Source organism: Apostichopus japonicus, chromosome 8, assembly GCF_037975245.1.
Source record: "Apostichopus japonicus isolate 1M-3 chromosome 8, ASM3797524v1, whole genome shotgun sequence".
NCBI classification, from domain to species: domain Eukaryota; kingdom Metazoa; phylum Echinodermata; class Holothuroidea; order Aspidochirotida; family Stichopodidae; genus Apostichopus; species Apostichopus japonicus.
This window is the reverse complement of record NC_092568.1, coordinates 14,690,001-14,746,986: the sequence shown is the minus strand read 5'-3', so window position 1 is coordinate 14,746,986 and position 56,986 is coordinate 14,690,001. Positions and strand designations below refer to the sequence as shown.

Here is a 56,986-nt window from a genome sequence, read left to right as displayed (position 1 = left end):
CTCCACGATCACCGTCCTCACAACAAAATCATAACACAGGCCTATGTGTTTCCACACTGTTAGATGTATCGGAACCAATGCAACCAATATTTTACAAGCTATTAATCCAGCTGATGATAAATTGATGAAGCAATACAGCACTTAACCAAGTGGAAATGACTATATTCAGCCTACGAATGGTGGATCTTACTCAAGGGATCATATAGACTTGTGAATGATTTGTCAGCGTTACACAAAATGCTAACATAATTCAATAATATATAGTGTGTCAGTAAATTAATGACGTCATAGGCAATTTGCGCTGGCTATTTCTCGCTGCACTCTGTGCGTTACTTTCTACAGCTTTCTGTTGTACATTTGCACCAATAGTTTTACCTCTTCTTTAAGTCTGTCGTCCGGGGTGCGTAATTTTTTTTCCTAGGAGAGTTAGGGGCAATTATCATATGTAGGCGTATCCAGACCCTTGCGCTTGCGTGTTACTCGTACAATTATAGCTAGTAGTGGTAGTCGTACACACAGTGTGTGCGACGCGATTCACGTTTTGCACATGTATACGTATATGCATTCGTGCAACAATGGAGACCTGTTCGACTGACAATCCTTGCGCCAATCTTCAGCTGGAATCTCGCTCTAGATGTAAAGTTACTCGATACAATTGCATTTAATAAAGTAATCCTCTCACCCAGATTTTAGACACAATGTACGGATTTCATCTGTCGTCATCATTGTGCGCGACTGACATTAATTTAATGATTTGGTTAATGTTAATCTGCTAGCCTACATTACATGTATTTCTAGCTTCACGGTAAACTTTAATGTTGCGGTAAAGTGTAACATGTACATGGTACTAATATAGTAGGCCTACATACAAACTTAAGCCTGCTTTTATGAACTATCAGTCATTCGGTACTGTATCTACTTTGCATCATTGTTTAATTGTACAAGTGAAAAATAATTATGTGATGATATTGAGGGTGACGATTTGATCGCGCTTTAATTTGTATTTCTTTCACTTATTTTCTTCAATTCTCACTTGGTAATCCTTGGCCAAAAAGGCAAACTGCATTACGTGTAAAACTGTACAGCGGAGATCTATTGCTTTGTACAGCGTACATACTGCCCACGTACACCCGGGCCCACACATGTGTATTACAGCGATCGATGAGTAACGCGTGTCTATGAGTAACACGCATGCGCGAGGGTTTGGATACGCCTATATATATGATAATTACCCCTAACCCTCCTAGGAAAAAAAATTACGCCACCCGGGCCCACACATGTGTATTACAGCGATCGATGAGTAACGCGTGTCTATGAGTAACACGCATGCGCGAGGGTTTGGATACGCCTATATATATGATAATTACCCCTAACCCTCCTAGGAAAAAAAATTACGCGTCCGGGGTCGATTCCTTGCACTCTTTTCCAAAAAAAAAAAAAGAATCGAGTGAGATAACCAATTTTGATTCCGTTGGCTTTACGCAACTCACTTGGGAATTGAACTGAAACATGCCGTATGCATCTAGGCATGTTATAATGATTTATCTCGTCTCTGCCTATAACTACCAAGAAATACCGCCTATCCAAACCAACATCGAAACTGGTCTGACATTTGCATAATACCACATTGGGCATCAACATCAAATGTTGAACCAACGTCGATTAATCTACAGTTAAAGGAAACCATTGCTTCAGCTAGATTGAAAGAAAATACCAAGACACTATATGAGAATATAAAGCAAGCGCTGGTTTCCTTCCAAGTGTCCTCTCTTGAATGTTTTATTTTCCGTCTAATAAAGTCCAAACGTTGCTCAGCACGCAACTTATGCGTTATTATTGAGGCTTGAACTTCTACGAATGTGTGCCTGTCGCAGGGTTGAACGTTTACTGGAGTTGCAAAGAAATTACACAGGCCCGGCTGCAGTGGATAGCTAAGGTGGAAACATTGTACAAAAATGTATGCTGAAGGATGACTTTAGGCCCTAATAAATTGTGATTGGTTGTATGCCTGCTCCCTGCTCTACAATAGCATTAAAGGAGCATTCGAGAGATTTGGTAAAATTTAAATGTGAATACCTTGAACACCGGAAAAATTACAGAATGGTAACGATAGGCATACAACACCCGATGTTTTTGTTCTCGTTGACTGCGACATATCAACACTTAAATATTACCCAAATTCATCCAAAATGAAAAGGAACGTAACTAAATAAACAAATATATTGACCGAAATAATATCTGCTCTTGCTGCTGTAGCATGACCACCACAACGAGAGAGAGAGAAAAAATATAGTTCTTTTGAGGGACTATAAAGAAAACTTTGTTGTTTATTGTCATATCTTGAATAAAAATGTACTGTCGATACCAGACTGATGTCACTGTTATAGCCATGGACATGTCTATGGGAGGTATAGGGAGCAGGCGGATTGCTTGGTGTGTGTAGTGCGATCTTAAATCACATTATATTGCCTCTGAGTTTCTGAGGTCAAGTCCCTCGTTTTCTTCGCACAGTATCATTGTTACGGGATGGCCCACTGATAATCATATACGTTTTCCATGCAGTAAGGATGGGCAGTATCAATTTCATGATGGATCTGTTGGAGAAACAGACAATTAAACCTAAACCAGTAGGACTACCGAAAGGAAATTGCTAGGTGTAACATTGACGGGAATATGGGCCAAGAACGAGGAAAGCCGACGAGGGGGGGGGGGGGGGGACTGTTGTGTCGCATTACGTTGTAACAACTCATACGTGTGCATCCAACATATTCGTAAACATCCAAATGGCAATACATGGGCAGTCAAGACCAAATTTCAGGATGAATATTAAAACTTTAAGCAAAATGACACGACGGAGTTTCTATGATGCTTATCTCGTGATAAAAAGTGATTGCATGCAGCACATTTTTTGCTATGCTGAAGTACGATTAACCCGCATCCGTTCATTGATCCAAATTTTGTAACTTGGTGATTCATTAGTACCCGAAGACCGATGAAGGTTAAAGGGCGTGAACAATCGTCTGCTGAGCTAGTTCAATGTTCACCGACATTGTTGACAAAGTTGACTATAATGTCATATTTTATTTTAACTTTCTGTCTTTCTTTTTCACTCGCTCACCGACAAAAGTTTCCTTCCCTATTTGTCAGTTGCAAATTCCAATGATAAAACTGTTCATTGCTACCCCCGGAATAGGAACACAGTATTAGCCTGGAAACATAATTCAGCCCTTATACTACATTGAGTGGAGGCAGTCATTCTGGTAGTTCATCACTTCACCGCGGGAGGACTAATTTAAGAGGTACTCTCAGCCTCGATACTAGATGCCCAGCAGAAGACACCAAAAGATTGGCTTCTGCACTGATTCACGCTGGCTCCTTCTTTCTCCAAATACCTGTTCGACAAAGGTTAAAGCGATGTGGGCACATCTTCTAATCTTATGACATATAACATTTATGTACATCACGGCTCCACTTCTGAAATATTTGTTTATGCCTACCGCTAAGCTACATTGGAATATTATTAGACCAATCTGTATGAACCTTTATACCTGAAAATATTGAACTTATACCTTGAAACCTGAAAATATTGGTAAAGCTATATGTGAGGACTGATCTTGGTAGCTATCATGCATCCGAATGCATCGTTCCATTAATTATTCTACTTGTTCTTATAAGGATATATAAATACAATAACGCATTGTCTTCTGTCTCTTTGTAGCGTGTTATGATTTATTATGCGAATGAATTTTGTCGTCCAAATTAAATTATTTTTCCTAATCATTCAATGGAAATAGCAAAACTTTATAGCATGTTTCAAAGCATCGCAGTATACATCCACACTAAATATTAAACATATGGAAGCCGTATTCCTTTAATTAACACTCAGAGGTTAACTTTTACGCCGACCTAAAGCGAGACATGCGTGAGTTTTGACTCTTTTTCTGTTTATTTACTATTTTCGGTATCATTTCAGGCGAACGCACGACATAACAAAACCACATCGAATTAGGGTAGATTCGTTAAAAAAAAAAAATTAATAAATTGAATTTCTTCGAAGTTTCTCCGAAAACACTTTGTTAATAATTGGTCAGGTTTGGCTATTGCAGGCATCTTTCTTATGTTTATTTTTCAGATTGTCAAAATCAATTTGTTTCTTGCTGGAAGTTGCTGCTATGATAAAAAAAATCTTTAAGATATTGCTGGTTTCTAAATTCTTTACATAGTAGCAGACACTTCAATCCGCATCAATATATGGCAAAGATCAATTGAATGGAATTGTATAGAGAGAAATTGTTGTCAACTATCAAGTTGCATTCCATTATTCATATTACAAACTAAAGGAAAATGTAGGCAAATATATCAAGTTGGCTGATTTATTGATATGAAAGCACGGACTGTAGTAGCTAGTTTAGCATTATACCTTCTGCTTTATCGCGATTATAGATAGACGCGTGCTAAGTGTCTGTTCCCGTAAACAAATGCGGCAGAAGACATCCCAGTTTGTTTTTTATCTGGTTTATCCTGCATGTTTCTTGTTTATGCTGCATATATCTTACAAAATCGGCTTAATCGTGTGTTCTCGATACTTTCAATTATTGATGTAAATATTCAGTGTAGCAAACACGTTTCCTGCGAACGTTCCTGCGAATTTTCTTTTTTGGTAAAAACTCATATCGTAACATCTGTTTGGTTCTATGTATTCAATGCAATAGCCTTGTAGAGGGCTACCAGAACTTCAAGGCATGCTGTATTGGCCCAAATATGCTAGATATTCAAATATGGTCACCTTTGGTCAAAATTCTTGAACTGTTTTTATTACAACCTTCGATGAATTGTCCTCACTTAGACATTCAGTATATCTTGTGTGTTCCTTTAAAATGTATGAGAACAATGTGAAGAGTAAAGACTTCCAGGAAAATCCTTTTTGAAAGCTTCTAGCAATTAATAGCGTGCTATAATTTGGGGCCTAAACTGACTACCTTTTAAAGCTTTAAAGAGACAATAATTGATACCAGGTTGTTCCTTGTTTGAAAACTGTTGACACGCTTTGGTGTGAAATGCAGCTCACTTTTCGTGACGTTCCTCGGTGTTATAGTATCATTCAACTATTTTACATGCATGTGTAGTATTCCTTCAAGGCGGAGAGACTTTGAAATTCACAAACTGCTTGTCGTCTTTGAAAGTCTTCGGGGCTCAAGACGATTCATGTAAGGGCGTTGAAAACGACGGGTGTCCATCCCTTTGGAAAATGCTCAACTTACTGTTTGAAGTTCATCCTTACTGTAACTGCTCCCCTTCCACCCCTTCCTTAACACCACAAATTAAATTGGTTAGGTATTAAAAATGGCGCAGAATTAAAGTGATATTAATTGTCATTTTAGCTCATATCTTATTTGATTGATTACTCTTTTTTTTGGGGGGGGGGTCAAAATTTGACAGACTCCTTCCTCCAATGGAAAAGTCAGGGTGAGACGTCCATTCCGGTGGGCTCCAAACCAGACACAGTGGTACACTTATAGGAAGCTATATTAACCCCCTTGGATCCCAGGCTAACAGTATAAAATTATGCGAAAGGCAAGTATCATTCTTGTATGGCATTATGGATGTCGAAATGAGGTCAGTATAATCTCTTAATGAGTAATCCAATATTTTTTACTCCTGTTATACAGCAATGTCGGGAATAGTTTTAAGGATAGTTTTAGGCAAACTGTTTATTTTGATATGTTGTAGACCGTTAATAATCACTGCAATCATTCCAGGTTGCATTTCTATAACACTTTTATTTCTTTAGATATAACCATTTAAACGGATGCGATTAATCAATTAAAGTGAATGAATTACATATATCTAAGACATAGACCATTAGGTCATTTCTTTATGTGTAAAAGAAAACTCCATGGGAAAATATAAGACTTTTAATACATCAAATGACATTTTTATACTGAATTATACCATTTTCAAGGACAAATGATGTTGTTTAGTATCTATTGTAAGTTACATTGGTGTTAAAATAACATGTTTTGGTTGAGTTACTGGAATTTATAAGGATGGATTAACATTAATATAAAGGACTGCGCCATGAAGCCTTAAAGGAGCATTCTAGAGGTTAGTTTATTTTTCTTAAACTATAACATATCAAGACTAAAATGCAGCCTAAATTAAGCCTTTAAGTGTATATTTGGTTCATACTTTCACTCTATGAAGAGCCAGTCATTGTAATTGTCTTCACGCAAGGAACATTAAGAAAACAAATGTCATGAAATTCTTTTCTATAGAGTTACAAATAAATCATGTGTAGTCGCTTGTAAGTGCTTGAACTTGACTGATACAGTTCATGAACTGTTTTTAGTACAAGGGATATTGTCAGCCCGAGGTTACACCCGGTCCTACGTGACAGGATGTTCGTGCTCCCAAACAAAATTTTAAATTTAAATTTTGGGAATGGGGAAGTTCTTGCGGTTGCTGACTATGACCACAAATAAACTATTTTATTCATCATGATGTATCAAACCTCTCACCTGATTTAGTGGCTGGGAGATCCTGTTTCTGAATCATTTCCTGTTACTTCATTACTTCTTTCTTACAGCGTGTTATTAGCTCTTTGGTTTCAGTTAATTACGCTCAATGACATTAGAGAGGAAATCATTCACTACAAATTGTTCACGTGACCTCTTCTTATGATTTAAGAATTTGTTTGTAAACAAGTCAATTTATTGCTTGTTTTTGTGTGCATGTGCTTTCACAACGTGGAGAATATGTGGATCACTCAAAAAGCAGAGTTTTTGATTGAGTATTCTCAAAGGATTCTGCATTGCCGCATCAACAATGATGATGGGCATGATAAAGAGTATAACGTCTTTTAAGAATTCGTCGGTAGTTCAATGGCCTTTTATAAATATGCAATATCACATGTTTACAACTCTTCTTATTCGCTCTTTGATTCTACTCCAAGCAGGGAGCTGCCATTATAAGGTGCAGTTTCGGTCCTATCTATAGCTACGCTAAACTGGTACAAAATAATCTCCCGTCGTCTATCCCATCTATGCACCTAACCGCTGCCCGTTCTGGACTATAGTCGCGTACACACAACCGGTAAGGAAAGTGTTGTATTTGTGTGGGAAACCTTTGGTTCGACAGCAACAAGTATGCCTATTATTGAATGTAAGATTGCCAGTGATTACAGAGGGACACCCACACATGTAGTCAATAAACACATTCAAAATTGTCGAATTTTATTCCAGTTATATACAAATAAAAGTTGACTATAACTACCATGAAGTTAATTGTCATGGGGTTTCCCTTTCTTCGGTGATTGTATCAAATTGTATTCCATGATTATAGTATTTATTGATACCCGTAGCTTGATATGCCTTTTCTACTTTACTCATAAAATCAGTACAGAAAACTTGGCTAAACCGGATAGCAACTTTTGAAGACAGTGTTGCACTCGTGTTCATTGAATATCCGAGTCCGAGTCCTTAGGATCCGAGCCCGAGAACATTACAGTCCGAGTCCGAGTCTAGTCACCGAATCCGCCAAAAATGATATCAGGCACTACAAATGGCAGTAGTATAGTACTCAATTGTTGGAGATAACAATCATGTGTCCAGATTTGTAGTGATGTTATACGCTAGACCTATGTGTTATGACGTCGTATAGGGTCTACATATAATAATTACATACATTTAGATTTCCTTGCTTTTTATTTACCACATACCTGTAAATTAGATATCGTCCACGAGTTCTAGCACCCAAAGCTGATATCAAGATCGAGTCATTTGTATGCTATAATGTAACATCGATCATGACATGGATCTGTTAGCAACGTTGAAGTGTATAAACTCATCTCTTCAGTACCATTTTGACCACTTCATTTGATTCGATTTAGCTACATGGTGCTAGGAAGTGGTTGTACCTCCTTGAACTCCAGCAGGTAGCACGATGCTGTATGGCCCTCTGCTAGGAGACAGATATATTTACTGAGGACGGTTTTCTAGTCGCCTCTGAAAAAGGTTCTATGACTTATCTATAACAGCTTTCCGTCGACAATCGTAATAATTAATCGTACTAAATATTTTTACTTTCATTGGATGGGATTGGGTGGGGGTTCAAGAAAAGCCTTGTATACAAGCATCTTGTGATCGAATGACCTCGAAATTAGCCTATGGATGTTTTTGATGTGGACTTTCAATTTACCAAATGCTACTAATTCCTTGCCTGCTCTAAGGGTCCCTCTATGCAATAACAGGAATACAGGTCCTTAGACGTTGACTGCCAAACTAGACTGATCACTGCCGCTTCGCATACAACATCATGTTCGTCAGTCCGTGTCCAATCCATGTGAATCCCTGAATCATGAAAGAGTAGCAGTTTCTTACTACTTCAAACGCTCACCTTTACCCATGGGATTGCATCAAGGGATTACGATTCTTTTGCTCTTTGTTCGAAGCAAATCTTTGCCGGCGGGGCCTTGAAAAAAAAAGAGCAAAAAGTTAAGCCGAAGTTTTGATTTAGTTGTAGTTTTGGATAAACCTGTCAATTCTCAGTAACTAACATTTGTCAGTTCTATCGCTTGACTCAAGGCCAATGATTTGGCTTTCCTCTGTTACCCGCATCAACTGCATTTCTGGTGATTTCATGTCATTTTCCACTTACCATTCTTGCCTGCCAAAACCCTGAGGCCATTTGTACAGTATCCGACAAGGGATTAAAGGCAATACTGAAGTTCGGCGAACTGCTACTGTTGATATTGAACACCAACTGGACGATTGCTATTGACGATAAACAGAAATACATATGGACATTGTTTCAATCCTCACAACACAGTTGACTTCTGCCTGACAACCCTCTTCAAACTCTTTTGTAATTCTGTTACTTTTCTGTTTTTATAACTGACTTCTGGACTTCCTTTAATTTTGTTGTAACTTAAAATTTACCGCTAAACCTATGCACGGAGCGTTGTTTTCGAAACTAGACGGCGCGAGGGCTGTGGGTTTCCCCACGTATATTTTATCGGGTATTGTCATATGGAGATAAATTTATCTTTAACAGCCTACAAGATTTACAGCATCGGGACAAATAATTGGAAAATTTTGGTTGTTTTATTGTCAAAACATTATTGGCGGTTCTTTGACAGTTCCTTTCACGGAACGCAAACAGTCATTTAACGCCGGGCCGGTGAGCGATAACGAGGGCCATTTCTATATCAAGTAATGAGTTGAATTGTCAATCTGTGAGATGATTTATGACAGTCGACTATAACGCAGGAAATTGAGGCCACGTAAACCGGTTCTCATGAAGTTGTTCAAAAAGTTGACAATGTCATTGACACATACATAGGGAACGTGAGTCGCAGTTGTTGTATGGTTTATTATATGCGTTGTTATGTGCCCCGATGAGCAAACTAATGCACAGTGATTTCTACAACTGATCTTCTTTTTCCACATCCATTTTTGACTGCGATTACACGATTTATCTTTCTGTTACCGGGACAATATTTGAAAGTTTATTTGGTTATACATATTTGGATACGTAAGGTCTGTTTCTAAAGTCATTTGATATAAACGGCATATAATACTTTTGGATCGGAACATTGATAATAGCGATGGAAAATAGGTCATTCGAAGAAGATGTATATGGGTGGTCTGTACAATTAATTCCACTGTTACCACGGTAGGTCAATTCCGCTCAAAGGAAATTGAAATATGTCAATCATATTTGAAATTGCATAAAGCACGATGCATGACCAAATGACAGACTATCTGAGGGACTAAACGACCATGACAGGAGATGTATCTCAGATTGATTAACTGTATGTGTATACACAGTATTAGGAACTCACTCTCTAACTGGATCACATGTCAAGTATATGATCTTCATACACGATTTACTTTTGGAGCTACTATATTTACAAGGAATAACTAAGCATGTTGGCTTTCTGGTTGCCGGCAAAATGAAATCTATGCGATGGTGAATGTGTATGTTTGCGCGATTGCATATGATACCTGCATATGATACCTGCATATGACACCTGCATACGACACCGCTTGTAAAGACGATTACTCAGAAAGTCTAAAACAATACTGATTGAAGGTTAGACATGGTATATAGATGCCCTTGTAGAAATAAGTAGAGATCAACGGTCATATGATGTCAACAGTGGTCAAAGTCTGAAGAACTTGAAACGGGGTAACTCAAAGGGTTTAAATCTGCAGCTTGGTTGTACTTCATAGTTGGAATGTAGAAACTCGATGTTGAGGTCAAATGTCATTTCAGGTCAACATAGGGTAAACACTACGCACATCTTTATAAACAAGATAACTCAAATAGCCAAGCTTGGATGAATTTCATATAGTATGTGTTCTCAGCCTTTGTGGATAAAACAACCCTATCGTATTTAGTTGGACCAAAGATCACTGTGATGTAAACGATGGTCAAAGGTTGAAAACCTTGTAAACATGATAAATCTAAAATGGAAGCTTGTATGAACTTTATACTTTGTCTGTTGATTCAGCTTCATGTAGAGGTCATTTGCGGTCAAGCAGAGGTCAAAGTCTGAAAACCTTGTAAGCGCTATAACGCCTAGTTTGTATCTTTGCTGACGTTAATATTTGGTACCATCGTAGTGAGCACACGAACCGTATGATCTTTATGAAAGGCAAAGGTCATTTGAAGCAAACAGTTGTCAAGGTTTAGAAACCCTGTTTAACTTCAAAAATAAGACTTTTACCAACTCCACACTTTGTGTGTAGATTCACCGTAGTATGATGTGTTATATGTGTTATATAGAGATGAAAGGTCACTAGTGGTGAAAAGAGGTCAACACCTTGTTAATGTGTCGAAGCTTGAATGAACTTCATACGCAGCATGAAGATCCAAATTTGTCAAGTATTAGAACCCTATTACTTTTATGTCGATTTTAAAGGTCATTTGCAGTCAACAGAGGTCAGGGTTTGAAAATGTTGTTAACACCATAAATCGAAAAGTACAGCTATGATCATACAGTACATGGAGTTCCACATGAGTGCAAGTTTCTTGCTGGTAACTAGTAAAGATTGAATGTTTTTGTGAAATCTAGTATTCGTGTTCCCCATATACAGTGTGGCAAGGAATCTAGTATTCGTGTTCCCCATGTACAGTGTGGCAAGGAATCTAGTATTCGTGTTCCCCATGTACAGTGTGGCAAGGAATCTAGTATTCGTGTTCCCCATGTACAGTGTGGCAAGGAATCTAGTATTCGTGTTCCCCATGTACAGTGTGGCAAGAAATCTAGTATTCGTGTTCCCCATGTACAGTGTGGCAAGGAATCTAGTATTCGTGTTCCCCATGTACAGTGTGGCAAGGAATCTAGTATTCGTGTTCTCCATGTACAGTGTGGCAAGGAATCTAGTATTCGTGTTCCCCATGTACAGTGTGGCAAGGAATCTAGTATTCGTGTTCCCCATGTACAGTGTGGCAAGGAATCTAGTATTCGTGTTCCCCATGTACAGTGTGGCAAGGAATCTAGTATTCGTGTTCCCCATGTACAGTGTGGCAAGGAATCTAGTATTCGTGTTCCCCAGATACAGTGTGGCAAGGAATCTATTATTCGTGTTCCCCATGTACAGTGTGGCAAGGAATCTAGTATTCGTGTTCCACATATACAGTGTGGCAAGGAATCTAGTATTCGTGTTCCCCATATACAGTGTGGCAAGGAATCTAGTATTCGTGTTCCCCATATACAGTGTGGCAAGGAATCTAGTATTCGTGTTCCCCATGTACAGTGTGGCAAGGAATCTAGTATTCGTGTTCCCCAGATACAGTGTGGCAAGGAATCTAGTATTCGTGTTCCCCATATACAGTGTGGCAAGGAATCTAGTATTCGTGTTCCACATATACAGTGTGGCAAGGAATCTAGTATTCGTGTTCCCCATATACAGTGTGGCAAGGAATCTATTATTCGTGTTCCCCAGATACAGTGTGGCAAGGAATCTAGTATTCGTGTTCCCCATGTACAGTGTGGCAAGGAATCTAGTATTCGTGTTCCCCATGTACAGTGTGGCAAGGAATCTATCATTCGTGTTCCCCATGTACAGTGTGGCAAGGAATCTAGTATTCGTGTTCCCCATGTACAGTGTGGCAAGGAATCTAGTCTTCCCCATATACAGTGTGGCAAGGAATCTAGTCTTCGTGTTCCCCATGTACAGTGTGGCAAGGAATCTAGTCTTCGTGTTCCCCATATACAGTGTGGCAAGGAATCTAGTATTCGTGTTCCCCATATACAGTGTGGCAAGGAATCTAGTATTCGTGTTCCCCATATACAGTGTGGCAAGGAATCTAGTATTCGTGTTCCCCATATACAGTGTGGCAAGGAGTCTAGTATTCGTGTTCCCCATGTACAGTGTGGCAAGGAATCTAGTATTCGTGTTCCCCATATACAGTGTGGCAAGGAGTCAAGTATTCGTGTTCCCCATATACAGTGTGGCAAGGAATCACTACGCATCTTGGCTGTCTGTATTTTGTTTTTCTGTGAAAGTGAAAGTAGTGCACTGGCCAATTCTAGCATTCTAGCATTCTAGAGCATTTAACGTGAATACCTTGAAAACAGGAATAGCTATAGAGACATTTCTGACACTCAAATGTTTCTTTTTCTTTGGACTATAACGTACTAACTTAAATTCTGCCAAAATTGATGCATAAGTCAACATGGCGAGTTTTTGATATTTGTGTTTTGCATACACTAAGAAGATGTTCAAGGGCTTAGGTGCAAGGTGTACAACAGGGATGTACAAAGAATATATTATTAGTTTCTAATTGACTTACAAATTCCAATTAAACCCAGCGCCGTCATTCGTGGTTTCTTTGCCACGTTTTGGCGACGACCTTGCGTAGTAAACATTTTTTTCTTATCAGTGAGTTACGCACAGCACTAATGGTTGAGTAATCGTAACGCAGTCATGACCCCGTAACATCGTGCATACGGTACTGATAGTGGGTTTCAGTTCGGCAATGGTGACGTCACGGTTGTCACCTATGTTCTTTCTTGAGAGACTTCTGCTTAGTGAGTGGGTTTATTATTGTGATTGTAAAATTTCTACGTGAAATCATGTAGGCATCAAACAGTATGCAATGCATAACTAATGTATTGATCGGCGAACTCTCATCAGTGGATATCAAGCAGCGCTCATATTTATGCAACAAGTTATTCAGATAACGACAGCGCCACCGTTAATTTGGTTACATTGTAAAGCTGCTGTTTTTTTAGTATTGTACGTCCGTTTTCTGGCTGCCGGTTACCTAGACGTAACCTTTCGGATTTTCTAACAAAATGATGTAAGAAAATGAAGGTATACGTTTTCTTTTTTGTCTCTAGACATGAAGGAAGACACGTTGTAACCCATGTCCACCGATCATACGCTGTAACCCATGTCCACCGCATACACGATGTTACCCATCTCCACTGATCATACGCCGTACGGTAACCCATGTCCACCGATCATACGCTGTAACCCATCTCCACCGATCATACGCTGTAACCCATCTCCACCGAATATACGCTGTAACCCATGTCCACCGCATACACGATGTTACCCATCTCCACTGATCATACGCCGTACGGTAACCCATGTCCACCGAATACACGTTGTAACCCATGTCCACCGATCATACGCTGTAACCCATCTCCACCGAACATACGCTGTAACCCATGTCCACCGATCATACGCTGTAACCAATCTCCACCGATCATACGCTGTTACCCATGTCCACCGATCATACGCTGTAACCCATGCCCACCGCATACACGATGTTACCCATCTCCACTGATCATACGCTGTACGGTAACCCATGTCCACCGAATACACGTTGTAACCCATGTCCACCGATCATATGCTGTAATCCATGTCCACCGAATACACGATGTACACCGAATTTAAAACTTGAAAGTTCGGTTTTTTCTATACAAGATGTTGAGTTTAATGCCTTAGAGTTTCACACACCATATTCGCTCATTTAAAAGGATCTTCCGTTGGCTGAAGCTGATGGGTTAGCAAAATTGCTGGATTTTAGTAGGTCAAGAGCACAACCCTCACAGAACTTTGTATGGCAAGCATATAATATTTTCTTTTCTAAATTTGGTGATATTCTGTGAATATCTGGTAACAGCAGAGCGAATGCTATCATCATGGTAATTGTCCTAAAAATGTTGTTTATTTTATTATCAATATTTCAATAATGTATTCAGAAGAAGATAATATTTCTGCGATAGAGTAGTATTTTTGTGAAAATTCTAATTACAGTGAACATTTTGTGAGCTAAGCACATGTTGCAAATGCATCATATTTCAAAGATACAGTTTTCAAGTTACAACGTGGAGTATAATCTCTTGAATATAAGTTTCACTATGTCTGCTACAAGAATATCCCAGTAAAGCATTTTTCGAAATGTTCAGCTTCTCTACAGTTTGTTGAAATGATATGAGCTTGGATGCTCTTGACAAAACTGTCGGCTAGAATTGAGTGGAAACCGGATCTACTCACCAATTATTGCTTCTCAACAATATGTTTTATTAAATTAGCATAGTGTATAATATATCAAATTCAACATAACCAGAGGTGTAGCAGTATACGGTTCAGACGGTTTATTGAACCAGGACCGCAAATCCTCAAATGTCCTGCAGGGGCCCCAGGCTAAGAATTGGTTCCGACAATTCGAGCCAATGGATCACAACTGTCAGTAAAGCAAGATAGCCGGACAGAGCTTTGTGGTTTGTAAATTTATGACTTTGTGTAAATACAGTTTAGCTTAAGTAATTGTAAAGGAATCTGGTTCTCACGTTTGAACCGGGCCCTGAAACTACGTAATAAATAGACATTGTGAAATCTACCCTTAATCAGGTATAAGTTAGGATGCATATCGAGGGAGCGCACTTTCGTGTATATTGCGCTAACTAAATTTCTATGACGTGTCATGGACGACATTTTTGTGTTTTCGACCGGAAAAGTGACAAACTGCTTGCCGAGTCAGTCAAGACAAGATTACAATTGTGGTTTCCAGATCATTCTCATTAAGCCGAATAAATTGGATGAGTTGTTCAAAATCTCATTTCAATTTCCCTTTGGTATGTTGTAATTCCAAGCGGAACTATTTTAACCCTATTGTTGAACCGACTTGCCAAATTACCCTGCCTTTTCACAACTATTACTCAGTGGCACATATAGAGGACTTCAACCAACCTTTTATTTTGAGAAAATTACCCTCTTATTGATGTAGTAAGGTGGTCTACCAATAGACCCCTTGTTGATAGGCTATTCTGTTTTGCGAGTCAGGCAAAGTCAATTCAGTTGTTTCTCTTTAGCTTAGGAAGCTTCATACATTAAGCAAGGATAACCTCCCATTCAGATAGCCTTTTAAATGCCGCCGACATTTAGAGATTGTTGGCAAGCGAAGGACTAATAGGTGATTTTAATCACGTCGAACTAAATGATAACAAATGTGGTATTTTCTTCGATGTAAAGATTAGACTAGGCCATACAGACTGAACAGCCATAGGCATATTCTCTGCATCGCCTTAACGCTTGTCAATTGGAATAGTTAGTCATACAGACATGAAAATTGTGCAACGGAAACTTAAAATATTTTGATTCACAAGCAGTGTTTACAGCCGTACTGTCTGCATGTCAAGTTTTAATTTACATTAAATATTTTAAAGAGCGCTAGGAGAGGAGTCGCGATTGCTTAAATCCTGCAACGCTTTTCAGAGATTATTAAGTACTTAAAGGATTTAGGTGAATAGTGACACGTAGAAATGACCATTGCAGAAACTCATTGTATCCTGAGTTGTGTGTGTGGTCCGAGGAATGTCAAAGGAGGTTATTTGGTATCACCAAAAGGAACCACAGTAAAGTTACATCCTGTCCGAATCCTTCAAACTTGCCGCATGTAAGATAGACGAAATGACGTGTAGACATTCAAGGATTACAAATGAAAAATGAAATAAAACATTCCATTTGCTGGACATGACATTATCTGTTGTGCTTTAACGTGTTATTAAATCGCCTATGAGCCCTCAACTTGTTGCAACCAGATAGATCTCTCCGAAAACTGAGTGGTATCCAATTATGTGTAAACGACAAAGTTATTACTAACATCGAAGAGTGACCGTCACGAATTTTAAGATCAATTTTCGATAGGTGATGTGTCATCTAACAATTAAAACTCTGATGTGAATGAATATATGTATAAAGGAACAGGTAACATAGGCTAATGTTAATTTATAATATGTTTCATTACGCATCACTTGCAGTCAATAAGGTAGCTTAAACATATTACCGGACATTGACCTAATGTGGCAATAAGTGTGTTACACTGACAATATACAAAACAGGTCAAATTTGTTGTTTTACTTTATTTTTTTTAATAATATAATTACACGAAGCAGATGTAAATCAAAATATTTATCACCTCGCATGCTCGTCCACGAATCCGTGGACACATGTAAAATTCATTCAAACGTGCTAAACCACACAAGTATTATCATTATTTTAAAGCCTTCCAAAAGGGAAATTACTTACTTATATGATCTAAGTTAATCTGCAATAGGCTGTTCTTTTATCTTACAGTAAAACATCTACCAACGAATTGAAGCTTTTTACCAAAATCTTTCATAATCATTCCATCACAGAGACACAGAGACTGTTATTATCATGTTTGTGCTTTTGACAGTTTCTATAATCTCTACGTAAAATCGACTGAGCCCATGGACTCACTGACACATAGAAGACACTTTCTTTGTGCTTATGTCTTGCTATTAAACATTTTGGCTCTACTTACAGAACCAATGTCTTCAAATGTTCGACGTGATTGTATGATAAATCGAAATTTAAGCATGTCAGCCGGACAACTCATCTACATGTAAGGCACTTTAATTTGGACAACATAGTTACTACATAATATAGCCTATTGAAAGAAATTTATAAACGGCACAGCAAACAGTTTGCGGGTGGAATAGGATGTAAATTCAAATATTTTAATTGTCTCACATCGATACATTATATAGTACTAAACAACTAAATAATGTATGAACAAATGTATAGCATGAAATTTGGCCAGAGCGAACACTCACTGTTCCGTTACCATTTTGAGAAGGCGACTCAAGTGGAAAAATTATACCGCTGCGAGTATCACAGGTATAGGCAAATTCATATTACCATTCTACCATCTATAACCACCATTCGTGATATCTGATGCCATTTACACATTTGCATGTCACCACGGCCAGTGGGCGTTTATTTACATGTACTCTCTCAGGTTACTTAAGAAACAATTTTGAATAGGCCTAATCCATACCAAACAAACAACCTGAATACGTTAACGTCGCTGTCTAAAACACTGTTGCTTTTATTACTGGCCTAAAAAATTCAACCACAAACACCAGAACACTGTCGTTGGAAATATTATGCATTGCTATAGGTAGGCATATTTCTTAATGTTTTATTTATGATTCCAATATCACACCTGAATGCCGGAAGACCACTGTGCCTTAAATAGGTCCAATGGAACCAGAATGCAGTTAAAGTAAGTAAGAGACACTTCTAAAGACAATACCGTTAATTAAGTCTTAATCGTATTTTGATCGGATAATGTTTGAAGTAGCTCGTTTTGTACCACAGACTCCCACCACTGAGATTTCCTCAATTACTTGCGTAATGTTTTCTAATGTTCTCTAAGTTTCTTCTCATTCAACAAACAAAGAGGCATAGATAAAGCATGAACAACATAGGCTACATCCTGATTTTATATGGAATAAAGGTTATAGTATAAATCTGCTTTGAAATTGTTACATGTTTGATTTGAATTTCTCAAGAATTTACATGGAGAACGCAACAGTCACCACAATTTCAACTCAATGATATTTTGATGGCGGGGAACTATAGTTACACTACAAACACAACCAGCTGCTTTAAGCAAAGATCTGTACTTAAAAACAAGTAAAACCCCTATTGAATTATTAATTGGAGAATGAAATACAATATTTGGGTTGTTGCTGTAACACATTCATAAGCACAGAACTTATAAGTCCCATTCATGATGAGTGTAAGAAAAAAAGAATTAATTTACTTAAAGCTTCATAGTTCAAAGTACTTTCCCTCTCTTTTATTCATCGTCTTTCATAAATTATATTTATACTGAAAACTATAGAAGACAATCCGAGTAAAAGTTAAAACCTTAACATATATGTTATAACTCATCCACATTCTCTTGATATTGTCATGCAATGAAGTAATAATTTGATGACATCTCAGCATTATATACACTATATATTTATATATACATTCGAGTATATATGGTAACATTTTAGAGACTTGTATAACAGTTTTGTTTTTCAAGTCGTTGTTGCAGAATATAAAAATTACAAAGAAGGAAAATAAGTGAAAAAAAACTTAATACTAGTAAACTTAATCGCTGCATATGAATTACTGATAACGAATTTGGACCTACGAACACTGTTTTTTACCCCTATCTCTCTCTCTTGGCAGTATTTGATGGTGCTGGGGTTACAATTATCGCATATCGTAATAACGCATTGTGTTATTTGTAATTTGGGAATTTATTATACTATCGTAATTTCAAACAATTCTTCTTACAGGTGTTGTTTTAACAGTTTTGAGTTCTGAGAAGTTTTTGTTCCTTCCAGATACTACACAAATTTGATGGTTAGTATGTGCCTTTACCACGTTGATGTAAATTTAAAGTAATATTGGTATATTGCAACTGCACCTAACGTATGTATAGAAATTGAATTCTTAGTTTGTCAAACGTACTACGCACATTGTTTCGTGTTGGGTTTTGTTGCCGAAAATAGTCGAAAGGCTGTTAATATTACCAGTGCACACTATAAATCATCGTACCCCTGTAGTTCAGCCTTCTTGCTGCATTATATCACTTTTTAAGTGCTTTTCGTGACATCTCGTGAAGCTAGAGACTCTCAATATACTCTATGTTGTACTGTGTGTTACATCATTCCTGCTGCCGATCCGGCGAATGCACATTTTGGCGGTATGTTTTCAGACACCCTTGTCAGGAGTAGCGTTGGTAACTTTCATGTGATCATGTGTACCCGGTCGTTGGTTATCCTCACATACATTCCTATCAACTCATTCAGGCCTGTATGTTGTTCTTCCATCGCTACTGCTGAACCACATATATCTTATACGTACATAAAGTAAACATTATAGCTTTCCAAGTACATAAATATATATATATAAATAAATAACTCATATTTTCCTTCAGCGACATCCACAACTGGTTACAATCATGTCTTTGTAATTTTTCAGAATAATCTGTTCCTTTTCATTAAGATAGAGCATGTTTAGTGTGTCGAGTTCTGTAGGTACACAGCACGCCTTCGGGACCGAGCTAGGATCGGCCGAATGAACTATTGTTTGAACAATAGCATGATTTGTAGAGTTAAGGTGTTCGGGCATTGGGTAGGGGCATTCCCCTTGACAGTAGTAGGCTTGGTATCCCTCTGGTGCTAGGATCCATGAATCCCAACCCACAATGGCAAAGTCCACGTATAGAGAATGTTTGCTACAATTTTCCTTCAGCCTTCTCTTTTTCTTGCTTTTCTGCCTTTTGGTCCTCTTTTTGGACGAGCGCTTCGTCCTGCCGTCGTCTGTGTACGTAACAAGCAGTGGTCGCTGTTGAAACCATTGATCTTCGTCGTGTATTTCTAGAGAAGCATCGTCTCCTATTCTCCGTCTTGTTCGCAAATGATCGTCTCCGTGACGCGAGGGGCTTCCTCTTCGATCGATAATTTCTATCTCGACACCATAGTTGCTATTAGCATCATTTGTCCATGATTTCACTGCTGGCGCAACGTCTAATGACTCCCAAGTAGTGTTTCTGACATCAATCACAATCGAATCAATTAAACGTTTTATAACATCTCTGTTCCGTGCGACAGGTTTTAATATTTGATATAAATTTATCCTTTGTATAACTTTTCCATCTGTAATATTTTCCGACTCATTTAATGCATGCCTCTTCCTAATCTTATGATCCGGTATTGCGTGCCGAAATAGTCTTAACTCTGCTGCTGTTAATATTTCTTCGTTCTCAATGCTAGAAAGATTGAAGACCAGCCGGTGCCTGTGAATGGCTTCATCGATATCAAAATGTTCTTCTGTGGAGCAAACAAAGAGAGATGTAACTACAAAAGATTAATGATAAGGTAATGACATCCATGCACAATGGACAAAGTCATACATTACACAAACCTGTACAAAAGTGACAAGGTTTGTACACGCAGTCTAACATTTCCAATACGTGGCATAGTTCTAAGTTCCAAATGTTGGGGAACAGCTTTATTTACTTTTTAAAGGAACAATAGCGGTCGTAAGGTTGGGTAAGACAGTTAGTCTTACTAAGAATGTTTCCTAGATGTTTTCATTTTTATTTAGCAATTAGCTACTGGTTTCATTCCATTCTAAACATCCACCGTCAATTTTCATATTAGCATATCCACTACTTAAAATAGCATTAATAGAAATTTCTAAAAAGTTCTTCATTGAAGGAGAACTGAACTTTTTAAGGAAAGCAATCTCAGGATTTCAAAAAAGTTTAATAGATCCAACCCAATATGTACATAGTGCGACCATAGAACAACGTTCACACCCTGGAGTATGGAGCAATTAGCCCTAGCATTAGCCATATCCTACCTAAATGTAAGTAGACTAGGCTTAGGAATATCAGCACTACAATGTAATGTGGCTATACTGGTTAAACAGTGGGCTTTGCTTACAAAGTGTGGCTTGTTTTTCTTTTCTTTTAGACACTGAACTGTTGTGTTGCGAAACTAATAATTGTTGTATTAATCAACAACAGATTCCCCTTTACAAATAAAACCAGCTGCTTTCATGACTAAAGTTGATATTGTAAGCAGGTAGAATGATCATATAGTGCCGGCGGTTATAAGGCAAGGTTAAGTACATATAAATCAGTAGATATACATGCCTATATAACGTTTCCTGTGAGTGGTAAATGAAATCAGTAGCTTAAACATAAACTCATATATGACTCGTAAATGTTGATGTAATCTTCACTAGAGCAGTAACAGTTGTTGTACGGTACTTTCAGCCTATACTTTGGCATAAGTTGTAAGCAGTAATAGTTGTTGAACGGCAGTGGCGTAGGAAGGTACTTTTGAGTGGGGGGGGGGGGCTGAAGACTGATGGCCGGCCGGGGGAGGGGTCTAAGGGGAGGGGGTGTCCCCCTCCCCTTTGGAATTGTTGGCATTTCCAGGTGGCCTCAGATGCAATTTGGTGCAATGTAGCACACTTCAACACCCACTCCATTTTGTAAATAATTTTGCATTTTCACCTGGCCTTAGATGCAATTTGGTGCTCCAAATGAGATTTTTTTCTCATCTGGAAATGAAAAAGGGGTTTTCTGACTTGCGAAGCGGGGGGGGGGGGGCGGAATGATACTTACGCCCCTCCATATTTTTCACTGGGGGGCTGGCGCCCCCCAGCCCCCCCCCCCCGGTTCCTACGCCCTTGTTGAACGTTACTTTCAGCCTATACTTTGGCATAAGTTGTTAGCAGTAATAGTTGTTGAACGGTACTTTCAGCCTAAACTTTGGCATAAGTTGTAAGCAGTAATAGTTGTTGAACGGTACTTTCAGCCTATACTTTGGCACAAGTTGTAAGCAGTAATAGTTGTGGAACGGTACTTTCAGCCTATACTTTGGCATGAGTTGTAAGCAACAGTTGTTGAACGGTAGTTTCAGCCTATACTTTGGTGTAAGCAGTAACAGCATTCTCACTCATTTCAGTTTAGATAAGGTGGGAAGGGGGGGGATTATCCTTTGCCACCGAAGTATGGACTGAAAGTAATAGAAACACTGCATTCATTATAACAAAATCAATCAACTTCAATATTGATTTTACAGATGAGAGTTGATTACTACATACAGGGAGTAATCCTGTAAATAATAAGTCCGTCTGGCACATATATGTGTGTTCAAAGTTCTTAATGGTACTTAACAACGGTCTTTTCTTATTGGGCCAGACATCTAAAGTGCTTAAACATAAAGGGCCTAGACATACATCATTGAAGTGTCACACCAAAGATGCAAAACGACAGTTACAAGAGTCAACACAAAACGATGCAACACGAATGAGTGTTTTCGTTTAGATAAAATAAGACTTCAACACTTTTCATAAAACTGTGTAGCAAATGTGAAGCCACTTACACTACCTCGATTTCTTAAAGACTTTGCTGCGAAATCTAAGCAATTTATTTATGAAGCAACATGCAGTAGCTTCTATGTGTTTGCGAAATTTATCATCTTTCTGAAAATTGTGTGATGGTAAACTGCAAAGGAAGTGAACACTGCGTATTTTAATTTGCAATTGTCATGTGAAATCGATATCGGCTATGTTATATACGTTAGAATAGTTGGAGCAATTATGACACTCGGAATTATTACAGTATGTTGTCTAGTTTAATTTCCTTGTGATTTAGCCGCTGAAGAAGATCCTGCTAGGATCGAAACGTCAGGCCAACTTACTTTTACACAATTTATATATGGTATAAATTATGTTGCTTATTTTAATTTTCATAAAACACAGAAAGTGTTTCAACTTTAAGAAAATGTGGAAAATAGAAAGTAATGATTGAAATAGAGAATCGGATACTTTGGAGGGAGCACACTACTTTTGGAATTGTACACCAGTTTTGATCAATCTGTATAGTGACAATTGATGCAATGCTTCTTGGAAATCAACCAAATTGAGCGGCTATTCCTCAGCGACAGTTACCAAATGTAGTTTCTCTGAGGTCTGGTATTGTCGGTCTCGGGGATCCAAGCTAACATTTCATACCACATACCGTAAACATAACTAGCTGTCCTTCAAAGTTTGACACCCGTTTTACCCTTATGCGAAGGTTGTGTATACTTTCAATGCCACAAACATTCCTTTGACATTTCATGTTTTGTAATAAAAGATAGCGCAGTTGTTCATACTATTAAAATTTCATTAGCACACATAAAACATGGAGTGTCTTCTAGCTCAACAACGCGCCGTTAGCCTAATAAAGAAGCAAGCGAAGATACTTTATTTGGTCATGTGGCCCCAGTCCAGTTAAGTTAAAATACATTTACTTCACAACACGCGATATGCCGGTAGCCTATAGGTATCGTCGTAATTCGTTTAATTCTATTAAAGATTTTAATGTCGTAGCAATTTTAAAATTATGTATAGCATTGTCAACCAAAATCTATTTAAAGAGGAGGTTTACACGTCGATGAACACGTGACATTTGTCGCGGTAAGTATTTGGAATCTCCAAATAGTTGAGTACGGATGATGATTGCATTGTTGAGTGTAGCCAAAGAAACGCAAGTTCTGTCAGACAAATGTACATTTATAAATCGGTAGATATGACAAATTTCAATTGAACAGATAGTATCGCATAACTCTGATTCCCGTGACTTTATGCTCTACATAATTAAGAGAAGATGTGTATCTGGTATGCATGACACCGAGTGGTATGTGAATACGCCTATATGAAGATGGAACTACATGAAACAGAAATACTTATCGATTTATGCATGTTAAACACTGTAAAGCATTATGGAATCATGATACGGGTATAAATTTAATAGGGGTGGAATTTTCTTGTTACCATGTAGTGGGTTCACAATATATACTTTCTTTCTTTCTTTCTTTTGCATGTTTTTCATTCCTTGCTTTTCTAGAACCTTTGACTTTGCTAAAAGTTAAAAGTTGTGACTAGGAACAAATTCCAGTTAACACTGATATCGTTTAAATCACTTCATCTTAACCCAAAGACTTACCGATATGGTGGAAACTTTTGATTGTATTTGCTGTACCCGTCGTTTTTCCTTCGATGTTAAAATCCATGGTTGTTCCATCATGCCCATTCGAGTGTCTCCGATAAATATCCATAATATACTCCGGGACTCGTTTCTTTCCCTGCGGCTTAGGACGTTCACTAAATCCGAACATATTTAAAAGTGTCGATTCGAAAGCATTCAACATTTCATTCCGTTCATGTACTGATAAATCTGCTGCAGAAGGGAGAACAAGAGGAGATAAAGGTGTCCGAAATCCAGGATCTACAGCTAAATTTTCCACTCCTCTTGTTACAAGGGCGTAACAGCACACAGACAGCACTACTTGCCAGACACGAAATGGTGATACCATGGTGAATCTGTGGGAAGAAAAACGAAATCTTCCTTATGTACCAACAGTAATGAATTCATGATGTTAAGGCGCCAACTTGTCTATCTACCTGCGTCATCTTGAATATACTGTCTGTTGGAAGTTCAAGGTGTGTATCTCACCGTGTGTACCATCACTACGCCACTCGTAATGCTACCGGCTTAGTCCTCTGAAGCGTATCGCGTACACATCACTTATACACATCGGGTGTTATCAACCCGTCAGAAGTGGGCTATAAATGAAAAGAGTTTCAATTAGAGCTGAGAATGGACGTTTCAGAGGCTAGTCAACTAAAAAAGAAACCTGTTAATTACCGGAGGTGTTGTTGTTGATTGTTCAAGGATCGTGCGGATCCCAAAATCTAAGGGAAGGCCTACAGGTGCAATGAAAGATCATGCACCCTTAGGGGTAAACTGTTGATTTTTTGGCTTCCATAATAGCATTTTCAACCGAGCTTGTATGTAATTGCAAAGCTTTGAAACGTCCATATAAGCCTTGACAAAAGTCACCATACTGACGACACGGCTTTTAAAGGTTTCGAAGAAATCCCTTTGAAAAGGCAAGACGAGCGCGCGACGTGCATTGACTTGATAATAAAGTGCAGCGTTTAAAGAGAGATCTGTAAACAGCTAACAAACCCCGCTGCTACCCGTTGTGCGCATTCGCAACATTAGCCTTGATCAGAAGGCCAGTCGATCGTTTCATCTGTACAGAAAGAACGACATTTGTGATGATAAAACGGGAAAATTTCTACCCATTGCTGTGTTGTTTAAAATGTAAACTTGTCGTTTAGAAACCATATAAATACCATTTACTTTTGAATAAAATTTTATTTCAACTTTTCGCAAGGATGTCATTGTTATTTTTACCAACAAATTTGATTACACGTACATGGATCACAAATCATTATGATGACAATCTAGGTTGCTAGCGAATAGCACAAACAGAACGACATGTGAAACTATTTGCCATCTGCAACAAAATGTTCATTTTGTAAATCAGGGTATACATTAGCCTACACACAGAAATTCACAAGTCCACGGACGCGGCTATTATTACTATGGGCTGTTTAATTGTCATCTTTCTACAGTAATAAAGACGGAAAAGTTGACACGAACAATTTTGGAATGTTTTCTATCAGCGGTGTGAAAGTTTGACACACCTGGTAATTTTATACTCATTTTGTGGAGGTTGCGATGGAGCGTATATCATCTTTACATTTCGCGAAACACCGTCGGGCGGAACCTTGTATTGTGGCCTACTGACATCCGACTCTCGCACACACCTGGAACGTCGCTACAACATCGACCCCGTGTAATTCAAGTGGTTTTGTTTTGGCTGTAATTGTCAGCTAGGCCATTATGCTTCAGGCAAACTATAATATTTCATAAGCTTGAACAATATAACCATTCGGAAATCGACGATTAGAGCATGACGTATCTCTATTGTTGCTTTGACTCGCATGATTCACAAGGGAAACTAAAGGAATTCAACGGAGAATATTAAACAAACTTTGAAGTAACTTTTCCCCAGCATTTTGAACAAACAAAGAACATGGTAAACGTAGAACCAAATGATAAAAACATCTCTGATTGACGGTATTTAACGTATAAACCTCACACAGTTTGTAAACACATTGGATATCACTCTGAACTTAGATACCGTACGAAATAGTTCGTTATATGTTTAGCTATAAGTCATTGACACTTAGAACTTTCATTTATCAAACATGACATAAAATATACCAGGTAGAATAGATTGCACTATTACTCGCCCCCGCCCCCCCCCCCCCCACCAATAGTAAATAGAGTTAAAGGACGAGAAGTTTGAAGGGAAACCGTCTTCAATCCCTAATCGCAAAATTCCCTAAAGGTATTTTAATATAAGCTTTCAAATATAGAAATTACTATGGTGGACCATAATGTTAATGGAAGTCTATTACTGTAGTTATTAAAGTCGGTGTTTGATACACCGCAAATTTTGATTTTGTTTTACGAGAGCAGGTGCTCAAAAATCATACTTCAGGCTTCTTCGAACTGGTTTTATTGCTTACGGGTAAACGATGCGATCAACTTCAGGCAAATCGCAACATTCTAGTAAACGATATCTGCATCGTGTGGGATGATAGTTTTACAAATCTTGCTGATATGTCACAGTCCAACCATAGGAGTTGTAATTGTGAAAAGCAACTTGCTGGTTCAACAAAAGAACAATGTTAGAATATTTCATGTTTTTTTTCGGACCTCAAGGTTCATATCTCATATTTGCAAATTTAGAAATGCCTTTCAGGGCAAGATGAAGATGACGTCGCCTCCTCTGCACATGCCTAATTGTAAGTGTTAATCAATATACACTGAGGTAATTTCCCTATTAAAATATCATACTACTTCATATAAACAGCAGAGCACATGTGACTGAAACGAAATATCGTAGGTACTTAACAAATTTGTAATACACTGTATGAACTTGAAAAAATCTACTGCTTTTCTGTCGAGTTTTGTTTTGCTTTCTAAGGACCTTGACCCGATGCCCGGTGTATCGTAGTCCAGCATCTTCGATTGATAACCCGGTGATGCTTGAAGGGTCTTATTAACCTGCATTTATGAAAGTTGTTTCAAATGGTCTACAGAATATAAAAATGAAAATGACCTTTTATTGCCATACTTTCAAACTATGCTAGTAGATCAATAGCCCAAAAAGTTGAAGTTAGCCATATCATTCTGACGGTATACACATTGTATATGCATTACAGAAATAAAGCTTCAGCAACTAGAACAAGCTGTAACAAAGGATACGGAACCGCTTGGGCTCCCGAGGATCTCCCCTATATTGATATAGGCTATCATAATAGTTTCCACCGCAACGTAAGTGCATATTGCCTAACGCCTTTTGCCCTTTTTTCTTCTAGTATTTATATTTAGGTGTAGTTTGGAAACACACATATAGTGAGTACAAACAAAACATCTAAAATTAGCCTATAGACAAATATTGAGAAGTAATCATTAGTTTTTAATCTTACCAAACTCGCCAGTGGCTACCGTTAGGCTACCCGATGCCGTAAATCCTTGAAGTTCAAAACAGAATAGAGACGTTTGCACAAGCTGAGTTGTGAAATAGCTTACGACATTCATACCAAATAAGCCACACATGATAGTCATGAACAGACATATTCCAAATAAACACCTTTAAACATCTCTCAACATTTTTGTTACGTTTACTACTCACCTGTGCGACTCATGGCAAGCTGATAAATAATGACATACCAACATGACATACTTCTCTGCTTTGTCCAAATCATCGAACTAGAAGTCTAATTGTTTAACCTTGATAAAAAACAAAATTTCGTCTTCGCCGTGTTACCTGTGTGGTGATTCTTCTAATTGGAGACTAGTTTGAGGTTTTCTGTTTCATTTTTCAAATGTCATTTTTTCTGATTACTAATCTACAAAGGTAGGACTCCTTCCAAAATAATCGGGGTAGTGTTATTTTGAGAAATCCTTCATCTATGCAAAAAGACAGATTTATTTATTTTCGACGCCTGATCAAAGGCTCTAGTAATGTGTTACAGCTGGAGAAATCGGGACGGCCCGTTTAATTTGGATTCACCTTGCCTGATGACCTGAGCAAGGTGTTTACTGTAAGCTGACAGACTCTATCAACTTGACACGGGCCAAATGTTCCACTAATGAGGTTTTTCCTTAGCTGATGCTGGCAATCGTGGATGGAAGCTAGAACACAGGGAACAGACATAAATCAGTACGAGACAGGTGTGGTGCCAGTGCCGATGCGAGCCAGGTAGACCAACCGAACTCTGCGACGGAACCAAGTCGACTTGGGGGTCGTAAATCCAGAGCAAACGCATACCGCTCTGTCACAGTTATGACTTCATTGTTGTCTTCCTCCCTGCAGAAAGGGTTGCAGTCAATATTTGGGTCTCTCGTGTCAGGGGGCCGGTCGTATTGTTTACACTTCTGTTCAGTCCACGTCAACCTGGTCGGTAGGATGTAACGTTGCTGCTTGCAATTTATGATACCGAGCACTTCGATTGTACAGTCTCAATTGTTCATAAATTTGTAGCAAACGTCGGTTTAAAAATGTCTCATTTTGACTTAGACTTTACAAATACCTTTACTGGGATAAGGCGCATTTTGGTATTTTTATAATAGCCGATGCACTAAACGATAAAGTTTATCTCAGGTTGGAAGCAACTACAAGGGTGAAGATGTCACTGGAACATCAATCTATTTTGTTGCACATAAAGAACTTACCCCCCTTGTGAGATTTCTCTTAAGAATTAATAACTTTTGAGGTCATGACATGCAATGTTTTCATAAATTTTATCTGTGACATAACAAAATTACAATAAAAAACCTCAAGTTTACAAGTAGGTCTACGTGCTGAAGTGTGCCATTCGAACAGAAACAACACGACACGTACAGTCTTCAAAATGTAGTGGTCATGGATCAATTACTATAGCCTGTCCTGTCAGCGCATTACGGAGGGCTCTGAACGTGTACCTCGGAATCATAATATATATATATATATATATATATATATATATATATATATATATATATATATATAATATATATATATGATATTATATATATATATATATATATAATATATATATATATATATATATACATATATATATATCTATACATATATATATGTATATATATATATGTATATGTGTATATATATATATATATATATATATATATATATATATATGTATGTATGTATGTATGTATATATATATATATATATATATATATATATATACACATACATACATATATAGGCTATACCTTTTGAGGCAAGCCAAGCCATATTGATGAAATGAATATGTCGCTTGTGGTATGACAGATATAATAAACTGTACAATTGTAACACGTGTGTAATACGCGTTATAAATTCCAAACTTTTGTTCTATAAGCGTTCGGAAGTACGATACTGTTTGATGTTTTGATATACTAATCAGTAACGTTTCCATGGGTAGATTTGGACGATAGCAACAAATGCAAATGTCATGATTTGAGTTGCCTCAACTTGTGTACAAGAAAGTTAGAAGATATCATCGCAATAAAAAATGAACTATACGGATGTACAATTGCTTTACTTATGCAAAATATTTGTAGCAAATCAACTATAGGGCACTCTTAGATGACCTTAGATGACCTGAAAATAGGACGGCCTCTATCAGCAGAACATACCGTATCGGTAGAATGTCTACCTTCTGTTAGAATATATCCAATTTGATAAAGCACTATCAATTTTTATATTGGTAACCGTACACTGGTATATCGCGATCATGCATTAGAACATGTGGGTCTGTTTAGAAGGAATAACCAAAGGTTACGATTAACGCAACGATGTTACGAAAGATGGTAAATTTGTAGAAAGATTTGTCTTGTTAACCCGTCGTGGGTTTCAAATACCAATGTTTGTTCCGCCGTCATTCTATGGTCGTATCTTACATGCCAGCATGTCGCTCTTGATTGCCCGTTAGTAAAGGTTAACACAGCAATCAGGATGCCCCTGTCAGGATCGATTTTACCCTCCATTCGAATCGGTAGAGTTTGCGTGTGTTCCCCTTATTCCGTTGGGACGCGACTTACCCCGTAAAGGATCACCGAACGCTATTCGGAGCAAATCAAAACGCTGGAATGAATTTTCCCATTCATTCTTGTTGGTGATGCTTGATGGAACGGTCCCAGCGGATTGTATGTTATTTATCTTCCAATACCGGGGGTACTGCGTTTCATAAACCTCATTATGCATTCCATTATCAACACCAGCAAATCTATACCTAACTCTGCATTTGTTCACAATAATATCAGAAATATGTACTAAATAAACACACAATCATGTCGATTTACTATTTTGCCAAAATTTCCGCCCATTTTATAGTGATCGAGCGAAAGAAGTACCAAATGTTGTTACAATTTAACGGCACCTTCTTCAAAACAATTAAAAATGACACATGCGCAAGCAAAGGTCTTGACCTCATTATACCTATAACACTGAAAAGCAATGTAGGACCTTCGGCTTAAAATAAAAATTTGGCTGAATTCAGTCATTGATTCAACTGCAAGCGAAGCAGCTAATGACTTGATGATATTTGTTAAATCTTTTCTTCGAAAGGCTCCCTTTCTGTGCTACAAGAGAGAGGTGAAGTCTGTGATAACCATTACGTAATCGTTCTAGGCACAGTGATTGCGTAAAATCCGTAGCCCAGCATATAGCCTAATGTATAGGAACAGAATATACATCTGCCTGCGTATGCGTCCAATCAATGCTTTGGATAAACATAGCCGGATCACGCAATGTTTATGTATAGGTTGTTTCTATTCTTTATTCGTATGTGAACATTGCGTTGAAATTAAGACCTGTGAAACTGGCTAAACAAGAGTATGATTGAATACAGCATATTTCACGTTCCCATGTATGCACACTAATACTCACACACACACATCATATTATGTTCCATAAATGACAACTCGCAACAAGCAATTTCAATAGCCGATGTGACTTTTAAGTAAGGCATCCATACATTGAATTCTCATTTTCGGGTGCAATGCGCGCATGGACTCACCAAAGTCAACCGTTTGCGTACAGCACGCACCGTCCATATACAAAGCTACATGAACATAAGTTGTCCTGTATACATGATATTGTAGAATCTTCATACTGAATTGACAACTGTAGAATGGAGTATATGTTCAGGGAATAGCTCAATCCTTTGATAATCATGATAAATGCAACATTCTTGCACAACAAAAAATTGAAGTAGTGGGGGCATCATTGTTACGCGCCAATGGCAATAAGAAAATTCTTATAAGACAATAATAATAATAATACACAGTTCTTATAAAGCGCAAATACACACTTAAGTCTCAGTGCGCTGATAATTATTAACCCCTGGTCATTGGTAACTTGTCACACCCACACACCAAAGTGTGCACAATTCAATCAATCTCTCCTGGGGCACCACAGTGCACCACAACCACGTGTCCCCTGGGGGACTTCCCATAGGGTGCAGCCACAAACCGGCGCACGCAACTATATTTACAAGTTACCTCGCAGGTCCCCATTTATACACCTGGGTGAAGAGAGGCAATGGAGATAAAGCGCCTTGCCCAAGGACACAACGCAATGATCTGGCCAGGGCTCGAACCTGTAATCCTTAGATCACAAGTCCACTGCCTTAACCACTTGACCACTACGCCCTCCGTGACCGTGGTTTCTGATACGGGATTGAATAACTTGTTCTTTATTTCTTTATAGCGTCCGAAAAGTATACGGTACAGGTTTGCATGTCCCATCACAGCGGTGAAACCGTTGAATAGAACTCAAAAGATGTCTTCTTCTTTGTACACATTGTATGTACAAAAAATCTGGAATCACAAGGACAGAGCAACTAGTAATGAGTATTAACCAAGTGTGCCCTCTATATTGCTGAGTTTCAAAAGTCTATATACAGAAGTTTCATGATCTTGTAAACACTTATTTGGGAAGCAAAAAATTAGCAGCGTTAACGGTGTACAAGTCGTAAGAACAGTTTATGTTTATGTACTTTTGTTTATTATAGACTGCAAGTTGTTGATTGATTGACTGATTGATTTAATTATTTGCTGATAATTTTTTTTTTACGTTCTTGTAGGATTCGATGGTGATTGGCTTCAGCTTAATTATGTACCGGGCAATCACAAAATGCGACAGGCTTTTAGGCGTAAGGGTTATAGGTAGCAAACGTTGTTTCTTGTGAATAGCTAGTAAGGCCTGGTACTCTGAAGGGAGCATTCCTGACGGAAATAACGGGTAAACGATAAAGTCAGGTAAAGTAATTAACTAGTATAGCAGTGATTCAACGCGTGGAAAAGTCATTACATGGAATGTTGTTCGGAATGTGTAATGCCAAGTCATTGGCAATCGGAAACCATATAACGTTACCGTCGTCCTAATCATTAACCAGTGACATAATATACAACATAGTTCGCTATTCTTGCACAAAGACTACCAGTCCTAATATGAACGCAAGAAACCAATATCAGATGTGTCTGAGAAAGACACTTATTGTACAACAGTGTCTTTTTTTAACAATTGCGGGTTTCAGGAGGTTTTCATAATATACACTCAGAAATTAAACCTCAGCAAAAAGGGGATTTGACCCCCCCCCCCCAACTGGCAGATATAATATTACAAAAATTCAGAGTGTACAGTACATATGTAACATATCGTATGTGGTACAACCTAGGCAGTATAAAGTTCTTCAATGTCGTCTCAAGTTGCAAAATGTAACATCATTGCATTTAAGCACTCTCCATTTCCTCAAAATATCTCAAAGGCACTCCTCCTTGAACCCTCCCCTGGACGACATAACATCTAAGCCCACAACCGCCCCCTCCCCCGCCCCCACCCACTGCAGTACAAAAAGTGGTTGCGTTTTTGTTATGCCAATTTTTGCTCGAGAAAGGGGAGCTGCAGAGACCAGCAACACATGCAGAAAAACTGCAAGTGCATTCATTATAAGGCATGTATTTATATTGCAAGAACAACTATATAAAACATGTATTTATATTGCAAGAGCAGTCATTAAAAGGCCAGTATTTAAACTGGAAGGCCGTCATTAGAAGGCATGTGTTTAGATTGCAAGAGTAGTCATTATATGGCAAGAGCAGTCATTATAAGGCATGTATTTAGACTGCAACAACATTTATTATAAGGTATGTATTTAGACTGCAAGAGCAGCTATATACAACATGTATTTAGGCTGCTAGAGCAGCCATTATAAGGCAGGTATTTAGACTACAAGAGAAGCCATTATAAGGCTGGTTTTTATATTGCAAGTGTAGTCTTATAAGACATGTATTTATATTTCAAGAGCAGTAATTATAAGGCCTGAATTTAGACTGCTAGAGCAGTCAATATAAGGCAAATATTTAGATTGAAAGAACAGCCATATAAAGCACGTATTTAGATTGCAACAGCAGCCATTGTATTTAGACTGCAAGAGCAGTCATTATAAGGCATGTATGTAGACTGCAAAACAGTCATTATAAGGCATGTATGTAGACTGCAAAACAGTCATTATAAGGCATGTATGTAGACTGCTATTGAGCAGTCATTATAAGGCATGTATGTGGACTACAAAACAACCATTATAAGGCATGTATTTAGACTGCTATTGAGCAGTCATTATAAGGCATGTATATGTAGACTGCAAAAACAGCCATATAACACAAGTATTTAGATTGCAATAACAGCCATATAAGGCATGTATTTATATTGCGAGAACAGCAGCCATATAAGGCATGTATTAATATTACAACAACAGCCATATAAGACATGTGTTAAGATTGCAAGAACAGTCATTATAAGGCAAGTATTAAGACTGCAAGAGCAGTCATTATACGGCAAGTATATAGATTGCAAGAACATCCATATAAGGCATGTATTTAGATTACAACAGCAGCCATATAAGACATGTATTTAGGCAGTGAGTGGAAGAGGATATTTTGGATGTTCGTATCGGTATTAAAACTCCAAGTTATATATTTTCCAGTATGTCCATAATTTCACTTTTTTGGGAAACCTTTTGTTATTATTGCAACATCATTTGTTGAACTACTATTTACTGAGGGCTGTAGGAAAGCACAAAACCGGAGGACCTGAACTAATACTTGGAGAACTGAACCACAACAACCATTTTGTTAGTTTAACAGCAATTTAAATCGGAATAAGCCCTCTATAATTTATGCTCCTCTTCAGTGACGCATACAAATCTTTCCGATGATTACAAACATGTACAGTTGCATTTTAAATTTCCAAAATTTGATGGTATGCAGGGATGCACAGATACGAACAACGAGTGCATTCCATTAATTTTAAACTGTGTGACAATTCTTGGATTAATACCGTTGCATAGATGTCTAAGACTCTCGAGAGATTCCAATGAGTCAAAAAAGAGTTCCTAACGAGTATTTGTTTAGAAAGGTACAGTTGGTTCTTACACATGCACATATACTTACTGGGCAATGTTCGAGCACAATTATTACTATTACTACATATAGATCGCTTCTCGGCCTTTTGGCTAAGATCGTGTGTAGTATCTGTTCCCTTTCGAGGGGAATGGTGATGCACACCCGACGATGATCACACAGTCACAGTCCCGATTCAAGGGGACTGGGGTTGAGAGCGGATCAGTCGTTCGGTAGTTTGGTTTTCGTGCCCATGTTCTTTCCTGGGTGACTTTTCTTTAAAAGTACTATAGTTCCAACGGTATAAATATTAGAAACAGAAGTGTAATGATTAATTCAAAAAATATTTCAACTATTAAGTTGGTCATTACAGTATTTAGTGATCGGAATCATCCTCACGAATGTCAACGCAGCCATTTCTTTAGTTTAATAATTAATTCACTAATTTTAAATAGGATTATTACTGTCCTCTTGGTTCTTGTTTGGCTGTACACAAAATTGCTTTGATAAATAAACCGCCCAGCGATCATTAAAACATTGTATACCTTTCTGTCAAACCCAGAGAACAGTTTGTTGCTTTTTGCAAACGAGTTAGTTTGTCACATTGACACGTAGGCCCAACTTTCCTTTCAAGTAAGTTAGTCGCTTAGATTGAGACAACCCTAGTCAACGCCGAATTTTTCACCTTTCTGGATGGTTCCCGAGGGAGCCAGTGGTAAAGTGAAGACGTTGTTGACTTCCGATAGTGGGTACACACAAGCCGAGATTTCCACCGAAAATGCATATGGTACCCCAAAGTGTGGTTAAGACATTAATGGTTGGTTACTGCTTGGTTCTTCCGAAATTTCCCTGCTACTACCACACTGCACGTCTAGTTCATCGGTCTGGTTATCAATAATGTTGAAGTTCAAGCAGTGTGATGGAATGTTCTCCTAATGGTTGGTAGTTTTGAATCTGTGATTTGCTAAAATATTTTAAGACGAGGGTAGAATAGAAAACGGACATTATGGATTTATATATACTGCAATGCTATAGTGTCAAATCCCACCAGTCATCATAGCAGGAGAATTCGGGTGCAATCTTTATTTCATTTCACATGAATGTTTCGACATTAGATCAAATTATCAACCAGGAATGTATTACGAAGTTTTATTCCAAAATATGGCATTCATGTTGCAATGTCTGAATACTGATAACATACAAAACAAAATCTATTCTAAAAGGTTAAATGTGGTAAAGGCAATTTAACCGTTAAAACGGTTAAATAATGAATTACTCAATCATACTACTCTCTTTTTCTTTAAATGTTCTCGTTATGGACCGATGTCTGGAAAAATATCTTTAAGTAAATTTAAGTATAGAATTTTGACTCAGTAAATGACACATTAATTCCAAGGATGTGTAACACGAATTTTCTTCTGCATAAATTTTCATCTTCAAAAACAAAAAGGTTATGCTTATGTTGTTCTATATATATTCGTGCCTGTATCAGCCCACGGTGAGTAATCAAGTTAACTTGGGTCAAATCATAACTCGCCTGGTAAATAGTGACGAAAGGAAGGAACTACAGTCAGACTCCAAGTTCATTCACAGCGTTTTGCTATACACTTGTTTCCGAATCTACAGCGGGTCGCAAGATATTGTGTAATCGATGGTGACATAAAACGATTACACCTAAACAATTGCACCAGTCAGTTCCTTTGGGTTCGTAGTTCTGTATACGACAAAATCACGGTTGAAGTCAACTTTGACAAGTTACTTATAGTTTGCCAGCGCTATGTAGGAAACAGAATATACACAAAGTGTGTTATACTGTTTAATTGGCAATGTACTTACATATATAACTTCTTTTTTTAATTGGCAATCGTTAAGCGTGTTATACATGCGAAGCTTCCCTTACTAGCAAAACAGATATCAGACCGCTAAAAAAAAGTTAGAAACGATAGTGTTGTCTGAGTCATCTCCGCCGTTTGGTATTCAGTTAATTTGCAATAATGCTATCTTAATCTGGTAACTTGTTACAATATGGTAGCAAATTTGTAAATATAAATCTATTTTGCTTTTTACATAATGGAGGCGTTAAGCTGAAATTTGTGTTGAGATGATAAATCTACATATATCTGACTTCCGACACAACCATACTATATCGGCACGTAGTTGGATAACCATCAATTCATGCGATTACCACAATTTTGATTAGAGAGAATAACTGTTTATTCAAGTAAAGACAATTTTGTGTTCAACAAATTACGTGTAACATCTTTTCGCGCTCCATATGCGAAAATCGCCTATGTCGTATTTTACTACTTATCATGCGATCTTGGTAGAACAAAACTAGAGATGAAGTTTATCCGTACAAGATCTTTCTTTTAAAGGGGTATGCCAGTGGCTGAAGTTCATTGTGTTAAAATTACTGGCAATTTTCTACATCTTTAGGTCAAAACTCGAAACCACATTCTACTAATTTATATTTTATTCTAAATGTTGTGACATTTTATAAATGTATCCCACAATCCTAACAATCTTACTGACAAATTGCATGCTGATAAACATTTAATGTGGAAAGCATTGCAAAGGCAGCAAGTATTCCTAATGTATTACATTTCAAGAACTACCCAACAACAATATTATAATAGGAAACTGTGAAGCTGCTTAACAACCGTGATGACGTTTCAGACCACCTACTGTCATCATACTATTTCTGACAAAATGAGTGAAGTTATCTGGTGAAAATGTTTACATTCAAACAACCATATCTAATCTAGTGTTAGGAAAACAAGATATTGAAATGAGCATTTCAACATACAATGTGGAATATTTTAATAGAAATTTCAATTGTCTGCCACCGAAATATAATCTGCTGCCACCGGCCTGATTAATTCAAAGCAACATATAGCTACAACACTTTTGATTTATTACACTTTGCGAGTATTGTTGAAAAACACTACTAGATACCGTCCAGTTTTACACCATCGTTTTACTTAAAACCCGCTAATAGGAAAAATAGATAACGCCTTATCATAACATTCGATCCTGTTAACTTTGTGGCCTAGAGGCTTCCTTCGTGGTGCGGTATAAATTGAAGTACTGTAACAATTTGAAACACTGTAATGGATATAGTGCGGCAGGCAGAAACATAATTTGAGATTGGAAGGAAAGTGATGATTAACGTTTTCTAAAACAATTGCAAACGCTCCGCACTATATTTAATGTGTTAAAATGTTTTAATATAGGTCCAATATTCCACCGTCAATGAGAAGATCAAGAGACATATGGCCTCCAAACCCATTGCATGCATGCCGAGAACTGTATGATCCGGAAAGAGAGTTGCTGTTGAAGCTGATCAACTGTTTCTTGATCATATGTTCTTTTTTTCCGGGATCTGATAAAGAACTGGCTGAATTTGTTGTTATGAATAGTAACCGTAGCTGCATATATACGGCAACGGTATTGATTCACACTGATGATTCAGTTCACCATGTCATAATTCACGAATCAGAGTGAGGTTCTTTGGGCAATAGGTACATGAACAAGAGAAATATAATGAATCCTTATTATATGATCTTTAGGAGGAAACAAAAGTAGCCTTCTGACATAGGCTTATAATTTCTTATGGCGATTTGCTGCGATTACGTTAAATGATTATTATAACGATTTTCATGATATTATGTATACATAACGGGGTTTCCCCTACCATACCTTATTCCCGTATAGTTTACGGCGGGAAGTTGATGGCCTTTTCACTTTCCCGCACTTTCCGTTCGTGAATCATCACAAGGAGCGATGTATGAAGAAAGAGTCATATTTCCATGCAGGGTCAAATGTGAATATCGAACATTCAAAACATACTCAATTTGGAAAGTATAACTAGACAAGATTTTGCATATGGCCTATATTCACCGATGAGCCTACCCAATTAACTTATACATTAGCGTACTTTCCAACGTATATAGCCTAATTCCCACGTGATACAAGTGGAGAAGAATCATCGTGTCCCTTTTACAAGGAAACTATCAGTAAAGAGTTTGCAACGTAACATATTGTCATAACACTGTTTTCATACATGTACCTCCAGTCAGCCGGTCGAATATGAAAGATAAATATCTTCAGAACAATTGTAATCAATTGTTTTGTAGTCCTGCAGTACGGTACTACACAGAAAATGTAACCTAATTTCGCCTATCCTTATTGCATAATAGATTTGCAAATTGCGACGTTATTGGTATTTGTAAGCAAGCATATACCGTAAACCAATTACATGTTATGCTGCTAAATAAGAAGTGTTTGTTCCGGCTACGTATATGCAGACTGTGGGACAGTACGCTAGAGTAGCCAGCGGTATGAAATGAACACATGTGAACAGAGTTTTATATAATTGGACTTGTCCACTGTATCCATCAGCAATTTCATCATTTTGTGTCTTTAGTACGGTCCGACAAACATATCGGGACATGTTTAATCTGATCAATTGAGGTCCCAGTAAAGTGTTTTGATGCCTAACATGCAATGAGCGGTGGGACCCATGGGTGACGCAAACACGGGCCTAAATGATGAATTCAGACCATGGTCAGACTCACATTCTGTCTACGGAGGTGTGAAGCCAGTCAATGGTCCAAGAATACATGCACTAAAGGGTTTTCATGTTTTCCGAGATGCATATAGCCCACATATATATACTCTCGCCTACAGTTATCATAGGAAGGAAATATGGAGTGTCCGGTCCCATGGGAGTATTTTTATACGGAGAAAGTACGAGGTAGAAAGTTGCACGGCATCTGCATAGTTGTTAGTCAGGCGGTAAATGTTACAAATCATAAATGGCCTTAAACTTCATAAACATAAAAGAAGTACAGCAACCTAGAGCTATATGTTATAACTTATGATTCATCTTTCACAAACTATCTTCGTTGTATAGAAGACAAACAGGGTTCAGATTACACTTCGTGCGCGGCCTAAACGACCAGTTGCCAATTTAAATCCATAAATGGTTACTGCGTTGTCAAACCTTATCATAAAATTTGAAATAACACCACCAGCGTTCTAACTGTTGTACGGTTTAACGATCGATGTTACCGTCCTCGCAAACCGCATTGTTACATACGATCACCATAATTTCAGTTCATCAAAGCAATGAAAGTCAGAGAAACCAATTTGTTGATAAGTGCACTTTGGCTCTATTGCTGCCACAGTTTGAAAGTTTCTCTTCAATTTAAACCACCGAGAATGTAAACATTCTACTGTTAAAGCCCTTCCCGTTTTTTTTTTTTAAATGTGAGTCAAAAACGAATTTACGGCAGAAGAGTGCAAATACCTTTTTGAGTAAAGTGAAGTAGAACTATACCTTCGAATTTCTCCCTTTGTTAAACAACTTAATGGGTAAACAATATATATATATATATATATATATATATATATATATATATATATATATATATATACATATATATATATATATATATATATATATATATATATATATATATATATATATATATATATATATATATTATATATATATATATTTCTGTACATGCATGAATATGTGTCGTACTCGTAGTTTTTTACTGTATGCTAAATCCAGGAGAACCTTTCTGGGTGAAGTCATTAATAAAAACGCGAGTTTAAAGTAGCCTATATGTCGTTTTACATATCTGTTAACTATGAAATGAGCAATGAGCATACAAGCGGACCACATTCTATTCATAGGGACACTTTAGAACAGACTTGTATGACTTGTATGACTCTCTAATCTTTCTTAGTCAATTTTTACATAAACTTAGGCAAAAGTGTTCTCTGTCCCAAGCTATCCGTTCGACGGAGAAGCAACCTTCCATTTCACCTAGCATGCATGACAGTCTATTCGCCTTACATAACTAATATTTTACGCGAGAAATGTGACAGAGCAGTGACATGGTGATGAAACTTTATTAAGAAATTATTAATGTTGAAGTTGAAGTCGAATAATATACCTACCTTTGCATGATCCTTCGTTATTTATCCCATAAGGTGTATATTTACAGGTAAATATTTCCGTTGGTTTGGTGTAAATCCAAAAGTTTCAGTCATGGAAATTTGATATCATTCCGATATTAATAATAATTTCATGATATCCAATCACAAGTGCGCTTATTTTCACCATGGCGGGCAAGTAACAGTTACCTTGGTCAAAAAACGTAAAATCGGCTGTGGATACATATAAACCACTAATAGTAATATCCTCGAAATCTGTTCAAGATTCCGTTAAAAATCTCTTTCGGAAATTGCTAATTGGTTGTAAAATGCGGACCGAATGATTCTAAATCTTATAATGTCACCCGGAATTCTCACCTGGGTCAACCAGGTGTCTCAATGAAGGCGCACCGACAAACTGTCGCCAGCTGTTCAACTGCACAAGCCCTTATAACAATTACTACTTTAATATTACCCACTGTCATTTCAAAATTTAGGTGATGCAGTGGGTTCCTCTCGGCATAACGTCGGGCGAAACGGCGGGGTTTCGGAATGACGATTAGAGAATAGCACGTGCTTCCTTAAGAAACACCCTGCAAAAGTTTCGCGAGTTTGCAATTGGTTACGTCATGTCAGTTTTGACACGCCCGCCGGAAGCTTTTCAAAGGATTATATTAGTTCTCATGGCAACTTTCTTACAACTTAAAAAATAGGTAAAAACCAACGACAGTCTATAAAATGAAATTGACCCTTGGTAAAGATGTCATAACATTCTCAAACCTTTATGTGTTGTAAGCATCTAAAGTAAGTACGATGACAGATGACGTTCTATCAACGGTTCATTAGGATTTAGTATAAGTTCCTAACAGTAGATTGAATGGTTAAGAAGCCTGTCTAAATGAGCGTTTATAGCTTTAAGAGATCAATTTTAAGCGCCGTAGACGTCTTTAGTTACCAAAGACTTCATTATGCTCCTTGAAAGGCTAACAGTGGACCGTTTTTGCTCTTTTTGAGAATCTTATTGTCTTCACCTCTTCAATACCCTAAACGGAGGTATCAAAAGAATATTATTCCAAAGAACTTAAACTGTTTACGGTGGTAGACCTATTACTAAGATTAACACCGACCGCCCACAAGCTTAATGATATTACACCCGATTGGTTCAAAAGTATAGATCATCAGGCCAATAAAATAGACGTTTTCTTTACCAATGCGTATCGACTTTAGTGTGCATTTTCAATCATGTAGCGGCGGGAATTCTCTCCAGAGTCCGTAGCTGTCAAGGCGTAGGCGGAACATGAATATTCATTGCTTCAGTATAATGATTACCATTGGTTCATGACGGGACCTTCGCTGGTTTACTTCTGTCGACTTAACCTTTGACCGTTTATTTAAAAGTGAAAGCCATGAAGGAGCATGACCAAGTATGACGACGAAAAAAGTAGCCCATTTTGTTGAAAAAAAGAAGGATACCGCAAATCGTTCACATCGGATGTAATAAATTGATAAGCACAGCGGGCTCTGGGTGGGGTGCTACTCGACGGCATCAGTAATTGCTTTAGGTCTTCATGAGGTACGCCGCCAGAATCGAACTAAGAGCAGCTGACTTTCAGCTGGACATATATTCAGAGCTACAAGGAAAGACGTTACTGAAATGACTTTATTATGGCCAGGACACTACTATTAAAATTTATAAATGATTACAAATTTTGAGTAAGTTTGTTTAATGCTATTCATATGAACTAATCTGAAACGTTTAGGAATATTTACGAAACAAGTTCTCTTCCATTTTCTATGAACTATATTTTAAAGATATGAGCGAATTAAACATATATAGGATAGTTTCATGCCGTACGGACAAGGTATATTTTGCGTGTTGGAACCCTATAGATTCTTCTCAGTACGTTACACAGGATTGATAAAAAACTAATATTCATAAAAAAAAATACATAGATAATGTACCCATGAACAATGACTTACAGCCTACCCCCTCCCGAACACTTGCCTTTAAATCAAGGAGCCTGAAACAAGCTGTTATCATGCCCTGCTGAAAAGATGGCATGAGGCAATAACATCTGTATTTTAAGCGAAATAATAAAACATTACTCGTGCGACAACTCTATTGAAGTAAACCATTAATAATTCGCTAACTAAGTGTAACCTATTAGATAAAGATCGAGGGCTATCCAGTTAGGTGTCAATTTTTACATGTCATGGTCAAAGTAACACAAAGATGGCAAACAAAACAATCTACAGCAAGCATATGTGGAACCACGGTTTAACCCAAAGTGATCTATTAAAGTATATGCTTCTTTGTTGACACTTTCTTCACTTAAAAAGTGATATTAAGCTCTAATATTGCGCCTATGATGTGGACATTATTTCTTATGTATTCTGTATTTTTTATGACCTTACATAACTTAACATTGACTATATTCTAATATCCTAATATTGCAATGACCATTGGTCAAACCAACTGCAAATTGTTATTTGACAAGGCTGTACTTGATTGCATTGCACTGCGTTGAATTGCATTGCCCTTTGCCTTTACTAATTTCGACGTGACACAAATAGTTAACTCTCATAACATATATTTTATGAAAACACTACCTCAGTTCTGTCTGTGTGGTCGAATTTGCATACCGATACTCGCATGCCATTAACAAAATGGCTCGACGTTCTTAAGAAGTAACCTTACTATTAAATCCGTAATGCATAACTTTGAGAATTTCTATAATGCTTCAAAACGTGGACGAGCAATCCCTTTAACATCTAATTTAGTCATTTTCCCTGCTACAAGTAGGTGATCCTGGTGTGACCTTACGTGACCTTAAATCATCTCGCTGACAAATTCAATGTGTTCGCAACCCGTTGAATCCGTTTCAGGTTTTCTACATAAAGAACCAGAATTTAAAGTGGCGGATTTTGTAAAACAAACAGAGGGCTTGAAAGTAAATCTAGGGGGATTTGGTTAACCTATCTGCGGAGCAAGTATTCGCCGGAAGCAACTGGCATAAATTTAAAGGGTGATGCAGAATGTATTTATTATGTTGAGTAAGGTGATCTACATATATACTCAAACATCATTGCTCTTAAAGGAGGACTTAAGGCACAGAAATAATGTTGACAAGTTGTTGACCATCAAGAAACACTGTTATTTGTTTACGTTGTAATTTATACTATTTTGTTTGCGACGAATGACCCTTTAGACATCTGACGCTCATCAATGAAATGGTTTGACTACTTACTCTAACCCACAGACCTTTAAATCAGTTCCTCATGATACAAAACAAAAGTCGATAGGAAACGACCTTTAAGGCCTCATAAAACACGTTTGCAATGCATCAGTACAAATCTTCGAAGGAAAAGTGGTGTCCAATATCAGCCATATGAACGTGTTTCGATTGAGTTATTACCATTTATAGACAATGCATTAAAGTTAACATTTATGCTTTTGGACCGACTGCCAAGGGCTGACGTCATCTTCAGTTTAGCGTAAACGAGCATTTAGAGATTTATCATAATTTAAAGAAAATATCTTGGAAACCGAAAGAAGTTTGGAAAGATAACTAGCACTATTTTTTTACTTTTTGCCTGGACGATTACTGTCAAGACTGAAATTCTGCCTAAAGTCATCGATTTAATTAGGAAAGAAGAAAATCAGCCGTGACACTTGCACACCATTTATTACCGGTCTTATCAATGGAGAGGGTTAATCGAGAATAGACATTAAAGAAGTCTTAAGAACAGATATTTTAAACCGGTGCTGTGGGCAAGTGGATAAAGGCGGTGGCATTTGAAGCAATAAGGCTTAGCAATCGGGAGGTTCCGGGTTCGATACACGGCCGGGTCATAGTAAGGTGGGTTTTCATCCAAGAGCAATCTACGGTTTTCACATCTGAAATAACTTTCTAAATTGAAAAGATTCCAAATTTTTGTTAAAATGTTGAATTGGAAGCCACTCGACGTGTAAGTTGTAATCCGTAAGCTCTTGCGGGCTTCTCCCACATTTGTGGTCGCTTAAGCGCCGTAAAAATAACTGCTGATTATTAAGAAATCTCGTTTGACCATAGGTTAGGACACTTCTGAACCGGTTTCGGAATCACAAAATCCTAAAGAGTATCATAAACAAAAATAGGTCTTCGGAACGTACGTACGTTCACAAATTTAACCAAACAGTTTCATATTTGTTGACAATCTCTAGAGTAAATAATTAGTATGTAGTTAGAAACTTAAAAGGAGACACAAACCCAACCGTGATGTTTAACCTTAGGCCTGTTTACATGACAAAGATCGTTGTGAAGAACGACTCTCCAAACACGTAAGAAAGATCTTGATCCGTTAGTGAGATAACCTAGGTTTAAAAGTTGTGTCATTGAGCTATCACTGTCTAAAATCTGCGATGTCATGCTACTAGTATTTGAAACCTTTTACATTTCATTTGCTTTTATTTTCATATTTCTAAGGTAAAATGTTAGCAATGTCACACTGAAACCAATGTCAAAGGTCATGTTAAGAGCTTAAATATTACAAAACCCATCTGCATTACAGAAAAACATTGCAATACATAAACAAATAAAACTGAGGTACATTTGGCTAGATGATGGCATTATTTAGACTTGATCAAGTCTTCAGCCTTGTGTTTGATGGAACATTACATCTGTGACATCTCCTAAATGGAATAAGAATTTTCTTAGTTGTTTGGGAAAGCTGTCACTAACAGTTATCCCTACCCCTATACTAACGACGATATTTGCGTTTTCAACTCTTTTAAATTTGCTCTGGACTGTGTAGAGATGAACATGTAAAACCGGTGTATGCTACAGTACAACTAACGTTTAGAAACATTCACTGTAGCACATGATGCACAAGGCTAACATGCAGTGCGTTTATACTCTATGTGCATGTAAAGACTACCTGTCAATTTATTTATTATATTTTACAGGCAGTTAAGTAACAAGTAAAACGTCTAGGAAGATATTTTTATATCTTCTACGTCTGCTTTGTAGCTACTTCACGTTCTGTGTGTGTGTGTAATCTCATGTAAACGTATGCGAAAGCGTTAAACCTAAAATAGATTTTCAAGCAACAATTTATGATGTTGAAAAATTTTCCAATGAATTTACCAATTGCTATCAACAATCCAGCCTAATTCGATTGCCTAATCGCAACGAAGCAAATCTCCAAATCACCATTCTTTTGGGAAAAAAAGTATACAAGATAGGAGGGCGCTATTAAGTAATTGGTAACTGTGTAGTTCCCCAGCGTAACATAACATCTAACCCTCGTCATTTAATGGATAGGACCTAGGAACCTATAGGTAGGTGTCAGAGAATCTTTTCAACAACTTGCTCTTAAGAGTAATTCGTCATTGTACACCATAGTAAACCCATCTGCAGGATTAAAGTCTCAGTACGCGTTTGCCGAATTTAAGCTTCGACCTTTCCAGCTTACTGCACTAACAGTTCAGTGAAAATGACAACGTTCAATGTAATTTTCATATCAATATTCATGTTTTCATTGGGTTATTTGTCGTTAAATAGATTGAGCTGAATAAAATTCGCCAGATTTATTAACGAGTCCGTAGATTCTACAAACTTCAATCAAATTTTGCAAGCCCCCGCCCAACAGATCATGCGCCAATCAAATCTCTCTGTTTTTTTTACGGCCATTAGGCCTATGCTTACTTCTACTTCTGTGGCTAGCCTGTTTTAGGTCCCTGCTCTTGTTTCTTTCTCTCGGTCTTACCGATATAGCTTGCGAAATTGTGTCATTTCCTTCCATTGCAATGAATAAACTGGTGTTTTCAGACGTTTCCTCCGTGGAATTTTAAAAAGTGGATGATGCAGTGGATGTGTAGACTATTTTGTTTACATTTGTGTAATGAACATGCTGACATGGGCGGTCGCGGTTATTTTACGGTAAATCATTCGCACCATAAGGGCAACAGAAAATAAATTTCTTTCTTTCGATTGCGACAGCTTTTCTCCATTAAACCCACCTGGTCAGAGTGCATTTAGAATAAGAACTATTGAATCTATTTCGGAAGTTTGTTTTCCGAAATTCATCAGCAAACACGTCTTGAGAGTTTACATGATTTGTAAGTTTTCAGGTTTAGATCGCAATTGACATGACCTAAGCAACCTGTTGTGGACTCCGTGCATATCAATCATGAGAGTAATCATTCAAATAAACTTTATCCAAATATCCCTTGATTTTCGCTATTGCTCGTCTTTCTCCTCTCTGTGTGTTTGGTCTTCCGCAATAGAGAATCGTTCCATTGATGCGAAGACAAAACTGTGAAATCTTTCTTTTAACATATATTATTTAAAAGCGTTTTGGATTTCGATCTCTGTTTGCGACAATTGACAATTGATCGCATACCCTCCGTCTCGGCAGACGACCAAGCTGGTGATGTGTTACACTTTTGTTTTTGAGGTGCATATGTCATCTAGCTACAGCATTTGAAGAAGGTCCACCCATCACGATGGAAAAAGCCTTTTTCTTTTGGCGGGGGGGGGGGGGGTTCCAGTTGTTGCACTTTGGACGGAACATTCTTATGAAACAATAGGTTTGTAAAACAACATTTTCCCCACTTGTAGTTATTATTGAACAAGTACTTTACACACGGTATTTACCAGCCCGTGTTTCCGGTGCAACCAGGGGGTAGGAGCTGGGGGTGGGGGCACTATAGGGGCACGCCCCCACTTTCAAAATAGCGAATGTGCCCTACTGGAAAATAAAATGTGCCCCTTTGATGAAGAACTGTCTTTTGGATCTCTTAAGCCTTTGTTAATTTTAATATTTTATTTTAATTATTTATTTTTAGTCTGTACATGCTATATTTAAAATGGCATCCCATATATATTTGTAGCACGGTTAACAATAATCAATATCAATAAATAAAAAATCAATCCAGCGCACCATATAGTATTGATAGCATACTTACACATCATACCGGTATATATTTAAGTGATATGGCCGGTGTGTATCGGTTTATAACATAACGAGTGGTGGTTGTGGAATGAGAAAGTGACCCTCTGATGTTGTGCCCCCCCCCCACTTTTTGGAAGCTTCCTACCCCCTGGGTGCAACCCTGTATTTGAGAGTAAAATACTACTGCAGTACAGTAATACTGTGGTTTACCACAAAACTGGTTTTGGTTTCGGTGAAAATAGTAACCTTTCCAGTATGATGACGTACGTCTTTTCTCTACCGTAGTACCACTACTCGCGTGTCTCTACTCAATTGCTTGAATATAATGCACGCATTTGTACTGCATGACTAAGAATCTTGTATTTTCCATGAACATAAGTACTCGATAGGTACTCGTACTCCAAAATAATGTTCCCTGACATTCGTACTTGGATCTCAACAAGGCTGTACTTGGACTGTTGTATTCTTGGAAGTACAGAAAACAGAAAACGACAGCATTCCAATCTTCACTAAGGTGGGTCTGCAAACTAAGTAAGAAGTTTATCCAAACTGTACCGTGAATTTAATGGTTCTGAGTAGCAAGTCTCGGTGTCACGTACCAATGGTAGGGGTAGGTCAATAACTATCAAAATGTGTGGTAACCATTGTCACTGAGAGCAAAGTTCACGAGGTCATAGGTGAAATGAATAATTCAGTCAATTGCTGTGTCAAAAAATCGTCGTAAAAGGCCTAGCCGATTTCCCTCAAACTTGGAAGGAACGTGCACCATGATGCACCATGTTGCACCATGGTGCACCATGAACGAGTTCACATTATGGGAATAGTAAAATGTTGCTATACATTCAAAGGGATTCCCAAACTTGTAAAAGGGGGTGATGGGAATGCCAGGTATTTTCAAAATGTGTGATCACCAAGTTAACTGATGTCAAAGTCAATCTTAATAGTTTTCGTGCTTATATATATGTAAAACCTTCCGTATAGCCACTTGACCGCTATTCCCCAGAATGAATGGTGAGAGCTCAAAGTCAGTTTTTGCAATGAGTACAATAACAAATGCGGAATAGTTCTGCAACCTTCAAATCAAAAGCCAAGTATTATCAAAATATAGTTACAATGGCGACTGTAGTTAAAACTCAATGCGTAAAATAGCAAATTGAGGTATAGTTTGTCTGTACAGAGATTATGTATGAAATGTGTCAAGTTTAATCATGTTATTATGGAGCTCATGGTCATTGGTATGTTGTAGTATTTGGGATGAGATATGCAAATACGTGGAAAGCCCTCTTGTTAGTTTTTGGTTTTGATGCTAACCGTAACCCATGCAGTCATGCAGGCGGAGGAGTGTGTGTATGTAGTGGTGTGCGTGTGTGCGCGCGTGTGCGTGTGCATGCGCGCGTGTGTGTGACGCCTTGCTTGTAAATACGATATCTCAAGAAGCTTGCTGGGGACCGAAGAAGATATTAACCGAAGAATTGGTATAACCAACGGTGCTTTAAACACACTGTCAAGTATTTTCAAAAGCAAATACATAAGCCGAAACATTAAGCTTAGGATTTTCGAGGCTTCATTAAAGAGTATTTTTTTGTACAATTGCGAACTGTGGGGCACAACGAAGGATCTTGATCGCAAAATTGACACTTTCAAAGGAGACTACTTCGTAATATTCTCAACATTAGATGGGCCAATAACAATTGGTTATCAAACGATGAGCTCTACAATGAAACCAACCAAACACCTTGGTCATCCATAGTCGCACATAGAAGATTGAGATTTTTCGGTCATGTAGCAAGACTTCTGGAGGACGCTCCAGCAAAGGTTGCTTTCAGAGAAGCATTGAGACATACTGCTAAACCAGTAGGAAGGCCCGTGACTACCTTGCCTGGAAAAATAAAATCGCAATTTTAGGACGTCAACATTAACAATTTCGAGGTAGCAATAAATTTTGCGCAAGATCGTGATACGTGGCGGAGGTTAATCACCGAGCATGTCGGATAGACGAGTCTCAACTTACTACTACTACTACTACTAAGAAGGGAAGCTTGGACCAATCTCATATTTGGTGAGTAGATGTACTATACATTGAGTAAAAGAAGTTTATTGTTTTTAGAGGAGGTTAAAGGTCATTTAGGGTTTTCAGGGGTCAAAGTGTGAAAACCTATTAAACACGTTATTCTCCAGAAGGGAAACTTGGATCAATCTCATATTTCGTGTATAGGAGAACCACATTTAGGAGGAAAAGATCGTCGTTTTTTCTAGAGGAGGTCAAAGGTCAGTTGGGGTCACCAGGGGTCAAATTGTAAAAACCTTGTAAACACGTTATCTCAAGAATAGAAGCTTGAATCAATCACATATTTCGTGTGAAGGTCAAGATCCCTATTGTTTTTGAGAAGGTCATAGTTCATTTGGGGTCACTAGGGGTCAAAAAGTGAAAACCTTGTAAACATGATATCTCAAGCAGAGAAGCTTGGAACAATCTCATATTTAATGAAGTAGTTGTGACACGTTCAGTATAAAAAGCCTATTGTTTTTTGTGGAGGTCAAAGGTCATTTGGAGACCAAATGATGGAAACCTTATTCTATAATCTACCGTATCTCCAACTGACAAACCTTTTCGATAACATGTGCGTTACGACTCATAAGAATAGGAGGCTGTTGGCAATTGAAAATTAGCTAATGGGCATCCGTAGAATCGAATGAAACCTCACGAACAAAGTTCCGTAGGCTTCAGCGTGTCGTTTCGCTGCATACTTTCGCTACGTACATTGTGTAAAAAAAGGTGTACTCGTTGTACAAACAGCGGTGCTATTGGAAGTTTTTCGTCGTATTTCGCAATTGTCGAGATTCAGTGGCAAATAAAAAACTTCAGGTTTGGATGTAGTTACGTTGGGGTAATGGCTTGACGCCGTTTACAAAAATTAACTGTCGCCTGGTTAGATTTTTATCAATTACTGATATCAATGCGAACTATAACTGTGTAAAATGGTTCGCTATCTGCACGTGCATTATGTACGGGAATTTTTCATGTGCGGAGATAGTTCACAAACTTCATGGAGCATTTACAAACATACAGCGAAAGCATCACTTAAAATCTAATATAACGGGAATGGTTTGAGCTTACGAAGTACGTAGTATGTTTCATGGGCACTCATAAATATGTTGTGTTCATATATTAATTTTCAACCAATGAAAAATAGGATTAAACGTCGATATCACGACAGCTTGGTTATGCACAGGCAACCCCTGTACAGTAGAGTATGCGCAGGTAGACTACTAACAATAAGCATTGTTAAAAATGTTTCGTGTCAGAATATCTATACACTTAAGGAGGCCAAACATCTCCTTTTGCAAAGATTTTCACTCAACACCAGTTGATCGCTTTGATTTAGGCAATGCAATGGAGTAATAGCGATAGTTTTCGCGCACCAATCTACAGCTAAAAGGAAAATAATTGTGAAAATGTACAAAGTCGCGCTAATCAACTGAGTGGCGGTTCAAAGTAGCAGTGAGGTACTGTATAGGCATAGGACTCACACAAAACCTAGCTACTGTTTAGAACATGCCTAGCAATAATGGATTCCTGATGGAACAGAAGCCAAGCTATCTTCGTAGATATTGTTGCAGATGTTTTATTTTTAATTTTTTGAGACACTACAATAGGACTAGCTGCTTATTTGTGATTCTGCGACATGTAAATTTACTTTGTTGAGCACTTACTTTTGCTGGAGAGTTTAAATTTCATACTGCACAGAAACATAATTTTCCATGGTGCAATTACGTAGCACCATGTATCTGCCTAAGTGCCTAACCTTTGTTCACAGAGAGTATTGATGTTGTAGATCTGTACTATGGAGACTTGAACATCAATCATAGTGCCGAGTGAATTTTGCGTTTTCGCGAGTATGTTTTTAGTCACGGTCCCCAAATTGCAAAATTTAAAAAAAATATTTGTCGAGGCCTGAGAGGGGGCCTGTTGTAGTTGGTAGATATCAATATGTATGATGAATACAAGAAAAGCGTCCATCTCGGTTATCAGCTGCCAATGTGAATATTGTTTTTCATATCTCAATACTTTTTACTGAACTTCTTTGAAGTATGTTGTTCATCCTGGCTATACTCTACAGCCTAGTGTGTCACATTAAGATTATTCATGTAGTATCATCGAAACCACACTGCAGTTTTGCTGTCTGGTTTGTTAGATTACCATTTACTGCTGAGTGGTACCTCGCTATGTAAATGGGACACCCAACAACGATGGTAGTATGCACACGTTCTCGAACATCTTGTGCTTGTCATAGGAATCCCGCCCAGAAATCAATCAATGGTATCTGGGCAAATTCACATTAAAACCTATGAAATCAAGATACTTCAGGGCCGTGGGCTGGATAGAAACCCCAGGGTGCAGTTGAGGAACATCGAGAAACATGTTGTATGGCCAAGAGGTTGCATTGTGCATTGTGCACGGTGCATTGGTGTGCGTATATAACACGGCCTTTTTTGAGCATTTTTTAGTGGGTGGGTCATTACCAAAATGGGACGACATGACACTATCTAAGCGGAGCACCATCATCGGTTTTTTTGTTGCCAAAATGCCACCCAGGTAACCGAAAATGACATTCCCCATGCCTTTTATGTTAGATCTCATGTTTTAGAAATTTACACCTAGAAATTAGAAAAATTTAATCGGTAAAATTGAATCAATTTGTGGGGGAAATAGTACGGTACTTTACGTTACTTTTTAAGCTCTACTTTATTCATTGTTTTACGCAGGTAATTGAGGATATAAAAGCACGCTAGGGCATTCCGATGGTAGCCGTATAACCTATATATGCTGAAGGGAAGCCATATGGGGAATTTAGGTGTAAATTAATTGTTAATTGGGGGGGTGGCAAATGAGCTGAGTGGTAGGGCTGTGTATGGGTGACTTTGCCTCAATATTCTTAGTTTGAACATTGTTATATAGGGCTAACAATGAAACTGATAGGACTATATAAACAAGAGCCCAAGGGCACTGTGGTTCCTTGCTTGGGGTATATGACAATACACATAATATTATCAAGCAAGATTGGGCTCAAATAGTCCAAGTAATTGTGGTCCTACATGTACGCATAAAGTAACCAACACTATAGCCAACACTTTTGTGATCACAAAATGTGATGGGATTTTTTATCAAAGGCACTTTTGAGATCTAAATATGGCGTCGAAAATGTAAGAAGTATAAGGTCACCTACAAGCGGGTCAACAGATATGATAACATTGGTGACCACAGATGACATGACCTTTAAGTATGAAAATGTTCCACCACCCCATTCACAACTTGTCCCAAATTATCAACCGTGTCACACCTTGGCATTGGGATTTAATTGCATTAAATGTCTAAAAATTAACTTTGAACTTGTATACATAACTTCACACACAAAGGTCACCCGTAGGTCAACCAATTGACATTTTTGATCGGTGAGACCTAAACGGAGCATCAAAACTGTAAAAATTCAAACATGTTTTCTTTGCCCATTTTCTCCCCCCCCAAAATACTAGTTTTTTAACATTAGCTGACCTTTGGTGACCTTGGACCACATGACCGCTAAGTTTGAAAATATTCCCCTATACCATTCGCAACTTGTCCAAAAAAATCAACCTTGTCACACCTTGGCACTGGGAGTTATTGCATGAAATGTCTGAAAATTAACTTTGACCTCCTATAACTTCACACACAAAGCTCATCCAGGGGTCAACCTATTGACATTTATGATCAGAAGGTACCTTTAACATCTGAAAATAGCATCGAAACTGTAAAAATCCCCAAAACACGAAAAGGTCACCAGAGGTCAAATTGAGGTCAAGGGTCACCCAGATGTGGGTGGACAATTGGATTACGTAGAAGCAACTCCCAACCCTAACTGAAAATTCGTTCTCAAGTTATCGCAAAATTACTAGTTTTTTATCATTAATTGACCTTTGGTGACCTTGGATCACATGACCGTTAAGTTTGAAAATATTACCCTATACCATTTGCAACTACTCCAAAAATATCAACCCTGTCACACCTCGGAACTGGGAGTTATTGCATTAAATATCTGAAAATTAACTTTGACCTCGTATAACTTTGCACACAAAGGTCACACGGGGGTCAACCCATTGACATTTATGATCAGAAGGTACCTTTGACATCTGAAAATAGCATCGAAACTGTAAAAATCCACAAAACACAAAAAGGTCACCAGAGGTCACCAGAGGTCAAATTGAGGTCAAGGGTCACCCAGAAGCGGGTCGACAATTGGATTACATTGAAGCAACTCCCAACCCTAACGGACAATTTGTTCTCAAGTTATCGCAAAAATACTAGTTTTTTATCATTAATTGACCTTTAGTGACCTCGGATCACATGACCGTTAAGTTTGAAAATATTCCCCTATACCATTTGCAACTTGTCCCAAAATATCAACCGTGTAATACCTTGGCACTGGGAGTTATTACACTAAATGTCTGAAAATTAACTTTGACCTCGTACAACTTAACATACAAAGGTCACCTTGGGTCAACTTATTGACATTTTTGATCGGTGAGACCTAAATAGAGCATCAAACTATACAAATTCAAACATTTATTTGCTTTGCCCATTTTCTCCTCCCAAAATACTAGTTTTTTAACATTAATTGACCTTTGGTGACCTCGGATCACATGACCGTTAAGTTTTAAAATATTCCCCTATACCATTTGCAACTTGTCCAAAAATATCAACCACGTCACACCTTGGAACTGGGAGTTATTGCATTAAATGTCTGAAAATTAACTTTGACCTTGTATAACTTCGCACACGAAGGTCACACGGGTGTCAACCCATTGACATTTTTGATCGGAAGGTACCTTTGGTATCCAAATCTAGCATCAAAACCAAACATTTTCTTTTTTGCTCGTTTCCTCCCAAAATAAGCACATTTTTTCTAATGTGACCTTTGACCTTTTGACCTTGGTTTCAAATGTAGTTTAATCTCCTGATTCCAAAAAACAAAACGACAAGTCTGTACAACCATCCTAACTCCGACCGAAAAACTTTGACCCCATATAACTTCGCACATAAAGGTCACACGGGGTCAACCTATTGACATTTATGTTCAGAAGGTACCTTTGACATCTGAAAATAGCATCAAAACTGTAAAAATCCAAAAAAACACGTAAAGGTCACCAAAGGTCAAATTGAGGTCAAGGGTCACCCAGGTGCGGGTCAACAATTGGATTACATTGAAGCAACTCCCAACCCTAACGGACATTTCGTTCTCAAGTTATCGCAAAAATACTAGTTTTTTATCATTAATTGACCTTTGTTGACCTCAGATCACATGACCGTTAAGTTTGAAAATGCTCCCCTAACCAGTTCACAACTTGTCCCAAAATATCAATCTTGTCGCACATTGGCACTGGGAGTTATTGCAGTTTTAATATTTTCGGTTTTTGGACCATAACTGACCTTTGGTGACCTTTGTGGGCACCAGAAACAATAGGGCACACCTTCTCCATATGGTGGATCTATAGTCCAAGTTTGGCCTCAATCCAACATTCCCTTATTGAGATAGAGCGTACCCAAGCAAGTGTCACAGACACACACACGCACATACACACATACATACATACATACATACACACACACGCCAACCTGACTGCATAGGTTCCTTTTGCTAAAGCAAGGAACCAAAAATATAGACGGAATACATATATTTATGAACAGTAGTTTCACATTAAACTGCTACACTGTTCACGCAGGTTAAATCTTAGGAGTTCTCTACGTTTATTGTTATTCTTACCAAACTCGTGAAAACCAAAACAAAGTCGCGTGATGACCGGTTAAAATAAACATGTTCATTTTGAACGCCATTCCTTCAACACATGCCTAAAATCTTGAGGTAGCACACTGTTGACTAATGAAATCAGAAGATATGATATGATCAAACTAACTGAAAAAGGGCATACTGTCCAGGTGTTCACATTGATGTAGGCCTACTTTAGGAAGTGCAAATCTCACGGGAACGTCTGCCCCTTCCCCTGCCCCCCCCCCTCAAGCGTAGGCTACGACCCTGTACTTGGCATCAGTTAACTTAATCACAAATATAATATTTTGTGAACATACGTACACAACTAGAACTTGAGGTATAATGAGTAACATGGTTTTAACAACAACATGACTATCAGCTTAGCACCCAGGCTTAGCACAATATATTTATCTGTCTTAAAACTCCTATGTAACATATAATTATCTCAAAAACTATCATGTGGCATTACTAACCAAATTGAATGCACAATATAATTCACATGTAGTGTGAGAATGCTTGTACGTGATGAAACAACATACTGTACAAGACGAAAAATAATAAATTGGAAAAGGAGATAAGAGAATGCTGCGGGCTTTCATAATCCGCTGGCTAGCATATAGCCTCAGTGATATATGAGCGCGGTTCCTCATTTATTTACGCTATAAATGAAATACGTAATTCTTATTTAAACCCAATTGAAAAGTTATATTTTCTCATCGGCCAGGGGGGGGGGGGTGAGCAGAAGAAAATAAAACATTAGTAACTACTTATCTCACAGCACAATGTCTGAGCTCCTTTCATGAGATAGAAGAGTCCGATAGGCTTAGCGCCTACTTGAGATACTACAACTGAATTTGGGGGGGGGGGGGCATTGATGTTGTGTCCCCTACCCAGCATATGTGCACTTTTTGCCGCTTGTGCTAAATAACAATGTTAATAACATGAATATCAGTGAACACGAGAGCTGATATGTCTTATAAATGCGTGATAAAAAACAACTGTACTGTACTGAAAAATATTTGCACTTTTTGCCGCTTGTGCTAAATATCAATGTTAATAACATGAATATTAGTGAACACGAGAGCTGATATGTCTTATAATTGCAGTTAATTTCCAACCCACCCCTACTCTTTTGAGACCGACTTCAGTGACTGACAGAGCAACGTTTCGAAAAGTAAATCTACAAAAGAAGCAATTTGCTTTATAATTACAACTGCACATATAGTTATTCTCTGGGAGTACAAAAAAAGATTATTTACTCTAAAATTCTATGGAGCGTATATAGCAGAGCCCAAGTTGAGGACCAGGGACAAAGCCCTCAAACTGCGGTGATTTTAGGTTTTCAACATGTTCTCTCGTAGCGAGTTTAAAGCACAGCAGTACAAGTGTGACACAGGATTTCAAATTCTCCAGGGGCGAAACATTTGGAGATATTTCTAGTTGTTTCGACAATAAAGCGAAGAAACTAATGATAGAAAGAGGAGTTAAGATTTCTCTGGAATGTGTTCTAAATCCTGGTGGCGGTCCTGTGGACTTCAGTTGCAGCGTTTGCAGATATTTCTGGTCCTAAGTTGAAGCAATTTTAAAGAACATAAATACATTTCTGAAGGAGTTCAATTGCAGCGGGATGTATTGCAACCCCGGTATGGGTCCGGGGACGGGGCCCCCGGAAGCTGTAGCATTTTGTTAGCCTAATATTATCCAAATCTGTGAGATGTAGATGTGATCGAGAAATAGGGAGAATTATTTTGTTTTCTTTTCCTTCATTGTTCTTTTCTTACCACCATTATTTGTTCATGGGCGAGTCCACGCTGAATTCTTCTCCAATTTGAGACCTTATTTTGATTTTCACATCTATATGCCCCTGAGTGGGTGTTGCCCATTACCTTGAAGAAATTGAACTAGAATGGCTCTTACACCGCGCTTATCCTTATCATAAAAACAAATAAATAACCAACTGGCTGATTGATTCCTAGCCACATTTGTCTGAGAACATTCAACTGAAACACTGCAAACAAGGTTTAGGTATTGAACATGACTGAGTGATCATGTTCTTGGCTCTTATTGCACTAATGTGGACC

General features: G+C 37.9%; 1 protein-coding gene and 1 pseudogene across 2 annotated transcripts; one reads left to right on the top strand and one right to left on the bottom strand.

The window, feature by feature from the left end:
• Positions 1–16,991: 16,991 nt before the first annotated feature.
• Positions 16,992–41,257, bottom strand: LOC139970961 (bone morphogenetic protein 2-like). Of its 2 annotated transcripts, none has more exons than XM_071977053.1 (3): positions 40,189–41,257; positions 23,842–24,218; positions 16,992–20,164 (listed from the first exon to the last, which is right to left on the bottom strand). In XM_071977053.1, exons 1-3 carry the CDS (start codon positions 40,194–40,196, stop codon positions 19,266–19,268), a joined length of 1,284 nt encoding a protein of 427 aa, XP_071833154.1. In that variant the 5' UTR covers positions 40,197–41,257; the 3' UTR covers positions 16,992–19,265. The 2 variants fall into 2 exon arrangements, with proteins under 2 accessions (XP_071833154.1, XP_071833153.1); XM_071977052.1 differs by lacking the exon at positions 40,189–41,257 and adding an exon at positions 27,455–28,389.
• LOC139972701 (U2 spliceosomal RNA) lies at positions 34,309–34,385 on the top strand (annotated as a pseudogene).
• Positions 41,258–56,986: the final 15,729 nt, after the last annotated feature.

What these genes read in the sequence shown, in the direction of transcription:
- LOC139970961 (XM_071977052.1), bottom strand. Translation starts at nt 27,498, where the DNA reads ATGTTGGTATGTCATTATTTATCAGCTTGCCATGAGTCGCACAG. An exon ending in GCTTGCCATGAGTCGCACAG is followed by an intron (nt 24,219 to 27,454) that starts GTGAGTAGTAAA and finishes TTCTTCCCACAG; the next exon opens with ATTCACCATGGTATCACCAT. An exon ending in CAAAAGTTTCCACCATATCG is followed by an intron (nt 20,165 to 23,841) that starts GTAAGTCTTTGG and finishes TTTGCTCCACAG; the next exon opens with AAGAACATTTTGATATCGAT.